The 72089-nt window shown below is 47.5% G+C and overlaps 1 protein-coding gene across 2 annotated transcripts; it reads left to right on the forward strand.

Moving 5' to 3' along the window:
* The first annotated feature begins 16359 nt into the window (after positions 1-16359).
* On the forward strand, positions 16360-38398 carry LOC144150207 (uncharacterized). 2 transcript variants are annotated; one of them, XM_077682054.1, is made up of 6 exons: positions 16360-16497; positions 16724-16848; positions 20825-20957; positions 35446-35591; positions 36356-36488; positions 37031-38398. In XM_077682054.1, exons 2-6 carry the CDS (start codon positions 16737-16739, stop codon positions 37287-37289), a joined length of 783 nt encoding a protein of 260 aa, XP_077538180.1. In that variant the 5' UTR covers positions 16360-16497; positions 16724-16736; the 3' UTR covers positions 37290-38398. The 2 variants fall into 2 exon arrangements, with proteins under 2 accessions (XP_077538180.1, XP_077538181.1); XM_077682055.1 differs by lacking the exons at positions 16360-16497; positions 16724-16848; positions 20825-20957 and adding an exon at positions 21925-22160.
* The last annotated feature ends 33691 nt before the right edge of the window (positions 38399-72089 follow it).

Here is a 72089-nt window from a genome sequence, read left to right on the forward strand (position 1 = left end):
TTTGCGAGTGCTTGCCGAATGCACCCCATCCCAGTCCCATTCTGCGTCTGACTTCTTTCTCGTGGTTTGAGTCCGCACTGATCATCTGGCCAAGGTAGTTATATTCTTGTACTTGTTCCAGTGTTTCATCTCCTAGAATAAAAAAGGCGCGTTCAGCATGTTTATTTATCATCACTTTAGTTTTAGTCACTACTATTTTTAGCTCCACAGCGAAGCTCTCCGATTGCAGTTCCTCAATAATGTTTTAGAGTTGCTCTGCAGATTCACTGAGCAAGACTACGTCGTCTGCAAACCTTAAGTGGCTCAAGTATTCGCCGTTTATCCGTAAGCCTACGTTTTCCCAGTCAAGCCCCCTTAATACACTCTCCAGACATGTTGTGAACAATTTTGGTGAGATGGTACCTCCTTGTGGTACTCCCTTTCGGATCGGGAATTTATCACTTTGATTGCGAAGTGCCATTCTGCTGCTGCATTCCTCATATATGTCGTCCAGGAGTCCTTGGTTGGTCTTCACTATTCCTTGGTACTTTAAGGCGTCCATCACTGCGGCGGTGCTTACTGAATCGAACGCTTTTTTCATAGTCTATTATATATCGTGTAAAGTGGTTTATTATACTCTGCGCATTTTTTTATTATATCGTTGATGACATGGATGCGATCCATTGTAGAGTACCCTTTTCTGAACCCAGCCTGTTTCTTGGGTTGTTCGAAGTCTAGGCTGGCGGTCATGCGGCTAGCTACTATCTAGGTAAATAGCTTGTACACAACAGACAGAACGCTGGTGGGTCTGTAGATTTTTGTTATCTCCCGTCTCGTGAATTAAAACTATGTTGGCGTTTTCCGAGGCTTTGGGTACTTTTAAAGTCCTTAAAAATACTGAGAATATTTCAGCAAGCTTTTGTAGAATTATATCTCCACCCTCTTTTAGAAGGTCTATGGTGATGCCGCCGTCGCCTGCAGCTTTCCCTTTGTTCATGCCGTTAAGTGCCTTTCCCTGTTCCTCTTTCATTGCTGGTGGAACGGCGCAAACAACGCTTGTAGGCTCGGTACTCTGTCTCGCTCCAGTGTCACTGGAGTATAGCCTGGTGTAGAATCGTTCTGCGATTTTTATTATTTCTTCCATATTGTGCGTGGGGTTACCCTGTTCAACTCTAAGTGCATACATTCTGCCTCTGCCAATAGCCAGCTAACTTTTTGTTACCTTCAAGCTTTCTCCGTTTTGTAACATTTCCTCTATGGCCTCCATGTTGTACGCCTGAATGCCATTTGTTTTTCTTTTGTTTATCGATCTTGAGAGCTCTGCTAGTTCAGTTTGATCCACCATATCGACAATATTATCTTCTGGCGCTGCGAATTAAGTTCCTTTGTTTGCCTAGTTACTTTTCTAGTTTGCTTCCTATATGCTGCTTCTTCATTAGCCGCTCCTGACTGTGTGATTGCTGTTGTTAGGTTATCATATAGGGTGTCCACACTGTCCTCGTTCTGACCGCCAAGAAGCGCGAACTCGTTCTGAATGGTTATTTGAAACTTCAGCAACCTGTCACTGAGTGACCTGACACTGGGGTTCTTACCTTTTACGAGCTTCCTTCTTTCTTTTTTGAGATTTAGCCTTACTTTGCCCCTAACCATCCTATGATCACTGCACCGAATCTTGCTAAGTACCTCCACGTTTTGCACAATACCTGGGTTGTCATTCAGAATGAACTTAATTTCGTTTCTTGTAATCACGTCAGTACCTTTCCAAGTCGATTTTCTACTGTTTCGTTTCGGAGGAATGTGTTCAGTAGTTTGATGTTATTTCTCTATGCTAATCCAACCACTATGTCACCTCGACAGTTGTGAGTGCCTATTCCAAAGTTTCTCACTGATTTTTCTCCTATTCTCTTTGCACCTACTTTTGCGTTAAAGTCTACCATTACAATTGTGAACTGTGGGGTTCTCTTATTCATTGCTGACTCGACGTCCTCGTAGAAACTATCTGCGGCCTCATCGTCGTAGCTAGCGGTAGGTGCATACGCCTGTGTGATCTTTAGCCTGTGCCGCTTGTTAAGCTTGATCAGAACGACTCCGACCGTTTCGTTAACACTAAAGAATTCTACATTTCCTGCCATTTCCCCGAGGACCGAAAATCCTATCCCGTGCTCTTCCTTTTTGTGAGGCCCCCGATGGCACATAATATGCCCGCTAGTCAGTTCTATGCAGCGTTGTCCTGTTCTTCTAACCTCACGTAGCCCAATATTATCCCACCTAGGGTCTTTAAGTTACTCTAATAGTACAGCTAATCTACCCCCGCTATAGAGGGTTCGTGCGTTGAACGTTGCCAAGTTCAAGTTCCATAGGCGGCCTGTTCGGATTCCGGGATTCTTAGCTCCGTCCGCTGTATCACTTGCCTGACCGCCGCCGTGGTCAGGTGTTCTACAGCCGCTGTGGACTGAAGGCCGAGGTTAGCGTTGGTCAGTCAAATTCTCCGAGAATAGCAGAAACAAAATTTCCCAATATATGGCACCCGAGCAGTGAAAACGGGGAAAAATTCAGTTCCGCTAAGGAAACCTTCATTGCACTCAGAATTAAAAAAAAAAAACGAGACAAAATTGAAAGAGTCCAGGGGATGCGGACAGACATTAGTGGGAGTTATTGGACAATTTTAGCACAGAGGCAAGCATATACGCCGTCAATATTCTGGCTATACGTAGTTCTCCGTATTTTCGGATATATCTTAAAAATCTAAGACACTCACCGGCAAAGATTGTAGAAGTTGAATTTATCCGATAAAAACGATTTTGAAGATCGCAGGGCAAACAAATTGGCCGCGTATCTGCTCCTTTCGTTGCAAATGCCGTCAAAAGACTATGGTCTTTATCGGCTTTTGCGAAGTAAATGCCTCCCTTCGCTTTCCCGCTCACCTCTCATATTGTTCCTCTTGCGTCGCGCTCCTCCCAAGGTAAAGACGCCAAAGGTTTGCTAAAATCATTTAAAATTTCCCGCGTCCCACCCCTCCAAACCGGGTGTGTCGATGCGAACGCTGCCGTACCGCAAAGACGCGCGATAATCGAGGCGCCCTACTTCAACGTTTATAGAACCGCGTTTTCCTACTCCACGTGCGTTGCAAGCTGAACGTGCAACCTATCTAGTGGAACCTTGCGTAACTGTTGCCGGGTGATTTCGTACAATGGCGCCAGAAGCTATAGTGGCGCGGGCGACAGCAGGCGACGGCGGAGTGAATTCTTTTTCTGCAGTTGATGAAGTATTTAATTTCGCAACAGTCAAGCATGTTTGATTTTTTTATAAAGGAACACTGCAAATATCACTTCTGTATTGATTTGTTTTCTCATATTTGCGCAATGTCTAGTTCTTCTTCAACAATGTTGACAAGTATGAACATTACACCGGACATAGACGGGTAGATTTAGCTGTGACTATATAAGACTATTGCGCAGGCATTGTTTTGCTTTGGCCGGGTGGCTGAATCGAGTCACAGACAGACAGACATACAGACAGACCAAAATTTCTGGGTTTAAGTATCTCAAGAAAGACTATCGTCTTTAAAATTGATTGCAGTACAAAAATGTTTCATGACTATCGGCACGGGTGACCGTTCTGAAAAAAATACGAGGGGTGTTGAGGAGCATCTCCGTCGCTCGGTCTGGAGGTTAACGTACAGTGATGGACCGATGAAACGTGAACAAAAAAACTTTGTTTCTGAAATTAGGCCATTTATAAATTGGACGCGCTTGGTAAGAAATCACGCTATTTGTGTGTTCTGGTTCATATTTTGTGAAAAGGTTGTGTTTTTTCACTACTTTACGTCAACAAGTGGGTTTTCTTAGCCCTCTCCTGCGCGACCGTATACAATTTTTGTGTCTACAAGGTTTGAAGCTGCAGCTTTTTTGCTGCGTTCACAATCTTCGCGTCCTTTTTGTAGTTCTGGATCATTGAAAGACTTGGTATGAGGGAGCTCCTCAATAATTGGTGAAACATGGTTTTTGGTGAACCACCTTTGACGTTTCGGAGGCTTCACACTGTCCTGTGCTCTCTTCCTGTGCGCTGATCCTTCCCGCTCTTCGTGCATCTAGCAAGAACGTAGACATGATATTTTAAATGCTGAGATGCGTCCTTCGAAAGAATTCCGTTTCTACCTGCTACTGGTAAAGTAGACGTGCGCCTATTACAACGATCTTTAAGATTGTATTTCCGCAACTGTACATCCGTTGTGTTTAAGTGCTTATTCCCGTCTGTATACGCATTTTTGCATTCATAACTTTCAGGAAATATAAATGTGTTTCATCGGTTCTGGCGCACTTGGGCTCATAGATCCCGCCATCTAAGAGGCTGGAACGTTGAAACAGCACCAAAACAAACTCCAAAGTTTGAAGAATAGGGAATTTATTAGAAAACTCATTAGAGGTAAGCGGTATCCCGGGTAAAAAATAGGCTCTGACACACTCTGTTAATTTTACCATAATAAAACCTACTTAAACAAGCACCGTAGCTTTACGTTGGAGCACACAAGGAGGAGCTGATGTTCCATCTCCCCCAAACCGCTGCGTGTAACCTCGTGAAAAAAGCGTTGGCAACGAAGCGCATATAACCGTTGTTCATAATTATTCATCATAACCATCACCCGCCAGCTAACGCACCATGCAGAATGAACACATTTACCACCAAATTTCATCCATTGAAAGCGCGCATCATCTAGATTTTGTCTTCCATCCACTTCACCGTGCCTCCAGCCCACTCCTACTTCCATCGTGCCTTCAGCCGGCATTCTAACAGTATGGCAGCTCATCGGCTGCTAGTCCTTGCGTTAAATGTGCAGTACACTTGCACTTCGGTTCTGTTGTGCTAGAAAGGCTTTTGCGTGAGGTACTGCCGTAATAGGAACGTTAGAAATTAGTTTTCCCGAGCGTTGCACTTTTTAATATCAATTTATCGGCAAGGGAACTGCAATTTGAGCTCGTGTAACTTATATTACAAAGTGCATTCTAAGTGCATCTTGAGCACCTTAGCACGATAGTTAGGATATGATTTAACAACCACTTTTATTATAAGCATTGATGACATACGTTTTATTGCGAGAGAGTGCTTACCGATGGCAGAAAATCCTATAAAAGCGTAAACATCCGCCTAGTTTTCTTCCCTAATTCTTTAGGGGCACTTATCAAATTCCCAAGAAAGCAGTATTCCTTCCCTGTAACATTACATTGATTTAAGGCGACACTTCAAGAACAAATTAAAGGAAATTGAGATTTTAAAGAGACAGCAAGAAGGATCAAGGTTATATGCGTACAGAAAACTTATCCTCTACACGTGAATCAGGGTCTCGTGAAAACAAATACACCCCTCTGGCAGCACCTTCACTTACATATGCAGAAAATGGCCAAACAGTGCAAGCAGGCATGGCCGTAACCTACACAGCCCCGCAGTTCAATTTCTGGTTCATTAGTAGTGAATGACGAGAACGCAGTGGGGGTGGTGTACACACTTTTAAAAAGGAAGCACAGCTCTTAATTTGTATTGGGCGATTTCTCGGAAAGCCGGAAGAGTTAGTACAGTTTGGATTTTTGTCAAATGTTTTGGATTGTCCTACCAGTACAGTGATAAGATATAGGCGGGCGGGTGCGAAAGCCAAACCCCACCTGTTTATGTCGGTGCCTCTTTATATTGTAACGGCATAATTTGGTCCAATGCCTGCCGCTACTGTAGCGTGCCGATCGGAGTGAAGCAGTCAAGGCGTTGAAGAGGTTTTAAAGTTAGCTGATTATATTTACTAGTAACATTGATGACATTTAGCACATAAGAATCAGAACGAATACAATTGTTACATAAATGAGAAAGACAGTCAATAATCAAGAGTACTTAGCGGGACATGGCTGGCTGGATCTCGGTCTCCCGGCGGGAGGGCACAACGACGAGCGGCAGAGTTTATGAACTGAGTCGTGGTGCAGGCCGCCCGCCGCCCTCAATAGCCGGAGAAGCCGCGTTATATTCGCTTCAAGCGGTCCGGTGGGGGACGTATTGGGGGGAAAAGCGCATCCTGGAGCGTGCGGACGCAATGGAACAAGGCTTTCTGCAGCCAATCGGGGAGACGCTTCTTAGCTCCAAACAGCCACGTTCCCGCCAAAGATAAAAGGGAAAATCGAACACAGAAGACACAAAGTTCAAACTCAAGGCGCCCGTTTCTGGCAAAAGAATTACTGGTGCGAATAAAGTAGTGCATAAAAACTCGAAAGGGGAAAAGACAGGCGGCCGTTTGAACGAGACCAGGGTTCGGAGAATAGAGCGGCCCGCGTAGACCCAACGGGGGGGTCGGAGACGCCACTGCAGCGGGCGCGGTAACCTCACCCCCGCAACAGCCGTGTCCCTGGTCGCTCAGCGCGTAGACACACTCGCCGGTCCGTTTCTCAGAAAAAAGGGGGCCAGGGCCTAGTCACGTCCGAAGCGCTTTCACACAAAGCACTTGGGAGGAACAGCCTTGGCGGTGAGCACAGAGCTCAAAACAAACAGAAAACATCAACAGACCTCCGCTTCGCGACACCTTCCCCAACGGAAAAAAGAGCGCCCCCAATCTTGCACAAAGTTTAAAACATAAGAAAACATTTTCACAAACTGACGGCGAGACTCAAATGACATGGCATACGGACTTGAGAAGAAGAACCACCCTCTATAGCACAGGAGTCGTCAAACTATCTCCGCAAAATCAGTCAACGCACACGCGGTCACCCAGTGGAGTTCCGTTCCTCACTTCACGCGCGCACAGTCTGGTGTCCAGCACCCGCGAAAACATATCCCTTACACGTAACGACAAGAAAATAACAACACGGACACCATGAATAACATAGGAATAGCAGGCGCTGTCTAAAAGTCACATCTCGGAGAAATCTCAAAAACAGCTCCACCATTCAGGCCATATGCCGAGTTCTAAGCAGTAAGACGAGAACGAAATAGCCTGTCCGTGATAACAGATCCCACAAAGCACAACACCAAGCAACTTGAAGGTAACTAAATGTAATCATCAAATAAGAACCCCGAATGTGGTCTCGACAATCGTCATACAAGTAAGTACTCACTGCCCTGCACATACGTCCTAAGATTACAAACGGTTTATAAGGAGGCATGCTAAGGCAGATATGACAATATTCAGAAGGGCTCGCTCTCTTGAAGTCTACGCACCAGCGGAAATCTACGTGCACCAGCCATTGTTGGGCACTTCACTGGACACAACATTTCTGCATTCAACTTTTCTCTTTCTAAAATAGCCTTATGCCTCCCATATGACAAAATAGGCACACTATAGATACACACGTTCGTTCGAACACTGTATACAGCACGAAGGAACTTATAAGAAAACAAGTTACAAGAAAACTACCAGAAACCAACACGGAAGAATAGCTCAAGAAAAACGAGTTAATACCAGAAAAACTGCCAACCATCCAAACATAAAAGAAACATCCCCCAAGCGAGGGGCACGATCAAATGCAGAGCATTTCTACGGGGGGCGCGCCTGCAAGTCGTATGGATTACGTATTGGTTGTGGTTGTAATTGTTGTCTTCCAGCGTAGACATTGTCGATGAAGTCGATGGTGAAACGTGAAACGTGCTGTGAACCCCCTGCCGCGGCTATGACGCAAAGTGGAGCGGCTATGACGCAACACAATCCAACACAATCCACTTTAATCCAATCCAATCCAAATCCAAACCAATCCAAGTCAAGCCAAGCCAAGTCAATCCAAGCCAATCCAATCGAATCCAATCCAATGCCCCTCGCGAGAGAGTGTTATAGCGCCGAAATGGCGCCACCACACGAACGCGTGATGTTGACGTTACGATCACGCCACAGATGTTAGCGACCGGAGCGCGCGCGAACGACATATGTGGTTTAAGCGCGAACCGACCGCGGCGAGAGAGCGCGATGCGAGCGCCCCCACCTGTTCTTGCGCGCCAACCGAGTGTTGCTCAGCGCGAACCCAACGCGGCGAGAGAGGGTGTTGCGCACGTCCCCACCTGTTGTGCGCCCGAACCAAACGTGGCGAGAGGGGGTGTTGCGAGCGGAGAGAAGGCGAGTAGGATGCGGGGGAGAGGGCGCACCTGTGGCCGACGGTTGAATGAGTCAAGGATATAAGGCGCGTTCGTAAACTTCCATTCTGTGTACGCCGTCACCCCTGTTGCTTTCTCGGACCACGGTTTGGTAACATGTACCATTAGAATTGAGCGCGAACTCAAGGGAGGGGTTGGCAGCCGTTGGCTGATGAACACTACGGTCCTCGATAATGCGGCCTTCGCTGATCGCATAAGAGGCGAAATCGAAGCAATCAATGCTGCACCCATCGATGGGGTCGCCTGGGAGCGCTTCAAAAAACGGGTAAAAAATGCAGCAATCACAATCGGACGACAGGAAGCGAGAGACAGAAAGGCGAAATTAAGTCGACTCACGGAGTGCCTACGCTCTCTTGTGGAAGCGGACGAGGAGAGGCCGGGGGAATTCTCGGAGGACATTAGCAGCGTGAAAGAGGAGATCCGAACTGAGCTGGAAAAGCGGTACTGGGGGGCTCTTGTGCGGAGTAGGGAGCAGCGAGTGGTGGCCGAGGCACAGCCGTCGAAACTTTTTGGTGCTTTCGAGCGGGCAAGGACTGCCACTAAAGCGATTTCCGAGGTCAACCACCCTAGTGGGCTCGCTCGTGGGAGCGGGGAGGTGGCGGCTGCCTTCGGCGACTACTACAAGCAGCTGTTCTCACGCGCTGTTCCCGATGTTCCTCCGCCGGATGTCCTCGATGAGCTGCCCAAGGTCCCGGAGGACGTTAAGGCCGTCATAAACAACCACATCACGGTCGAAGAAGTCAACTGCGCTAAAAAGGAATTACCAAAGAATAAGTCGCCGGGGCCGGATGGGATCGTTTCGGAGTTCTACCAGGTATTCCGAGAGGAGATCAGCCCTGTTTTGGCGTCGGTATTCGAAAACATAAAAAACACAAAGCTGCTGCCACCTTCAATGCGGAGCAGTAATTTGGTCCTTATACCGAAAAAAACGTCTCATGATACGGAACCCAGTGTTGAAGATTTCAGGCCTATCAGTCTGCTATCAACAGACTACAAAATCCTATCTCGAATCCTGTCCAGACGGCTCGAGAAGGCCCTCAGCAGTGTGGTGGGACCACATCAGACATGCGGATTCAGAGGCCGCTCTATCAACTCCAACCTACACCGCATGAGGACTGTCTGTGAGGTGGCGGAGTCAGGGTTTTTTCCCCTTGCTGTCTTGCAACTCGACCTCAGAAAGGCCTTCGACCAAGTAGATCACGCCTTTCTGTTGATGCTCCTCTATCGGTGCGGGATAGGGGACGAAATGGTGCAGTGGATCAAGATCTGCTATACTGAAATCACCACCAGCATCATTATGAATGGGGAGGTGGGGAGCCCAATCGCCGTGAGAAGGTCGGTCCGGCAGGGCTGCCCCATGTCCCCGATTCTGTTTGCATTATATATAGAGCCACTTTCCAAAATGGCAATGGCATCGAAGTCAGTCAAAGGCGTGGTTCTCGGCGACGAAGAACAAAGAGTCCTGGCTTACGCTGATGATGTCGCGTTCGTATGTTCATCGAAACAACAGGCGAGGGAGATCGTCGCGCTCGCGCTATCATTCTGTCGGTTTTCGGGTGCTCAGCTGAATCTTTCTAAGTGCGAGGGAGCATGGCTAGGTGAATGGCCCACCAAACCACCACAGCTCTACGGAGTCCGATGGAGGGAGGCCATCACCCGCTACCTCGGAGTCAACCTGGACTGCGGCCGAGCATTTGCCCCCCGCTGGCAGTCAAAGCTGGCAGCCGCGGGTAGGAGGTTGGAGCCCTGGCGAGCGCGACACATCGCCTTTTTCTCAAGGGCACAGGTTTGCAATGCCGTGTATACCCGGCCGTCCTGTACGTGGCCAGAGTATCGACCATCGACGCAGGCTCAGTGGCCAAGCAACACCGGCTGTTCGCAGTATTCCTCTGGCGATCAACCTACGAGCCTATCCGTCGCACTAACATTTTCTGGAGTCCGGAAGTGGGTGGCCTCGGGCTTGTTAACGTGGAGCTCAAGCTGACAGTGCAACGTTTTTTGTTCTTCCGGGATCGTCGTGACGGTTTCCTTCGGGCTGCTCTGCAAAACGTATGCTCCTCACATTTGGCCCCTTGGCTGCCAACAACAGCGGAGATTACACATAGTAACCGGGCAACGGGCTTTTACAAAGAAGTGGCGGCAGCGGTGGCCCCCTTGCAGGGACTGTTCTCTTGGGAGTACCTGTGCGCAGTGGCCCTGAAGAAGTTGTACTGGGACGTGGTGGAACAGATCCTTGCACCCCCCATGTATCGCTCACCACCTCTAGGGCGCATGAAAAGTGACTTCCTCCGGCGAGTGCGAAAGCTGCCCATTCCTTCTGGTTCGAAGGATTTCTTCTTCCGCTTTCACACAGGGGTTCTACCCACTAAGGCAAGACTGGGGGAGAGGGGCTTCTTTCTTCCTGGAGGGACCAACTGATTGTTGGGTGGAAGGGGGGAGACGGCAGAGCACGTCTTTGTGGAGTGCAACACGGCGTCGTATTTTTGGGACGAGCTGCAGTGCTCTTTCGACACGTACTGGCAGCTCACCTGGATGAACTTGAGGTTCTTGGAGGCGGCCTCGGAGCACCCGCTCCTCCGTGACTGCGTCCACGTCATAGGTCTCCACTCGCTATGGAGGGCGAGAGTCGACGTGGTTGAATGTGCCGAAAGCCCGCGGCCGGCGTGGAGGCACTTTGTACAGAAGGCGCAGTGGGCAGTGGCCGCCTTTGACGGGCCCGATTCAGACACTGAGATTCGCGACTCACTGGCGCGGGGATCACAAGCCCTCATGGAGTTTAAGGTGGAGCAGCAAAGGAGATGGGACTTGATCTGAGGGCCGGAAGCGGGACAGCACCATGGGCCACTTCTTCCCACTAACGACTTTTCTCAATAACTTCTACGCCCAAGCCCTTGCCCCTACTTCATTACCGTATACTGTAAACAAATGACACCATTGCCCATTTGTAAGTGTTTCTAACAGGAACCACGCCAGCACTACGTGGCTTTGCTGGCACTGCCTACGAATGGTTTCCACTTCCCTGGCGAAACACGCTGAATCTTGTCTTGGCTTGTACATTTCCCGAACGCTATTATTTGTCTGTGTGAGCAAACCATGTTACACTATTCTCTGAAACCTCAGTAACCACTTCATCTGACCCTGTATGTATATTTGTAAATAAAGTTACTGTTACAAAAAAAAATCGGCTTTGTGGCGCAGTGGGTGGAGCACCATGTACCTTACGTTCCGCCCGCAGAGTCGTTTGATCGAAACCTGGCGCCGGTAAGTATTATTTTTTTATATAGTGTAGGGGGAGCGATGCGGACTACGACTACGGACGTCAACGCGGGTGACATCGTGAGTTAATGAAATGCTCTGCATTTAAAAGCTACGAAATGCAAAACTTGGTATGTGGGCGCATGAGACAAGCAAGGTGGGCGCCTGACAAATTCTTTTGGCACATTTCATACTCTTCTCCCCACTGAAAACTAAGAAACAAACATCCAACCGAACAAGCATTCATACTACGTTTTCTGGGAGACAAACGATAGCATTGATAAAGGTAAAAAAAGACAATCATTGACAAATAGGACTTGCAGACTACACATTGGTTAACATTCATGCTTATAAAAGAAGAAAAGTGTCTGGCATCTCAGCAGTGGTGAGAAACTGTCGTCAACCCGACGCATTCGCAGAACTGCACACCCGCGAGCTCTCCCCGTCCGCGGCATCCCGGGCACCCCGGCTGGTGTTTTTGTTTGTACTTCGAGTAACGTCGTGCAGCGTAAACATCTCTCAACTCCTCGTTTCCCTCAGACCCCCAACCCCGAAGTGGCTGCCGTATTTACTTCAAGACATAACCTAACTACGGTGGACAGAAGCCGAGGAAACGGATAGAAGGAATCACATATATAGCGTGATTTGCGTAAAAGTCAGCCTTTTTATAGGCGCGTAGGGGTCTTCCTCTTCGGGGCTCCTACGCTGGGAGAGCCGAACGCTTGTGCCGCTTAGATCCTGACTACAAAGTCGTCCAACTCCCGCGCGAGGAGCCCACGCACCCCACGGCGGCAAGATCATAAATTGTTGCTTCAGCATCAACAGCGGCTGGTTGCATAAGCAGGCTGGTGCTGATAAAGCAAACACACCAACCACAACCAGTGGGCGCCCCAGATACGCGGAGAAGAAAAGCCTACAGGCCTACAGTCATGCGATGCGCCGTGAGGCAAAAATCTCTCACCTCACTGCGTGCGCAGAAATTAGGCGGTCGTGGCGAAGGAAGGCGGTCGCGGCGGCGCTCGGTCCGCGTCCGGGCAGGGGGCTCTTCTTCGCAGGAGCCGGTGCCGAGCATGGCGGGTCCGGTGTGCCCCGGGCTTGTACCGCGGTGATAGCCGTGGAGTACGAAGGCCTTTTGCGCTGTCGCACATGTCGCTTGCACTTGCAGGCCACGGTGTCCGGACGAATGACGCGAATTTAGATGATTCTTGCCCGGTGCTCTGTATAAAGAACTCGCCGATGAGCAGCAGGAATATCGACGATGAGTGGGGGGAGCCCATGATTGTAGAGCGGGGTCTTCGGTACCGCGCACCTTCCACCACTTTTGTAACTGCGTAATTTGGTCCAATGCCTGCCGCTACTGTAGCATGCCGATCGGAGTGAAGCAGTCAAGGCGTTGAAGAGGTTTTAAAGTTAACTGATTTAATTTACTGGTAACATTGCTGACATTTAGCACATAATAATCACAACGGATACAATTGTTACATAAATGAGAAAGACGGTCAATAATCAAGAGTACTTAGCGGGACATGGCTGGCTGGATCTCGTTCTGCCGGCGGGAGGGCACGACGACGAGCGGCAGAGTTTCTGAACTGAGTCCTGGTGCAGGCCGCCCGCCGCCCTCAATAGCCGGAGAAGCCGCGTTATATTCGCTTCAAGCGGTCCGGTGGGGGACGTATTGGGGGAAAAGCGCATCCTGGAGCGTGCGGACGCAATGCAACAAGGCTTTCTGCAGCCAATCGGGGTGAATATTCTTAGCTCCAAACAGCCACATTCCCGCCAAAGATAAAAGGGAAAATCGATTATAGTACGACGATTACCAGTAATTTAGGCTTGAGAACGAACGCTCAAGCGGCGAGATTGGGCTGTATTTTCCCCTCCGTCTCCTGGGGGCAGCATTCGCCTTCCTACAGTGACTTTGTTGGCGTTCACCAGTGATGATATTGGGTGTGTTTTGTGTAATGCAACACTGGCTAGAAACAGGATAGTGAAACAACTTCTATCTTATTGAATAGCAGGCATTAAAAGTTTAAGCTTTAAGTTCTGGCGCTGAGTGTTACCAGAAAACTGAGCCCAGCCGAAGGCACGTGAGTGTGCGCCTCGTGACGAGTGCCCGGCCTCCTCCAGGATTGCGAGTGTGGTGAAAGAGAGAGAGAGAGAGAGAAAGAAGGAGAGAGAGAGAAAGAACCGCTTAATTTATGGGTAGGTCAGAGGGAGGCGGTGGCGTGGGCCCAGAGGGCCTCCGCGACCTGCTGGGCCCTGGAGACGATGGTGGTCTGGATCTCCAAGGTCGAGCTCTTCAAGGCCTGCTCCGATTGGGTGGGTATGGTGAAAGGAGAAAAAGGGAAGTGCAATACAGTTTAGGTGAGGGTCCCAGGAGCCGCGGAGTTGGCAGAGTGGGGAGGAGAAGTGGGAGGGGTGGGAATCAGAGAGGGAGTGCGTTTTGGTTCTGACCTCCTCCTGTGTGAGGGTGGGGTTAGCTGCGCGGGTAGCGCGTCTGGCCGTATGTAATGTGGGATGGGAGTTGAGAGGTAGTGTCTTAATTCGCGTGAATTGGCGAAGTTGTCGGGGGATGGGGATGGAGGAGGGGGAGGATAGGAGTTGAGATGGCGAGGCGAGAATTGTGGGTGCGGGCTAGTCGGTGGATCTGGGCCATGCGGTGGGCTTCGATGAGTTCAGAGGTGGTGTTAACTACTCTAAGCGGAAGAAGGTGGTCAATATGGGCATGGGTGGGGGCCAAAAGAGCAGCCCTAGAGACTTTGGGGAGAAGGCAGTCTGATTTGGCTTTATCGTTCACGGTGAGCCTGCAGTATTGGAAGTTGTACATAATCCTTCTGATTATGAACTCATGGGGTAGCCGAAGTCACTCGGGCTCCGTCAGCCATGGTGCAGAGATGTTGAGCGTCTCAGGAGTCCTATGGTTTAAAGTGTATGTGAGCGTAGTCGTTGGAAGATGAGCGAATTGCCGCTGTTAGCTTGAGTCATGACGCCAAGTATGCGTATGGAGGGGACGATAGGCACTCGGGTGTTGTCGATCCAGACGTGATGGGGGGCGCTGTGGTTGGGTATAAACGATGTGTATGTAGGATGAGAAGTTCTGATTTGTGTCGCGAACATGATAGACCGATTGTGCGGGTGATCGCACTCACAGTTTCTGCTCCTAGCTGCAGCGTCTCTTCGATCTAAGCTTAACTGCCACTGGTCATACAGAGGGTGGTGTCATCAGCGTATACGGAATTGTGTAGGTTGGCGATGGTTAGTAATACGGTGGCCGCAGGGACCATGGCTAGGTTAAAGAAAAGGGGGGTGCCGACGGGATATTGGGGGAAAAGGTCTGAGGTAAGGGGCCCTAGGCAAAGGGTTTCTGTGTGGTTACTAGCGCGGATACTAAGCCGAGCTAACGCGGTCCGCTCTTGGATAGAAATGAAAGCCTGCGGACAAAACAGTGCGTCTTAGCCAGTGGAGGAGAATTTTCAGCGGCAGATTCAGAAATGGATGTGAGGTGCAGCAGCCCGGACTTCGACGAAGGGAGAGGAGTCCCAGCTCTGCTGTAGACTTGCACCCCCCGTGCAAGCTGCTCCAATTTTTTAAACAAACACATCGTTTACGTTCATCAAAAGCTGAAATATATTTGCACTATGGGACCTTTCAGTAGAAACAAAGACATTCACAGCGTTTATGTCTTCTGAGCAGCTGCCTTGCCTGCTCTGCAAAAGTACGGCAGATTACTCAATATGTACGTTTAAACTTACGACTACGATATTCCCTTAAACCATCTGAATCATTTTACACCCGTGTGCATGCTTAACGAACAACACGATGACATCCACATATCTGAAGGGGCTCATGCAGTCACCATCAACATGCGTCGATAACTTCCTGGAGTCGTTCTGGCGTCGGTGGCTGCCTGGCGTCGATGACTTCCTGGATGGTTCCTGGAGCCAAGAAATATTTCCACCGTGCAACCTTTACACATGTCGTCCAAACACGCTACGAACTCATAAATAACTCACCAGTTTCATAGTGTTCCCTAGCTGCGACAATTTCTGCGAGCCCGAAATGCAATTTCAGAATCAACACCTGCCGCACATAGAGAATTCTTAGAATTCCACACATTAATACATCGTTTGTTGAGCTACTTGTTTGCCGTCGTCAATTATGAAGTACCTTTACATAAATGTTTCTATTACAGCTGCATGGTGTCTTTGTCCCATATTTCTTGGAGTATAAACGTAGGTGAGCACTTTACTATAATTTGTACATCCATCGTTTCGCGTCAGGGGCAGTTTAACAAACAATACTACCCGAATTCTCACTACGTCCCGTCATACTGGTAAAATGTTGGAGGCTTAAGGAATGCAGACCATGGGTACCACGAAGGTAAACGCTCAAAAGCTAGATCTCAGCGGTTTTACCCCAACTGATTATAGCCAAATGGCATGCGTCAAGTAAAGCACCCGGTCAGTTCACTGCTAGCAACTTGATTTAGCCTTTGTTTGAGGTTATATCGCTTATTAAAAATCGATGGCTGTAATAACAACCGCAACTTAACGCTGCCTAAGCAAGTAACCTGGTTAATGTCATTTCTATGTGCAAAGAAATTTTCTTCTGGTGGAATTTGTATTTCCGTTATGACACGCTGGAAATGTTTGGTAGCTAAATTGTTTACGAAAGAGAAACCGTCGGGTCATCGCACACCGTTTGAGAACCCTGAATACATGGCATTGGCAAACTAGCACGACAGCACCCCAACAGGCATACGTAGTTAATGCTGCCCCAGCGTCGTAGGTACTAATACCAGAAGCGACGAGCGTCTAGAACTTACTGCCTGAACCTTGTCGACGCCTTGACCGCCTTTCCGAACGGCGCGCGTAGAGAAACGTGACGTTCATTTACATACATCACGGTACGCATTTCCCGTCAGCACTCCTTCTCCCCAGTCCTCGGTTTCAATAAAGTCTAAACAGACGCTAGATAGGCAGTGGCAGGACGTTCGAATCAACTCCTCCTGTTAAGAATGTCTCGTAAAATTGACGTACTTGAAATTGTCTCAGAACTGCAAAAACACTGTTCAGAAAAATGAGGCGCGGACGTCCCCACATTGGAGGGAGAAAGGACGTAAGTCGAATCACGAGCGGACCACTCAAACAGGTAAGCTTCTTGTTTTCAGGGTTCGTCCCCGTTCTCTTTTTCTTATTTGCGTCGTTATCACGCAAAGTGTAGGTGATATGAACGTGATTGCGTGCGGCTTGCACTGCAAGGATTAGGGTGTCAAGGCGAAACCGACTCGGGCACCCGCTCTTACTGCATCTTTCGCTTGTATTTTTAGTTTTAGTAGTGGGCGTAATATTGTCTTCTTTCTCTCCATCGAGCAAAGCTGTTAAATTGGCATGAGCGGCCGAACCCCCCAGACACTCTGTGCCGCTCGCTCGAAGGATACACGATCTTTCAAGATGGCTGTGGGTCAACGTAGCTTCGTAGTGCTGATTACTGCTCTCTTAGGTGAGTCCCTTTTCAATACAGCTATGTTGTACGCTAAAGTGCTGTAAAATACTGCACAAGTTTTGAAATATTAGAGCTCAAATAAGGGCATTGAGGTAGGCTAATTTCCCATATAAGTGAAAAATTGCGAGCCAATTTAGATTCCGACGTGGCGCAACGTTCGTAAGCTTGAACGATTCGTTGACGACTACGATGACGACGCGGTTCTCGTAAGAGACAGTTGCGGGCGATTTCTTTCTATATTTATTTACTCAACCCTCCTGGAATTGCTGTGTGCCCTGTGGTTAACAATTCACAACCAATAATATATATCGCCCTGATGCGGACAGCACGAGAGTCCGGCGTCCTTGACAGGATGGGCGCAGGAGCTACTGTTGGTAAGTATTGTTAAAATCATTGTGGGTTCTTTTCAAAGGCAGAATAGAGGAAGCACTTTTCAGAAGGGGCCGAAGAACCCACCACAAACATAGCAGCAATTCTGCTGTCGCTCCCATCGCAAAGGCGAGAGTGGAGAAAACGAAACAAAAAACTATAGCATTATCAAACTTACAGAAATCGAAGAGTAATTTATTCAAGAAAGCGCTGGTTACACAATATTAGTGTTAATACATACCCTAATTGTGCTTCAAGATCAACAGTCCTCTATTGTAACGTCTGAAAAGGTTGTGGCCGTTTACGGTCACTCATCTGCGTGCACTGAAAATACACTAACGCTATTTTGTCCCATTTGAGCCATCCTCACTTCCCCACAGGGCCTCATGGCCTCTCGTCCTTAATAAAGTATTTCACTCACTCAGCACGTAAGTACCAACAGGGGGCGGATACAATCCTCGGGAGAAGTTGTCATCCTAAAAAGCGATGTATGAGCGCTCATACGAGTATTAACGCTGACTGCGTGAAATACGGATAATATTACAGTTAACAACAAGATCGTGTATCGGCCTGTAGTTGTACACTTTTTGTTCTTTGTAAAAAAAGCTCAGGTGTGAAAGATTCTGCCTTCTAGCTTACTTTTATGAGACACAACATTTAAACCGACGCAAGAAGAAAACAATTACGTTCAGGGCATACGCAAACCGCAGAAATGAGATAAAAGCTAATTTAAATGAAGCAATGGAGAATAATAGGCTTCTGAATAGCCCCTTTTACTTAGAGGCGTCAAAACTCTGGCAATGAATCGCTTGACTTGAAGACGATGGCGGCCATGGTTATTAAAACAAGTAAAATAGAAAGATTTCTTGTCAGAAAGTACTTCTCGCATAACACAGCGGTTCTAGTACACAACATCAGTCTTCAGTATATCTTTTACTCTTCGTCATTCTGAACGAAGACCTTTCCGTGTACTGCACAAAACGGCCGAACATGAACCGGAGAGAGAAGAAGAGCAGTCACAGGCAAGGAAAACATTTCACCGGTAATCGCTTTATTTGCGTACTGCAGTGAAGGCGAACCGCCAACGTTAATCATTTCACAAATATTTGTTGATATCACACGCCCCCTCAAGATGGAAACATGATTGTAGTAAAGCGATGTTTCTGTTTTCAAGTCCTCAACGAGAACTCCGCTATTAGCGCGAATACATTTCAGCGAGCTTAACTTGCGCTCGACACGACAAAATAGTCTAATTTGTTTTAAACTCGGATTGAGCTAAAACCTACGGGGGGATCGTTTCAGTGCCGCAATTGAAGACTCTATCAATGATTCGCATTTACTTCCACCAAACCCTGACCTTAAAAATACATGGAAACCGCAAACCTTTCAGCAAAAGTTCGAACTTTCGCTGGTTATCCATAACGGTTGTGAAAAAACCACCATGCTCAGGGGTGATAACACGCGCCTGCCGCTGGAGCTGCTATATTGCGGACGGCTTTTGTACCTGAAATTGCCCCCTCCCTTCTTCGCTTTCCTTAATAGGCCAGACAATCACCATCTCAGTGACAGGTTTTTATTTGTGGGAAGTTCGCAGCTGACCCTCACGCATTTCTTACGAAATGAGAAGGCTAACGTTTCTTTCGGCTACATTCACGGCGAGTCTTTTGATGTCAACGCTAAGCCTACAACCTGGACTACAACTAAACGTGGGTATTTGTTGCAGAGTCACTGTGCTGGCTCCCGCGACACTGCCGCTACATAAGCTGAAGGACAACTGCGACTAAGCCCGAGATTTGTGATGAACGCGATGTCTTCGCGTAATATGTTTTTACGATGTATGCACTATAACGAAAACAGGCTCCTTTATTAAGGAAAATATGATTGAAATGCGAATCTTCCTATGGTGCAACCTGAGTTTAGGTCAAAACCCAAAACCCAAACTGCTTCGATCGTGCCGCAATGGTGCGATAGGATATACTTCGGCTTCTTAATGAGGAAGCCAGGTTCGGTTCCGACCACGGAAACAAATTTCTAACAGAGCTGAATAACTAAAGCTTTTAAGCTTTAGCGTCGGGCATTAGCAGAAACCACCCGTGCGCATGCTCACGTGCGCCTCGTGAAGAACTCGCGGCGTCGTCCAGGCTTGCGCGTGGCCTCGGTCCACTTGAGGAGCTTGCAAAAAAATATTAAAAAATACCGAGGTCATGATAGCGTGTGCATCGTGAGGAAAACCAGGAGTCTGCCACCCCTTCCCTCGGGAACAATCTGCCCAGCGTCCGTGGCGTGATCCTCGCATGCTGTTTTTCTCGCCAGTTCACATGCGTTCCCGCCGGGTGTGGGGAACACAGACGCGCTATTGACGCGCTATTGACCCCGAGCTCGCGAAGCCGGTTGCCGCGGGTTGTAGCGCGTGTTAAGCCAGTCCACTTTGGGAAACATTTAAACACAGCCTGTGGACAAAACAATCCGGACCTGCCTGCCATTGAGGAACTTCGGCGCCAAGTTCGTAAATCCATGTAAGGTGAAACAGCCGAATCTCCGACGAAGGGAGAGGACCCTCCATCGCTGCAGTTTCTCCGCCTCTCTCCCGTTGCACCACTAGTGTAAGCTGCGGCAAGGTTTTTTTTTAGATTCCCGATTTGCTTTTGTAAAACCCAATTGTGTAAATTGGCTTCCCTGCAGTGCATTTCGGGCGCAACAATGGATGGCACCAGTGATGCATCGAAGGCTTCGCTTTAATGGGCATCGCAGCCGCCAACCCTGTGCGCCTCAGGCGAACGTCATCGGAGTGTGCTCTGTCGCCGTCATTGCCAATAAATGTCTTCGCATTTAAAATGAAAACTAATTTACACAAAAAATGACAACGAGAGCTAGGCATTCAAAACACAAGTACATGGGCATCCTCTCAGGCTAGCTGCTGGTGCCCCAGTCTTCATGAAAATAACCACCCGTAGCGGATTGCGAAGCCTAAATAGGAAATGAAGAAATCTGAACAAAGGTGGGATCTGCTGGAGAGAAAGTAGTGCTGGCCAAAAAGTTATATGTTCGTGACAAAAGTGGAATATTAAGTGCTCAAAGAACGATCATCACCGTGTTATGAGGCCGTCCATCCAGGTGTTTCGTACACTATGCCTGTGACGAGGCATTTCCTTCGCTAATAGTAGCATCACAGATAATGGCACCGAAAGTGCAACACCCCTCGGCATTTAGAACATGATCCCTGGTCCTCATATAGTGGCAAATGATCTGATCTGTTTGTCCACAGCATTAAAATTGCGATCTGTTTCCATGGGTTACTCTGCGCCTATGGCGCTAAAAACACGCGTTTGGAGGACACTTTTTTTTAGTAAACTCCCGCAAATATTGTTCATAAAGGGAAAGGTGAAGAGTTGAGGACCGTAAATAAATTTCACAGACTTCTTTGAAAGCCTCCTTGGAGAGTGTGCACCAGAGTGCAGACGTATGACTACTGACCCTGGTATGAACTTGCGAAGTGTCATCCGATTTGGGTAGATGGTTTTGTCTTTCACGTTTTCTTACTTTTTCCCCACGGAAGAAAACTTTGTGACGCGTCTACTTGAACAACCTCTTTGCTTTCTTGCAGGTGCACACGTCCAGGCGCAGCTTAAACCTGGTTGTAAAATTGAGACACTGCGGGCCTGCGGCGATGACTACGTGCCCTACGGAAAGGGCGCGCACCTGCACGATTTCGGACAGGTGTTCGCTGATGGATGCGCGTAAGTAAGGCGGTGTATGAAGGCTATATTTTTCTCAAGACCGGATGTAAGCATAAGGGGTAATAGTTTCAGCTGCTCAAGGGAACTGTTAGCAGGCTATTCCTGCCGGAAACTTAATTTAGTTTGTCCATAGAGAACTTAGTTTCTCACATCCGATACTTTCATTGTCGATGGATTAGAGCTGTAGAATGATGACAAATTGGTCTAGTTGGTTTACAGTGATCATATAAATAATAACAGCGCAGAGGAGACGGGACACAAATTGAAGGGACAACAAAACAGCGGTGATCATTAGTGCTGTTCATCAGCATTAAATTCCGGTACAGTGGAACCCTGCTGATACGGCCCCCAGACTTACAACAATACGATTTTGAGAACGAATTTCCTCAGTACCGACTAACTCTTCATAGAAACAATCCATTAAAACTCCTGATGATATGACGCTCCGGTGCTGATGTTACGGTTATACGACGGACCCTGCCGCGGAATAAAGGGCGTTTTACCATATTTTACACCGCTTCACCGCCTCGTCCCGACGTTCTTTAATCGTAACCCCCGTTTGACACTGCTTGACGTGCAATGGTCTGCAGGCGGGCCGGAACACTTGCTGAACAGGCGCAAGCAAGCAGGCGGGTACTCGTGAGCAAGAGAAAGTTGGCCTGCGACGGCCCCGCGCGGCAGCCGTACACCAATGCACCAACCGCGAGATGTCGAAGTCCAGGTGGCAGGCGGACCGCGAATTTGAAGCTCCCGTCGAGCCGCCGACGAAAGCGATAACACATTAGACGCAACCCCACGGCGATACAAGAACACCCGCTTTCACCGCCCGTTCCACCGAAGTTCCTTTCACGACGCCCTCTCTCCCTGTATCTCTGCTCTGTGCTTATCAACGTTTTTAAGTGCGAATGCACTGTATATTCAAAGCCGCGTTGTCACTACGTTTCTTTCTTTTGTAGAGTGCCTTAATTCACACACGTACGCCCCAAGGGTGGAGACACGTATACGTTGGCACCGCCATTTTGGATCAATCGCTGGCCGCCTCAGCAAGTCACTACAGCAAGACCCGCGCTATAATTTTCGCCGCAACATGGCTTACTCGGGAAGTTTGAATCATCGTATCTATTTCACGTTGAAGAAGCTATGTGTTGAGCACTTTCACCCAATTGCGACGGCACGGGACCGCTCAAAGGGTGTCTCCACCATGTACGGTATTGATATTTTTTCATCTCCGTGTTGTACTATCGTTCGTTTTCCTTGGCCTTGACAGTTTCAAGCTCGCCATTCCCCCTTTAAATTTGCTCGACCACATTGGCCTTATCTCACTCGGGCAAAGTGCGGTGCTGGGGGGCAGCTCGGACGCATGAAGGAGAGTGGGCACAACATTGGCGCTTTTTTTAACTTGGGATTTTAGCTAAAGGTTCGCAAAGATCACGCCAAGAAGGCGGTAACTTTTGAAGTTTAAATAAGTTCTTCGCCCAGGTGTCACGTGAGACCATCTATCAGGCCGGCATTTGCCCGCCCCCCGGTCGTCCGACACCCCGGTCATACGACGCTTTCTCGCGGTCTCTTCAAAGTCGTATTATCGGGGTTCCACTGTAGTAAACTAAACGAAGCTACCTAAGCACGTTTAGTGAGTTGTTTTGGCAGGTCAACGTATCATGTTCGAACACGCGTGCTCGCCGACGTAATATGCGCCTCTTGTTTTGAGACCACGATCCTTTAAAGGCGTTTTTGTGTGTTTGGGCTTGATGAGATCAAGAAAATATTCAAGAGAATTTAAGATCGTGGTGATGCAATCAGATAACAAACAAAACTTCGTCTCTACTAGTCCGCTTAGGGTGGAATTGCACGAGAGCTGGGCAATGATTTCGTGATGGAAATCTTCCACTGGAGAGGGGGGGGGGCGGACGGGAATTGGGCGATTAGGTGAAATGATTCACTAAACTACTTCTCTTGCGCTCCAATCCGTAGGTTTTTCGACACGGGAACGCCAAGTCAATTTCAGTTATCTGGCGCATACTCAGTATTAGTGAGAAAGCAACAGCTAACTATACTATTAAAAAATCCGGCATCTATGGCCCTCAAACTAAACGATGTATCGCACCAAAAATGGCCGACTTCGCAAAGGGAAGAAAACCAGGCCAATAAATGCTCGTAATTAGAGCATGTTTTAGCGGTAATCTTTGTTGCAAACAAATAAATCGAGGTGAATAGAAAGTAACTTAAATTTTGTGCTGTGCGGGTTTGTAATTGAGGTCCTAAAGATTTAGATGCAAGTAAGAACCCCTGACTACAGGTGAGCGGAGCAAAAGGGTTGCGTCCTTCGATTTGGAAACGGGTTTCTGATACACGTATTGAGTACTAAGGGAGAAATTTGAGCATGGTAGTCACAGAAGTATAAATTAGGCGATTAGCAGCGCATGCGCCCTCTAGCAGGGCATATGTAAGAGAACGACCGTCATTGACCAAGCCTTTCAGGCATAGTATTCGAAAGAGGAAGAATATTCTGAAATGAAAATTGGATTTTAGTGCTTCCATTATATGTTTTAAATGCAGAGCATTTCAGTAACTCACGATGTCACCCGCATTTACGTCCGTCGTAGTCCGCACCGTCGTTGTCCGCCCCCCTCAACCCTACACTATATAAAAAAATACTATCCGGCGCCTTGTTTTCAATCCCTCGACCCTGCGGGCGGAACGCAATGTACATGGTGCTCTACCCACGGCGCCACAAAGCCGACATAGAATGGGAGGCTACGAACGCGCCTTATATCCTTGACTCATTCAAACTACGTCAAGAAGCTGCTGATACAACGCATTCACTACCACCCACTCCCCAAACGCTAAACGTTAACGAATACGCCCACCCCCTATGCGACGCATTTACTCGAGTTCCCCTCGCGGGGAGATGGGACCGCCAGACAGACAGACTGAACTTTATTTGGCCACAGCTGGGGCGATTAGGCCGGCGACGTCTTCTCCGTCGTCCGTCGGGCAGCAGGGCCCATTTTCGGCAGGGGTCCGGTGCCTTCGGCCAAGCGGGCCAGGTCTTCTTGAATTTGGGGGTTTGGGTCACGCAGGGCGGCCTCCCAGCGCGCCTCGCTGGTGATAGTAAGGAGAATGGGATGGGATCGGTGCCTAGATAGTGGGATGCTATCACAGGCCCATATGATATGGGATAACGATGCGTGATGGACCGAACAATATGGACATTCGTCTATGTAGGTGTCGGGAAAGATCGCTGACATGATGGCAGGGGTGGGGAAGGAGCGGGTCTGGAGCTGCCGATATATGACCGCCAAGGATCGGGATAGAGATGGGTGAGGAGGTGGAAAAATGGCACGCTCCAAGCGGTAATGGGTGAGGATGTCCCCGTATGTGTGCAGCCTGTCCCGTAGAGTGAATATCTCACTATCATTGGCGGCGCCATCGAGCCCTCGGTAGACCAAAGCTCGAGCAGCTTCGTGGGCCGCTGAGTTTCCAGGTAGCGCGGTATGGGCGGGAGCCCAGACGAGAGTGAAAGAACGCGATCGAATGTTCTGTGCCTTCAGCAGGACTGATAAAGTTGCTGGGGAAACTCTTGCGTAAAGGAAATTTAGGATGGCTGATTTAGAGTCACTGATTATAGTTGTTTGAAGGTGGGGACTGTGGGTCATAGCCAACGCGATGGCGATCTCTTCTCCCGCCGTGGGGGATGTCGTAGATAAGGAGGCGGAAGTGAGCTGGACTTGTTTCGAGTCAACCACTGTGGCTACAGCAGCCGCTCTGGTAGGATAGGTTGCTGCATCTGTGTATAGCGTGGGGGAGCCTGGAGGGTACGCTTTTTCAAGGGCTCTCGCGCGAGCCAGTCTGCGATCCTCATTGTGTACGGGATGCATATTTCGCGGAAGAGGTTTGATTCGGAGCCTCTGGCGGATGGAAGGGGGAATGTCTACCAATTGCTGATGGTTGGAGGTGGGTGGTGAAAGGCCTAAGGAAGCTAGCAAGTGCCGACCGGTGTGACTCTTAGTGAGTCTTTCTAATTGGGCGGTGCGTTGCGCCTCAACAATCTCGTCAAGGGAGTTGTGGACACCCAGCGCAAGGAGGCGGTCGTTGGAGGTTTTTGGAGGGAGTCCGAGGGCTACCCTAAAACATTTGCGTATCAAGCCGTCAATTTTTATTCGTTCACTTAGCTTCATGGTTAGGAAGGGGGTCGAGTACGCTATTCGGGACAGGACAAAGGCTTGTATGAGTCGAAGGAGGTTGCCCTCCTTGACACCCTTGTGCTTTGAAGCTATTCGAGATATTAGTCTCGTAGTTTGGTATACCCCACGTTCAAGTTCTCGGATAGTGTCTAGGTTGTGTCCCTTGCTATGGAGGCGCAAACCAAGGACCCTGATGGCGTCGACGGTAGGTATGATGTTGCCAGATTGGGTGGTAATCGAGATGTTGGGGGGGTCATGTGAGTTGGGCCGAAAGAGGAAAAACTCGGACTTTTGTGGAGAACAGGAGAGGCCGCGGCTAGATGTGTATGTTTCGATCATTTGGGTAGCTGTTTGAAGGGTGTCCTGAATGTGTCCGTCCGAACCCTTGGAGATCCAAAGAGTGATGTCATCTGCATAAAGGGAATGGTGGAGGTCCGGTAGGGTCGATAGTAAAGGAGGAAGGTCTTTCATAGCGATATTGAAAAGAAAGGGTGACAGGACCGAGCCCTGGGGAGTGCCAGTGCTTCCCAAACTGATTGAGGACGTTTTAATGGGACCCAGGTGCAGAGTGAGCGTTCTGTCCGATAGAAAAGAACGAATATAGTTGTAAGTCCGCTCTCCCAAATGTGAGTTCATTATACCCGCGAGAATCGCCGAATGGGAGATGGTGTCGAATGCTCGTGTAAGGTCCAAGCCGAGGATAGCCTTGGTTGTCCGCACAGGGGCAAAGGCCGGGTCAATAATATGGTGCTGGAGTTGGAGCATAACATCCTGGGTGGACAAGTTAGGGCGAAAGCCAAACATGGAGGGCGGAAAGAGATGTGTCCGTTCGGCAAAACTAGTTAATCTGGAAAGGATAACATGTTCGAAGAGTTTACCCAAACACGATGTCAATGATATGGGGCGAAGGTGATCTACGTGTGGTGGTTTGCCGGGTTTAGGAATTAGGATCGTTTTGGCAGTACGCCACCGTTCCGGGATAGAACCAGACTCCCAGCATTCGTTGAAGAGTCGTGTGACATCCTCCACTGATAAATCGTCTAGGTTACGCAACATTTTATTTGTTATCAGATCTGGTCCGGGGGCCGATCTGGAGTTCAGCCGCTGTATGGCCGCATTTACCTCGGCCTCAGTTATGGGGGCATCCAATTCGTCGTTCGAGTTGCCTCTGTATGAGGGGTGTTGAATGGGTGGACTCTGTTGGACATATTTCTTAGTGATGTAGTTCAGAAGGTCCTGCTCTGATCCTTCAAAATTGTGAATTAGGTATTGTATGGATTGGGATTGAGCTGTTTTAGTGGTACTGGGATCAATTAGATGACGGAGGATGTTCCAAGTTTTTTTCGAATTGAAATTGGCGTCAATAAACTCGCATGTGGCCTCCCAGTTTTGAGCCACAAGTTTAAAAGAGTAATTTTCTATTTCTTGATTGAGCCGAGCGATCCTTCTTCGGAGGTTACGGTTGTGTTTCTGTTGGGAGAGGCGTTTTTGCATGCTAGTTTTAGCTTGCCACATATGAGCGAGGCGTGAATCTGGCTGGGGAAAGTCCGCATCGATTTCTAATTCACGTGTGGCCGATTTAACGCGATTGAGCAGACCGTCCTCCCACTCGGAAAGAGTGTCCTTAGTGAGACGAGGAGATTGTTCGGCATGTCTAAAGGCGTCCCAATCAACGATGGTGGCAGATTTCACCTGCCGGGACATGTGCTTAAGGGGGACTTTGATGTGCAGTATTTTGTGGTCACTGCCTAGATCCTGTTGCGTGTTTACCCACTGGGCTTGGGGGTTGACATATCTGCTGAAGGTTAGGTCTGGGGTAGTGTCTACGCTAACACTGTTGCCCAGCCTGGTTGGGTATGCGGGATCTGTGAGGAGGGTAAGTTGTTCTTGTTGTGCTGCTTCCCATAATGATCGGCCTTTGATAGTGCTCTTTCTGTAGCCCCACGCTGGATGGTGTGCATTAAAGTCACCTGTTATGACGATTGGGTTTTTCCGTGAAACAAGAGCAGCCTTTTTGAAGAGAGAATGAAAACGATGCCTATGAAAGCGAGGGCTGCTGTAAACGTTGAGAATAAAGAGACTGAGGGCGTCTTTTCTGGGGGGTATGATTTCCACAAAAACGTGGTCTATCTCGCTTTCGAGAGTGTGTTGTACAGCAGGGATATTGCGATGAACCAAAATAGTTGTTTCTGTAGGAATGGGATGTGAGTCGGGGAAGGATTTATATCCCGATAGTTTGGCCACGACACCTGTCTCCTGAAGGCACAATACATCTGGGGGTGGACCTAGAATTCGATTATCAATGGTTTGTTGCAAGTTGCCGCGCTTACGTCGGTACCCACGACAATTCCACTGCCAAATGGTATAACTAGCAGTTGCCATGATCAGTAATTTGGGAGGTGGACGGCCTGTCGTAAGGCTTGGAAGCTTTTTTGGTGCTAGGGCGTGACTCTACTGTCAATAACCGCTCTTCCAATGCAGTTACCTGGGAGGTCAGTTTCGTCACAAGGTTGAAGAACGGTTCATATTCTGTAGCGAGCTTGGAGGTGATAGTTTCTGTGATTTTTTGAATAGAATTCTCTAAATCTTGCTTGGTGATGTAGGGTGTAGAAGAACCAATTTGGGGAGGGTTAGGAGGGGTTGAGTGAAAAGAAGGCGGGTTATCACTGTCCATGACTGCTGAGTCATCGGATTCGCTGGATGGTGGGGGAGATGTTTTGAGCTGTTTGATCTCGGCTCTGAGTTTCTCATTTTCTTCGAGAACCTGATTAAGTAACTGCTTTAACTCAACTAATTCATTCGATGGGGAAGATGAGTTGGAGGCCGCCGCTGCTGCCCAGTTTACCCACTTGGAAGGTCGGGACGATGCCTTTTTCTTCTCTTGGGTGGTGTCTCGTGGTGTGGCTGCTGCAGAAGCTGAAGAGGCACGTCGCTCTTGGGAGGCAGTTGGGTGCTGTTCATGGGAAGTAGGTGGAGACTTGGTAGTGACTTCTTGGGGTGATGACAGTGCAGCGCTATCTTCTCGCCATTGTTTGTGGAGGCTGGTGGTCTTTCCACGGGGAGGTGTCGCCTTGAAGCGTTGCTTGCACGAACGATCTCCCAGAGGATGTGCGCCGCCGCACAGGGCGCATTTTGGTTCACACGTGTGGGAGGAGTCGACGAGATGGTCCCCACACCTCCTGCAGCGCGTGGGGTTGGGACGTGGGCAAACGTCGGCGCGGTGTCCCTTGTCACCACAGGCGAGGCATGCCTCCATCTTCTGACGATGGATGTAGCACCTGTATTCGGCACCACGGTAATAAATGTATGGAGGTACCTTGTAGCCGTCGAAGACGATTATGGCGGTGCTGGTTGTGCCCATGCGGCGCGCCTGGAGGGCTTTGGGGTTGGCTGGTGTGACGATACTGGCTGTGATTGCTTCCGGCGTATCGTAGGCGGGTATGCCGTGTATGACTCCTTTAGAGGTACCTTCGGGGGTGGCGACATAAGGAGACAGCTGGAAGTCCTGCGAGTCGATGTGAATTGCCGTGATAGCATTGTACTGGCCTGCCCTGGTTATACTGGGCGTACTCAGCACGAGAATGTTCTTTTCGGAGTTGAGGCGGAAGATGTCTGTCGATGCTTCGGCCGCAGAGATATTAGCAGCGGTAAGAATGGCGTCTCGAAGGTTGGCGGAGCCCGTTCGGGCAACGTTCATGCCACCGTGGGGCCGAAAAATAATCTTGATGTGCTCTCGGGGGAGAGGAGGCAGGCGTGGGAGCGTGCGTGAGAGAGCGCGACCAGCAGGCGTGTTGACCTGGTTGTTAGAAGGGGTAGATTCACGAAAGGATTCCAGGGCCCGATTGCCGCGGCGCCGGTAGCATTCCAACCAGCCCTTTTCGGGAGTAATGTCCGTAGGCGAGATGTCCTCACCTTGCACTGTGACGGCGTCCATAGTCATCGGGAGGAACCGGGCCTTGGCTGTCCCGACAAGCCGACAGCGTCGCAGGGGGGGAGTCGATGAAATCGAACAGGCGTTAGGCTTAGCCCAGGCGCCGCGTCGATGTAGACATTGCAGCGTTCCCACGGTGCAACCGCTGGGGTGAGGCAGTTGAGGCTTGATAGATCTTCGGCGGGGTGTGCTAGGAGATTTCACACACACCGAAATTCGAGGGTAAGAGCAAACTACGCCACCAAGAAAGGATTTGGTGCGGAGCCCATGCGAGGCACGTCTTACTCCGATTGGCCCCCTGGTGGCCGTCCTGGGACCGCCAAAAACAACGCGTTGTGGACTGCGCAGTAAGGTGCCGGCACGTGCGAGAACCACTCGCGCTGTTCGTTCCAAGCAGGGGGCGCGCGAGCACTGCGAAGGCGGGAAATTTGAATTGCTTTGGACAAACCTCCGTTCAATTCATCAAGATAGAAGTGAGACAGGGAGGCGAAGAGCGTGATGGGTAGTAGCAGTAAGCGGATAACGGTGCCACCGGCCGTTATGACGAATCACTGCTCTGCATTTACGACAGCTTTCACGTTGAGTGGAACGGCTTTAATTTTTTTCTTTCTCTACAAATGTTTGTTGCGCAATTTTTTTTATTCAGTCTAATCATACTGCTATAGCACTTTACGCACTGAAGCAAAGAGGCTGGGGCCTCTATAGGCTTTTGTAGCATTAGTCCCAACCTGTCTCTTCGTACGTTTGAGGAAATGAAATGTTTGAAATGTTTTAAAAAATAACGAGGCCATTTGGCCGCCACTAGGAACGTGCCAGTGTAGGCACCACGCCATCACCGCATAAATAACACAGTATCCTTAAAGCGACACTTGCTGTACGAAATTCATTCGTGCGGTGTATTGGCGATTGGTTGTTTATTGTTTATTGTTCAAACGCAAACACAATACAGGAGGAGCTCCCGAAGTTCTAAAGAACTGTCCGGGGGACCTCCCATGGAGAGATATCAAACATTGTTACATTTGAAAGCAGCGACAATTATACATTACTGGATAAAGTAACCTGATTAGTACGAAAACAAACACTTCTTAGACAAATTAGTTTGGACATGGTACAAGAATAATATGTCATAAAGTTTTGAACAATACAGTCATCAGCATACCGAGAGCTTAATTGAAAAGTTAGCTGAAAACTCAAAGCTGAGACAAAAAATTGCATACAAACAAGCATAAGGAGGCAATGCAAATCACTCAGAAACTTAGAAAACATGATATTTGGGGAATCCTGTGATGTTATCCATCCATCTGTAATAAGAGTGTAACTATATATTGCTTCACCCTTTTACCGAACTGTGTTGACGTGCGAGAGGATTTTATATGGTTTGGGAGGCGGTTCTATATTGAAATGCCCATAAAGTAAGCCGTAAATTAACTATAGTTTGTTTCGGCTTTGGGTAGTAAAACATTGTTATTTTCGGAAAACCCCGTGTTATTGTAATTAAGCAGAGCAGTGGCTGTTAGGTTGTCAACAAATATTTCATGGACACGAGCACGGTAAATCACTGTGGTTAAATTTTGCCGGAAAATATTTATCACAGGCAAAATATTTAAGCTTTGAAATATCGGTTTCGCGTGAGCCATGAAAGGACTAAACGTAATGAGCTGCAACGCTTGGGTTTGTAAATGTTGCACATGCGCAAGATGAGTGGCGTATGTGTTACCGCATGTAGACACGCAGTATTGCACATGGCTATGAATGAAAGCGTGATAAAGAAAGATCGTAATGTAAAGCGGAAAATAGTGACGTGATTTGATAAGTACCAAAAGCCATAATCCGATTTTTTAGGTAGCATTTTAGTGTTCAGGTTGAATTTTAGGTGTTGGTCTAGCAGAAATCCTAGGAACATCACATCTGATGAAGGATGAATGACTAGGTTTTGTAACAGTAACGGCTATGTTAGTTCAATTGTGCGCAGCTGCGAGTGAAATATTACAAAATGGGTCTTTGTAGAATTTATAAAATGTTTGTTTTCTGCGCACCAGTTGGATAGCTTGCTTAGATCATAATTTAATTGATGAACTATTACGTTTGTTGAATTATTGTAAGCATAGATGGTTGTATCGTCAGCATATAGCAAGCAGTTGCTAAAACGTAGACATTCTGCCAGGTCGTTTATATATATTAAAAATAACATTGGCCCAGAATAGAACCCTGAGGGACACCTTTATTAACGGGAATCATTAATTATGACGACTTGAGATCGGTTAGTTAGGTAGCTGCGCAGTAATGATAAGGCGGGGCCAAGGATTCCAATATTTTCAAGTTTTTGGCAAAGTTTATTATGACAAATGGTATCGAACGCTTTTGCGAAATCATGAACACTGCTCCAACATTGTCACCTGCATCAATTCGGCGTTTTATATTGTCGGTAAGAGATATTAAAGCTAGCTCAATGGAATATCCTGGGCGGAAGCCATACTGATGCGTTGTTAGAATGTTAAATTTTAGGGAGATACCTTAACAACCGAGTTACAAATAATTTTTCCACTATCTTGCTAAACAACGGCAGTACACAAATCGAACGACAGTTCGAGACTATTTCAGGATTTCCTTTTTTGAAGACTGGAGTTACCCTACCGAGCTTCAGGGCCTCTGGAAATGTGCCAAATTTAAATAACCTGTTTATTATGTGAGATAAAGCGGGTGCAATATAATGGGCTACAAGCTTCATTTTAGGGGGTGTATTCCATCAAGTCCAGGCCCCGTCATTTTTAGGTTTAAAATAGTAGTGATAACTTCCTTCGCGTCAGTCGGGAAAGGGTAAAACGAGTGTACGAGTGAAGAGGGGCCCGTATATGCCGTACCAGAGGTTGATGAGGACCTCACGTCATTACCAATAAAATATCGCATAAATTCATTGGCGATGTCAGTTGAGTCAGTCAGCGTACCGGCCTGTGTAGTAATTTTTGATACAGAGTGCTTTGATGTAGGCTGATTAAGAAAAATTTTGACTAGTTCCCAAGTTTTGCTACTATCGCCGTGACATTTTAGGATTTCCTTTTCGAAATAAGCCTTCTTCGCTTCTTTTAAGAGCTTGTTAAGCATGCTAGAATAATTAGTGAAACGTGTCCTTAGGGTTAGGTTGAGGGCTGACGCTTTAATTTCTTATGCATGTTGTGTCTTTTATTGATACTGGTTGGTTATCCATAGATTTCTTGGTGCAGAGTACCAGCGCTTGGTATGAGTGGTAGAAGTTGCAACTTTGTACGAACTTTGTATTAGAGTAGTGAACTTTCCGAAGATAATGATTGGGCCTAACTCGGAAAGAAGGGGTTGCCATTCAGTGTTGGCAATAGCCTCTATAAACTTCCCGTTATCGAAAGAATACTTAATCTGCTTGTCCGCCTGGTCTGATCTGATCGACTTCGAAAGTAGAAACGTAGGATCAGGATCAGTTATTGAAACACTAACAACACCTGCAGAATATTCGGATGTTAAATTAGACAGTGCGTGGTCCATTATAGTTTGTGAGCCGGTTTGCCAACATCTTGTCCGTAGCGTTATAAGTGACTCAAGACCATGACCTGTGTAGCAGTTTATATAGCTAGAACAACCACACCTAGTTGGATCGGTGGTATCAATATTGAAATCACCAAATAGCAAAATGTTTTTGTTTTCGCTGGTTAGCTTGTCTAAAATCTCTTGAAGTTTTAATCAGAAATCGCTGTAGTTGGACGATGGTTATCTATATATTGTGCCGACTATTGTACTTTGGTTATTTGTTTCCAGAAAAGATTGATCGAATTATAACCACACAGACTCGACGTTAGCGCAATGGAATGAAATGTCCTTGCGGCAAATGTATGAGTATTTTTCAAGGATGAATATTGCAGAGCCGCCATAGCGACTGTTTTCGCGGAAGCTAAATTCAGAGTTATAACGGGGAATACCATATAAATTTGCATCGGTGGAAATTAGCCATGTTTCTGAAAAACACACGACACAGAAACAATGATCTACAGTTGTAAACAAGTCGATGATGTCGTCAAAATGTTCTGAAGACTGCGGGCAATAAAGTGAATGAACGACTTATGAGTTGCTCGGGTTTCGTTAAGCAGGGATTTAAGCTCACGGGGCGTGGTCAGTAACAGGCAATTTATCATCGGATCGCAGAGCTGCAAGAGCACTCGGTTCAGTGAATGACGCTAAGGTTGTAGACGCTGGGGATGACATGCACTCGGCTGTACTCGTCCTTTCTTGCCTGGATACGGCAGTTTGATGTCCAGAGGAATTTCCATTCGTGTTCCATTCGTGATGGACTCGAAACCGTCAACATCAACAGCTGCTCCGACATATACGGCACCGCACACAATAGTCGCATATACGTTTCACAATTTAGCACTCAGGATTTCGCGTTCACCGGGAGGTCTGCTTATTTGAAGTGAAAGTTTTATTGCGCTCCGGCGATCCCGAGTGACCAATAACGCAAACACAAGAGAGGTTTGAAGCATTATGTCCGGTAATAAGGAAAGCGTCAAACGTAGCGCTCTTATAAAACATATGGCATAACATCAGACATAAATTGTACGTAGTGTGTCACGCTAATGCTTATTCAAACACGTTTTCGAGCACATGTATGGTATCAAGGTGGGCAAACGTTTCGAAATTATGCATATTAGGTACGCTATTCTGGTTCCTGTAGGACTCCGGATCAGCAGGAGTGCTTTTATGGCGTAAAAAAGATCAAAATATTCAAGTTGTTAACCTAGTACCTGCTTACACCACCTTGCCTGTACTATACATACAACATCTGCTGCGCATACTTACATAAAATCATAGAGTAGCAGTTTCATAAGAAACGGTACGCCCCCTCTCCGTGCGCAAGTTACCGGCAAGCATCAAATCAAAGGCTTCATCCGTAAATCCAGGAGACCAGTCGTTGCCTCAATTTTTAGCCTTTTTAATGTTAACATTTAGGTCTTCTTTAGCGTACCCGAAACCCCCTTTATGTTCTTTTTTTCTCTCTCGCAATGTTATCGTCTCAAATACCCTGTTCCCATATCAAAGTGTAGAGAGTCTTTTAAGGAAGAAGTTTCGCAAGTTCCACTAATCTGCTGCTCTTTACGAAACCAATGAGCTTTCCGTTAATACAGTTCAGGACACGTGAAACTCGTGGTCCAATAATAGTACTCGTTTTTCGCCAACGCCACTAACAGTACGTTCACGCTCTCATCACGCAATTCCGTTCCTTGTACTGCTTGACTTCGTTGCTTCTCATTTGCGACGTATGCGTAGCTGAAATAGAAAGAATCCTTTATTGCTCTTGATCACTTGTCGTACTGGACCAAAATCATTCAAATAGAAGTTAGGTAAGCCTATAAAATCTGCAACGCTGAACAGCAAAGTTTCAACTATCCTGCAAGTCGCTTTGCGATGTATAGTTTTAATGCGATCACGGCTAGTGACAGTGCACACCCACTCCTACAAATTCGACGTAAGCTTCATGCCGCTGATGGCATTTCATACCTTAACAAGCAACGCGTGTTGCGAGTAACAACACTTGCGACTGCTATTAGGATACGAAGCCACTAGTGGGGGGGAGAGATTGAGGATCTTTTTGAAAATGCTTATCCTTATAAAAATTACAATATCTGCTCCGAGTGCCTCTTATCTGAAAGATGCGCGGAAGCATCATTGCGTTTCGTATACGATACAGAAGTGAAAACACGCAGCGCCAGCTACTGGGTCGCTTTGAATACTCCGGACATTCTTCTCACCAAAGTTCTGCTAAAAAAGGTCCGCCGTTTCATTTTCGTTGCTCTCAGGAAGAGTATTCGATTCCTGTTTTAACGGCCTGGGTTCGAGTCCCTGCAATTCCGCGTGTTTCCCTTTTTTCAAGTCCAAAAATTCCTGTTTAAGAAGGTTCCACGGCAACATCTGTACCAATTATTTTCGCGAATAACCCTCGTTCGGCACGTTTTTGATTGCGTTAGGCAGTGCCCAGCCCACCACGGTGTTGAATTGGTGCTTTTCGCCAAGCAGTGAGGAGCGCGTTTGTACAGTAGGCGGAATTCAAAATCGCCGCCAAGGATGATGTCAGAATCTGGCTGTCCAGGAAGTTTGACATATTGAACGCCCCTTGCGAACTTTCCTGCAAAAGGTATTGGCTTTAGATGCTTTAACCATCACTCCCATAGATGCTATGTTTATCCTGCCTCCGAAACAGCGGGTAATCTGGAACAGCATGGTAGGACCTTTGGTCGCAGGCCTGTGATGTAACACTCAGTTCCCAATTATTAACGGCGGTTGGCAAAGAGCTCACGCTGAAGTCATAGTGCTATTGGTTACAATGTTCTGTCTTTTTTTCTGTTTTCAGGAAGGACAAAAAACAAATACCGTGTACGCTGAAGTTTATAAGAGAATGCGTCATTGGTCTGCCCCAAGCCGCAGCACTGGTGGCAGTGAAGGCGTTGGAAGAAAGCATCGAGGCAACCTGCGTCATTGGTTCGGACGCGCATAAAAGTACGGAGGCTTTTTTTTTTTCTCGCTACCAAACACAGCATGGTTTCAGCTCTGAAACAACTTGCCCGCAGCAGCAATTTGTTACGCTTTTCATGGTGGCATGCGGCCTCAATTTTCGACTCTGGGTTGTCTAAACATGTGTTATAACTTATGTGCGTTTTCTTAAACTTGTTGTTGAAAACCAAAATTTAGCCGTCAAATTCTAGCTTTCTTTTTAAGACCGGTTTATTTTAGGCTGAAGTGAACCCATATAAAACATTCATCGGCGATCGTCACCTTTGGTTCTTTTTCTTTGTTTTACCAAAGTATGTTTCCGTTTATATCGTGTGCACATATAATCATGGCAGCTAAGCCGACTTTTTTCGCTCAACATTAACGCATATGTTAAAAATTGCCTTGGCGGGCTTTTGAAACCCTCAGCAAGCCTGCGTTAGAGCCTTCAACATTGTTTGAAATCATTAGAAGCTGCGTCGCTCCTCGGATTTTATTTCTGCGAATTATTTTATATTTAATCTCCCATTTCACCTGACAACACCAGGAAAGGGCTCTGCTTGCAGAGAGTGAGTGAGTGAGTGAGTGAGTGAGTGAGTGAGTGAGTGAGTGAGTGAGTGAGTGAGTGAGTGAGTGAGTGAGTGAGTGAGTGAGTGAGTGAGTGAGTGAGTGAGTGAGTGAGTGAGTGAGTGAGTGAGTGAGTGAGTGAGAAATATAGGCATGTTTAAATAAGACAATCACTTTTTTTTGTACCTCATTTTCCGCCGTACCAGAATACGAGAAAGCCATCGGGTGCATGAACTCTGTTGGAGACAAGCTGCACAAGTGTGTCAACGGCTACCAGACGGCCTTGGAACGCGCTGTGCTTAAAACTCCGCCCAAAGAAGTCATCCACTATGCATGCTGGTGAGCCTATTATCTGCCATTCTTTCTGCTAAGTGTTTCTGAGCCTATCGGAACAACCCACATTTTAATTTTGTAGTTTCCCATAATACCTTGTGTTCTGGCACATCGCATCAAGCGCCAAAATTAGTAAACAAAATTAAAAACAACAAAAACAAAATTGCCTAAGAAAATTTACCGCACCCGGCTGACAGGAAAGCGTTCAGCTTCGGTCGTGATTGCAAACGTGGTTGAAAACTAGTGTTTGAAGACCTCAAAACGTACACTTTTAATTAACGCCTTACCTGCTGCAGGCTAATAGGCTAACACCACATTTTATAGGGTACACTAGAGGCGGGATTTCCAATAGTTCTCAACACAAACACACATCACATGTGCTAGCCTAACAGTAGGCTGACCCAGTGAGACCGCTCATACATAGCGTTTGTCAACGCTCTGAAGAAGAGAGCACTCAAGCATCAGTTTCCTATACACCTTTCAAGTTGCAATATCGCGAGACCATGTCGATAGCTGCCTTACTTTTTTGTTGCCCTTGCTCTCTGCAGCCACTACCACGACATGCTAGGGTGCTTGGCCACTGCTCTAGCGCCCTGTGAGAAGGTCGGAGCAAAGGAAATCATGATCGGAGTCGTCGAGCAGGTGTTTGGAGAAACGTTGAACCTCGTCTGCGGCCGCTACACAAAGGGTTCCGAAGGGTGCAGGACTCTGCCGAAGTTGCCTCAGCTGAGCCGCAATGACAAGAAAATTCCCAACTTCGTCGAGCTGATGCTTCAGGTGTCCTCAACGATAGGCCGAAAGAACTGAAGTGCCAGTGACTTTTCCCAGATCGTCCTCTCTCAGTTGGAAGTCGTGTGTTACAGCCACGCCGTTGATTGTGCGCTACCCCGTTGTCCGTGCGAAGGGCTAACCGTTAAGGCAAGTCCATTCCCCAATCGGCTCCTCGAGTGGGTAGGGATCACGTGACATACCATATTTCCTATCGAAGAGGGGGGATGCCAGTTAACTCTTCGCCAACGCAACCATTACCGCCAATGAAAGTCCGGAAGTGGCCGCTGAGTGATTGTGTGAGTCGACAAGATATACCATTAAAGTTAGGGTATTCAAGGCTTTCTATGCGGAGAACGCAGGCGCCCACCGGTAAAGCCAACACGGAATAATCAGTTTTGGTCAATATGCGCCGCATGGGTGTGATAAACGCAAGAAACTCGTACAATGAAGGTGCGCAGCAGCCTAAAGAACGGGTGTGCGCCCTGTTTCAGACCAGTATTGTTGGTATATGCGTAACATAAAAACTAGCACATTTTTACAATGATGCTCCTACTGTTCGTCCTACCACCAACATTTAGTACACCCTTGTTCACTCCTTCTTGCAGTTTGGCGCGCGCACGGCAAAATTACGAACACAAATCTGCAGGCACGCAAGTGTGCGTTTAAAGTGAGCTCCAAATGTTTGGTTAAAAGGCGCAATGCTGTATTTTATGACATGACGCTTCTTTGAGTGGCGGCTCATACACGTGGCGAAATACAAGGGGGCTCTTAAATGCGCTGCCCATGTGCACGACAACGCTTGTGTTCTGACCCGCAAGGGCGAGTTAGGAGCACAAAACTGCGAACGCATTTTTGAACAGCCCTCTTCGCATTTTCCTCCTCCTCTTTTTAACACGGAGAACTTGAAACGACTGCGGACACAACGTGGGGGTGCAATCTGTGTACATAGCCATTGAAATAAAGGCAACTAGAGTCGTGTATTTATTTCGTTCGTTTGCAGAAGCAGATTCTTCAAGTGTGCCCACATGCGTGTAGTCTTCAAATGTAATGAAATGGGATGAATATTCTAGCCAGCTTCGCCTTCTCCCTTCTAAGAGTTGTGAACCTCGAGCTTACGTGGACGCAAAATGTCGGAGATGTTTTCAATAAAGGCTTCTTAGTTTCAAAGCATTCAAACAGACCTTCAGAACCATCGATATATATATATATATATATATATATATATATATATCAAAAGAGAGAGAGAGAGAGAGAGAGAGAGAGAGAGAGAGAGAGAGAGAGAGAGAGAGATAGCTTTGTTTGTCATCTTCGCTGAGTAACCACCCGAGAGGGAGGTTCCGGGCGGGAGCCTCGTCAGACGACAGCCCGGTGCAAGTGGTTCTTGTCATCGCCTTCCCCTAGCTGGACAACTGCAACTTGTACTTCGGGGATAGAGATGAGCAGCTCGGACTTCCCCTGCTCGTAATCTCTGATATGAAACGCGCGGTTGGTTGGCGGGGGTTTCAGATGACAGGCTAAAACGATGTTTGTGAATGAACCGGCTGATAGTTCACACCATTTGCATGTGGCGTGGTATCTTTCTAAATACTGTCAATGGCATGGAGTGCGGTGGACCAAAGTGTATGTCCGCAGCCTACGCCACGATACTGATTTTCCTTTTGTGAAGGATAATATGTGACCTGCCGGAATTTACCCGACCCATCCTATTCTTCTGTGCAACTTCCTGATATATCTAATATGCCTATCATCCCATCCCCCCCCCCCCCTCCCCGCGTCAGACGGCACCTTTTCGGACTTTACTTCAGTCTGCTTGCTGAATCTTCCGACTGCCTCGTGTGCCATTTAACTCCGCGGGAGGGACGAGTGCGGTGGTGTCCAAATCAATCGGACTTGTCCTGCTGTTGTCTCCGAGCGGGTGCAGAGGATATGCGTCGCCGCCGCAGAATGTCGTCCTCTTGCGTAAATGCGCAGGGTGGTCTTTAAATGCGATACGATGCTGGCACGTCTAAACGTGACGGCGAGTGAAATTGCACTTATTCTTCCATGTCTGGGCGGTACGTGGTGACTGAGCATGAGGATATCGCATAACCGTGATGTCGAACCACCGCTGCCAATACCGCGCTTCGGCCAGGGTAGCTCGCTGTATCTACGTAGCAAACACTGTGTTATAGTTGGATTGCTTGTGCACTGCCATGGCCTTTGCTTGTCTGCACTCAGGCACGTACCCAGGATTTTTTTTTTTTTTTGGGGGGGGGGGGGGGGGGAAGGGCCAACCCAAGGTAACTTTTCTATGGAAATTGGGGTAGAGGACGAGGGTACCAGCCGTTAGTAGTACAAACACGATGAACATCCAGCGTTTATCATGAAGGCGCTTAAACCTGCAACGAGAATTGAAATTAAGTGTATCCGCTTTTGCGACGGAGTCGAAAAGCGAAAACACTGGTGTATTGGAGATTTCGGCGCACGTCACAGATCCCTACGCGAAGTTGGCAAAATTAGAAAAGAACAGCAGTAATTAAAAATATCTACAGGAATTGATGCGCGCACCGCACAGTAACTATGCATTCCCTCTGCTAATGTTAATGAGTACTGACACCAAATTTCTTGCTTTCGGCTTTTATGCTGTAAGGGATACCTAGTGGTCCAGTAATAACAAAAATCGAACCAAAAGCGGTCAGCCGCCAGCGTAGAATTAATTCTAACGCATTTATTCCAATACGTTTCCCATTCGGTCGTCGCGCGCCAAACGGCCGTTCAAATACAGGACGGCGAATCTTACGTCACGGTTTCCGTGACGTCAGGGACGTTTGCCGCATCGTCTGCTACCATTGCACATGGTCCACACTCGGCCACGACTCTGCCGGTGGTTGCTTGCACGACCGCCGCCGTGTAGGCACGTCGGCGGTTGTCGGGGTATCGGGCCACGTCGACGTACATGGCGCCGGCGTCGTCGTCGTACGTCTCTGCCAGGGTGCTAGCCCTGGCCAGGCGACGCTCATGGTTCTTTGTTGGATCCATGTGCCGTGGGATCGGTGTGACGCGGATGCTGTCGCGGGCCTCGCGCGCCAGCGGCAGCCGTCTCTTGCTCTCCCGCAACCTCGTTTCGTGTCCTACCGCGACAAGGATGGCCCTGCCCGTGCGCGTGGTTTCCAATCTGGCTATCTGCGCCGTTGCTTGCGCCTCTATGATCTCGCTCAGCGTGTTGTGCAAGCCTAAGTCGAACATGTTCTGTGTATTTGTGTGGGTGTATAAGCCCAGCGCAGCTTTGTATGCCCGGCGTATAAGAGCGTCGAGCTTATTGCGTTCGGCCGTGGTCCAGTTGTGAAAGGCGGCCACATACGCCAGGTGGCTTATGACGAACGACTGGACCAGCCTGAGCGTGCTGCGTTCCTTCATGCCGGCGTGCATGTTGGCAATCTTCTTGACGAGGCCGAGTGCTCGGCTTGCTTTGATTTGCAGTTGCTTGAGAGTGTGAGCGTTGCGTCCGTGTTCGTGGATGTGTAGTCCGAGGACTCTGATGGTCTCTACCTCGGGTATGGCCCAGCCGTCGCCCGTGCGCACTTGGATGTTTGCCGCCTTCCCGTTCGTGGGGCTTCGCGGGGCCTTGTGCCGATACCAGCGATCAAATATTCGCCACGGTAGTAAGCCTAAAGTTCCGAATACCCAAGCTTACCCGAGCAACGCCGAGCCCGCTGGCTTGCGCGATAGTTCTTGCGGCCACCGCCGCGCACGAACACAGTCAACGTTTAGCGTTGCATGTCGTCGCGTGGAAAATATTTCATCTTGGCGTCGCAGTCAATTTGCTCGGACAGGCTTCCACGAGCAGTACTTCGCATTACGCGAGCTTGCCATAGCACAACTTGCGCGAGCTCGGCGACGCGCACCGCGCGGTGCCGTCACCGCGCAGTTTTTGGAACCAGTGCAAGGGAACACCATGCGCCGGCAACGACCTGAAGAGCAAAGACGTCGAACACAGAAAGTGCGCAAAGTTTACAAGCATTGCTCACACAGGTACACCCACGTCTCCTGCCCAAACGAATACCACCGACCTCAGCAGCGCAGGATATCCTTTCCGGTTCCGAGAACGACTATATGACGTCATCCTGAACAAGCCAGACACGCCGGGCAATTTTTCTTCACGCCGACAGCGATTTCGCTAGTGCTGCCGATTTGTGGAAGCTCGCGGCTGGGACAATCAAAATTGATTTTAGATGTAATTCCGGCCTGGGATCACTGCAAACATTTCTGTGAGGCATTTGTATAAACTACTGAAGCCTTTTATATCATTTTTAGGCGTCAAATTAGGTGTCAGTACTACTTTAGGGCATATTTCCGGAGCATCCCACTGATTCTCACACATTATACGCAATCGAGGTCGGCCGAAACAGAAGTGCATGTAGGCACTCGAGAGTTCAGATCTTCGTGGCAAACCTCTTGCGCACCCATATTTTTCTCCAAACAATACCTCTGACTACTAGTCATGAAAGAAGAAAACAAAATGCCAGTTAAATCGGAGATGTCATGCGCCTAATACCGGGTGTTATTACCCTAAAACACACTCAGAGTTCTACCTTTAACGTTCTGCCATTCGAAACCCCAACCATTCATACCTCGCAAATTGCAGCATCGAGACGCAGTGGACTGCATTATATGTAGATACAAAAACGGTGGCATGCGTCAGCGCGCCAGCGCTTACCTATGGAAGTTTTGTAACGAAGCTTGTTATTTCCAGTGATACGCCCTTACGCTTCCTCGGCGTCGAAGCGTGGCTTGTCCTGCTGTCTTTGCCCACAGCAACGGCTCGGGATGCAAGGCGGGAGTGAGCTTCTCCTCCATGCTCTCGTTCGGCCCGTTGGTGAAGTAAACTTGTTGCTATCTGCAGACACGTTGACGATACTCCCACATCACGAGACTACGCTATGTTTAATGCGCGTCGTATTTACATCCATGTACTCGGGTTTTCATAGCATATCTCATACATAAAAAAATTGACAGTCCAAGAGTGAAACCGAAATTTCCCGCCACCAAAAGTCTGGTTGGTGTCCTTCGAGATGTCCCGCTCGGGTTCATTTTCACCAATCACCCGCTGCACACCCGTCTCTCTCATGTTGACCATTGGCCTACTCGGCTCTGTGACCTTCCCTGATCAAACCCGGTGTTCTTGAGGTTTGTTCATATGAATGCAGCTCGGGGTCCGTAAACCCGCTGTTTTGCAAAGAAGCCATTAACGACAATGATTCTCACTCAACAATGCCGATGTCACCGGCTTTACTTGTGCGAAGGAATGCCGCCGGTGTATCTTGCCACCATACAACTGCGATGCGCGCCTTCACTTACACCCTGCCATCATCGGGCTTTGTAACGCTTTTGCGCTTCCTTTGTGAGCAATCCTTCTTGTCCAGATGGACGCACCGACCGTGGAACAAGGCTTTTGTACTACCATGGTTATTTTCCCTAAGCGGGCGCAACAGTCGTTAGAGGCGCCGGGCGACGGGGTGAAGCATCCCCTGGCCACATTCCGCTTGTCGCCATCCGGCTCCAAGCTTCTGTGTCGCCTTGGCTTGTTCGGCGGACGCTGCACACGTGCGCGAGCCACACGTTGGACGGCATTTAGTAGAGAAACCGTATACAGCGGGTTCATCTGCGGCAAGCAGATTTCTTACCGACAAACGCAAAAGCAACATTTCCCCGAAAACCAGTGGAAAACGCGCTGTGAGTTCAACTCAGGGAAGAAAACGGTTGAGTCAGAAACACTTGACATGGACGATAGTATCCGCCGAGTAGGGTTGCCACCTGCCCGGTTTTGGACCGGCCCGACCGGTTCTTAAAACAGCGGGCCGGTTGCCGGTCATACTTAAAACCGGCCCTCATTGGCCGGTTTGGTGGCCCTAGTGCCGGGATTATGTCCGTTTTGGCGTTTTATAAGCATCGATTTAACAACTAAGACGGTAAATATGTGTCCACAGCCTGCGCAAAGACACGCGAGCAGAGAAAACACGCGGGCGAACGCGCTGTCTCAGATGGAGGGAGACCTAAGGGAGGAACAAAACTACGAAATTCTGCCGCCGCGGTCAGCAATTGCGGTTACTTTTCAGTGAAGCACATACAGAGCAACAACCAAGCCCTCAATCACTTTCGGTACAAACGTTATGTTGATTTTTCTCTAAATGGCACGGGATGTAAAAAACATGGCCTCTTTTTTTAAACACAAATTAGACATTTTATGTAACCCCTCCTCTCCCCCTGAAAGGCAGGTTTTTTTTTTTCGGGGAAAGGTGGCAATTCTACCGCTTACACCACGTCGTGTTAGGAGGCAGAGATTTGTTGAATGTTTAAAGACAAAACGCTTTTTTCCCCAACATTTGCGACCCGAGTTGGTTAAACCGCCACCCTGGCGAAACAGGTGATAAGTTGCTGCTGCCCGAGAGAAGCCAAGCACCGATTACAGACGAACAGGGTAAAGGGGGAGCAGCGAATGGAAAGTGGCAGGCCAGCAGTAAAGCACGAAGCCAGTGTTTTCGTGCAAACGAAGCAAACAAATTTCGCCTGTTTTTTTTATCCCACGTTAACCACCAAATGACGCGTCTTTATTTTTCTAAATAAACCAAATCCGCAAACCAAAAATAAGCCAGATAAAACGACAGTTCCAAGAAAATCCCGGCAACTTTCCCTAAGAAAAAATGTGGCAAGAAAATAGTTGAGACAATGCCCTGCAAGCGTGTACGCAGGTCTTACTTCGTATGGAAAATGAGCTAGATCCTGCTGTGGCGCAGTCCAAAGAGAGCCAAATTCGTTTGCCCAGTGGGATTTCGCTTTTGGTGTGACTGTTCCGGCTGCTGATGAGTGTTTTCACCTGACTTTCTGTGGTTTTAAGATCTGGCTTATCATGAGATCAAACAACTAGGAGATCGGCCAATGATCTGCCGCCAGACCTCTACGATAACGTGAGCCGGAGTGAAAGAATTGAAACTGAGAGATGTGAAACTACCCTTTTATCTAGTCTCCCTCGTCCTTACGGAGTAAATCTGGTTATTATTATTGTTATTATTACTCCCATATTTCCCATGGGAGTATTTCCCATGAACGTACCTAACCAATTACCTGCCGCTTACAAGCCACGACAAATCCTCCCTCTCTGTGGATACGAGACACTTCATTAAGGTGAAAAATATGATCTGAGGAGGCTTCTTGTGAAGCGTTTTAGAAATGTATGACAAGCTAATGAAGAGCTTCATGGGTGTCTTCAGGTGTGCTCAAAAAGTACTCTACGGAGCAATTCGAAAAGAGCTTCTAATGCTGCAAAGAGGGCTTACCGGCTCTTCACGTATTGTTTTACAGTTCTTGAAGCCCTCTTGCGTATGTTTACCGCCTTTTTTGCTTAAAGCTCTATCGTACCATTCTTGAAAGTCAATTGCAATAATGTTTTCATAAGAATTCCGCGCCAACTTGACTGCTTCAATTGAGTACGAGCCCAATCTCTACGTATCCTAATATTGCTCAAATTCTCCGCATAATTATTAATTAGTTGTCGTCATAGATTTCCCCTAGCTGACGTGTAAAGGATGCGATATAATATTTTGACGGCATTGCATTTAGGTCAGGCTCCAAACTTTTGTTTTTTTTCTCCCTCAGAATTTTGTTAGGTGGATTTGACTCATTTCGAAAAAACGCCTCAAATAGCTCTCAAGCCCAGGATTTCTATTGCGGCGCTTTAGAATGTGTACGAGGGGAGAAGACAGGTGGCGTGAGGAAAGGGGGAAATGGTCCAAAACATTTCGAGGGGCAAAGGAGGCCCGGACTTCCCCCCCCCCCCCCCCCCCCTCTGGGTACGTCCCTGCTTGAATGTCTGGAGCAGGTTATGGTCCCCTGCCTGGCAGTGTGGCGTTGTACAGAAGAATGTCTGATTTCTGCAAGGAGCCGGCCAAACCTCTAGCTTGTACGATTTATGTACAACATCCGCGGCTGCTTCAAGTCTTCTGTATAGCCCCATCATTACCACCTATTGTCCACACCGTAATGTCATCGGCGCACAAGCTATGGCAAATGTTGGGGATCTAGATGAGCAAATGTGGCCGCTCAAGCGTGGGCACATTGAAAAGGAAGGGTGTGAGCGCGGAGACCTGTGATGTCCCCCTTCTTTCAAGGCTGATGGAGTCCGATTTGAGGAATTTAATTGGATGCCTAGTTGAGTGGTACGTTGCGAAACGAAGTCCTGGCCCCAACGTTGAGGTCGTTCAGATTGTTGGGTATGGACGCATGTCTCAGGAAATCAAGTGGCTCAGTAAGTATGAGCCCCATGATGACCGGCGCATTCGACAGGGTATGCTCCAGGGTTGTCACCTATCTGATGTTGCAGCTGCAGCATCAGATCCTGATTGGATAAGCCAAAACTGAATGCTACGATTGTGTGAGGAAATAACTATCGTTCTTGCATGTGCTGGTGCAGTCGACTAAGAACTACCTGCTCAAGTAGCTTGCCAAGGCATGATGTTAGTGCGATCGGCCCCAGATTTTCCCATTTCAGCTCTTTGCCGTCTTTGGGATTTGTGTAACCAAGGTCTGTTTCCAAGCAGAAAGGAGGATACCTGTATCCCACACCATGTAGTAAAAGAAATATAAAAGAATATTTTTTTACAAAACTGCAAGCGAGTATCTCTATCGCCCTTAGCGAAATGTAATGCGTTTGAAATACGTACGAGTATTCTTGAAGTACACTTCATGTATGGTTTGTATGTTTGCGCATATTTCAAGCGCATTAAAATGTGCTTTCTTAATTTTTACTAAACATTAAAAATACGTTTGTAAAAATGCGGGGAAAATACAGTAGTTTTGAGGACCCCCCAAATAGATTAAGAATACACTGAACCTAACGAATGTGCGCTAAACGTATTCAGAATATATTGCGAATGAATTGTTTTGCCGCAAGACAATCACGGTGTAATTGCCCTGTAAATATAATAAAAATACACTTAACTAAATACATTTAGAATAGACTACTAGAATACCTTAAAAGTATGCTGAAGCATATAAATATACTCGGAATACATTCTAAATATATTTTCAAATGCCTCTTCTGTTTGTTCAACGAAGATGGTAGAAATACGCCATGAATACAGCAAAATATTTATGGAAAATACATTTTAAATGTATTAAAGAGCTTTGCCAAATATATGTCGAGTACACAACAGACCCTGCTTCAGGTGCTTACTCTTAAGATTTACGTAAAGCATATCTTAAGGGCTGGATAAAAATACCTTTCAAATAAATGAAGTAACGGCAAAATTTTTTCTCGGGGCGCGAATATATAAGCGATGGTGTTTCAACGCAATCGGCAACACAAAACTATCTAATTCAACTACTGTATATATGAATAAAGAAACTTGCACATCGCAAGCGCTGTTACGACAGCATCGCTGTAGAGGCTTTGAAAACTTTCTTTTACTGGAAAATATTGGCCTTAGATGAACAAACCTAGCTATGCTTGTGAGTATGCCATGGCAGCCGGGCGCCTCTTACTGGCGCTGACTACCTCATCCTCAGTGCGGTGTACCTGCGGCGCGGGATGACGCGGCGTACCCCAACTTTATGTTTTGTCGGCCTCGCTGCGTTTCCGTGGCTTGTGCAGTGGTGTCAAAAGTTTCTGAACTCCTCAACGGGCGGTCGTCGCGCGGACGCAATCACTCCTTGAACGGTGCGTTGCAGCGGCGTTTGTCTCAGGATTGCCGTTTAGCCAAGGTGCGCCTGATGTACCGGCGGCTATTTGCGTGTAAGGTGTCGCACAACAATTAATCGGCGCATATTTGCCTTGGTACAGAAAAGTGTTAACACCCCTTATGGTATCCGCCACTGGGTTTTAGGCTTACCTTCACCTGCGGGCAAGATTTCATATCGTAAATACTCCGTGCAAGGGGATGTGCTCGCAAATCATCGACAGCAAGCACACGTAAAAAAACGTACTTTATCGACTTTCTTGTTTAGCTTATTTTTTAGTTCGGGATTGTGGAGTGGCCGGAGGACTGTTGCTATGAGTTTCCTTGGAGATCGAGTTATTCCGTTCTGAGATTATTGAGGTCTAATACTTGCAGTAAACACCGAATAGCAAGGAACGTTTTTAGCACATCCTGTTCGCAGAAAGCCCGCCATCTATGTTTACGCGATTGAGAATATTGCGAAGTGTATCCAGAGACGAGGCATTTTTTTCTGTTCGCAGAAACCGCTCACAGCCACGCATATTCACACCCGTACTGGAAAGAAAACAGGTTGTGTCATACATGCATCTGTGGCTAACGCGCATGACCGAGCCGGACGGCGAGAAGCCGAGTAGTCTGCGATACAAGAGAACGCAGTTCACGATTTTTGTCCGGTCGCATGTCGCCGTTTTGTCATATAAAGCCAAAAGTAATGCAAATGTTCATGCCGCTTGTTTGGAAGTAACCAAAACGGTCATATGTGACCAACGTTATCTGCGGTAGAAGTGGCTGTAGCGACCTAATAAGTGGTTTGTGACAAGCGACTTATAATGATTTATCCATTTAAGATAAACTGTGCAAGAGTTGCCGGTACGCAGATGCAGAATTTCCTCACCAGTTGCAGTTCGTACCGCTGCCGAGAACCAAGAACCAGCAAAGAAAGAAGGGAGAAGGGGGTGGGAGAAGGTGGACTTCTAGGGAGGCACCCATTTCTCCCGCACGAAACCCCGCGGTTTGGAACGGTTACCGTACGGCCGTGTTCGTCTCTTTTTGTTCATTCGATCGTTCCCCCAAAACTTCCTGAAACTTCAGGAGGTTTCACCAAAAGAAAAAAGAAAAACAAAGAAAAAAGTGGTTATAATCACAACATAGGTGTACCACCATCCTACTAAAAGCAAAGAAATAAATGAGATCATAACCGCGACATAGGTGGACCACAATCCTACTACTGAAACACAAGTGATTTAATGAAGCATGTTAAATACGACTGCAGGGAAGCACGTGGTCCTAATATGGTATATCTGTTTCAAAAGAGGTCGATTAGCCAAGCCCCAAAGTTACGGTCACAGAGAGGTGAAAAGGACGCAATGGAATAAAGATAATACACGATGGTAAGGAGCGGACAGTCGCATCACTGGACTCACTTTGTATATCCGTGCTGCCTTTCTTCTATGGTCGGAGAAACGTCGGCGTCAGTGGCAGCTGAATTTGGTAGATGCTCATTGAGCTATGGCTTAGAAGGTGCAGGAGAACACCAAAATGCCGTACGGCGAGCAACGAGACAAGCGGTAGTCACGGCTAAATATATTTCAAGCCGACGCCCCTACAACCGTTTATACACGAATATGATATGCCAGGCACGTATACCGAGATGAAGAAATTGTCGTAACAGAAGACTAAGTAATCACTGCAGATGTACCATTAGACCTAGAGGATCTGACATTTTGAAATGAGGTTTAATGCTTTTACAAGCCCAGACGTAGACAGCCGTAAAGACTATTTTTATTTTTTTCTGCATTCCGAGACAACCGTTTTTAGCGCACAGGGGAGCAGCAAGATACGAATATTAGTTAAGGTAAATTTCTTGGACGGCAACAGTGTCATCGCATATAGCCTCGTCTGTAGAGGACAGGCCTCCGGGCATTGCCCGAAGAGATGTCCGGGAGAGGAAGGCCAACCCTTGCGTCGTTCGGGCAGTGATGGCAGTTCGCCGAATAAATAATTTCGGAGTAAAACACAGAAATATCCGTAATACAGAAAAATGGTAAAGCAATCACCCTACTGGAATCTCCTGAGTAGTACGTCACCTATTGTAGGGCGTAGATTCATGCTGTTATCAGGGCGTGAAAAAAAGCCCAATACTATCAAGTCGTAGCTTGATGAAGTATCCACGAAGCCGACCGTGGCATCTGTTATTGAATAAGTTCGCATTTGGGAATACGATAGCCCACATTACACGCGATTAGGAAAACGTCCTTCGAGCTCTCTTAAAGACGCAGCAGAACTTTGGTCCATTCGAAAGGTTACCTCATCCGCATATCATTGACACCACCTGTAACGTAAACTTTACTCACATAAGCGGGAACGCTGAAGATAGCCGGCCGCAGCCGCCGAGTTTCGGACTGAAGGCTGCGACATGAACATGCCTGCTTAAACTCTGATCAAAGTTTTCGCTCTCTTCCTTCCCTATCTCACTCTTTCTTTGTCTACCTTCTCGTTTTTCGGTAAGAAATATTCCTATTGCAAAACGGTAACCCACTAACCGCATGTAAGACCATTACTTGACCCTGTTTCGCTGTCCTTGCAGCTATACCCATACGCAAAAGGATGGTTGGAGAAGTCGGTATAGTGGTAAAGTTGCGTGACTTGTAAACGTTGAGATGCGGTGTTACCTAACTATTCACTTTTGATTCAAAGTATTATTGCGCGCAAAATAATAAATTTCAAGTTGGAATAACTTCCGCTCAATCGTATCGACAAATGTAATGGTAAGAACCATTCCGGTGCTTTGAAGAGAGGTAGGCTAGCCAACCAGAAATAAGATGAGATATTCTGCGCGTAAAACACGCAGATTCATTGAGGCAGTTGGTCGTAGCAGACCGAGGGAACGTGGGCTTAGCTTCTAAATTTCTGCGTTGCTTCCGAAGGTCGCAGCTTATTGTGTTGTAAGTACAGTTCTCTACTGTCTCAGTTAGCTGCAGCCACACTTTACACAAGTTTAGCTCCTCGTCTTTTGGTGTAAGCTAATTTAGTCACACTACTACATCCCTCTAAAGTTTGTGAGGCACTTAGGGTCTCCGCATTATTTTGAACAGCTTTTAGTTAGAGATTTAGAGATACTTTATGCTATATTCGAATTTGATGTTCCAGCAAAGCTTGCGGAAAACTGTACATCTGACCGTCTAGGTCCATTGTGCACTCGCGTTCCCCAATTTCCTACCAAGAGTTCAAACGTGACAACCTGACGCGTGCCTAAACGATCCTCACTTGTTCATTGGAAAAGCGGCACTCTTACTATTGGGCCCACAGAGAAATGTGTGGTGGAATCTAGAAAAATTGCGTTTTCTCTCAATGGTCTTAAAGTTTTGTGAACGCCAAAGAAAACGCTCGCACTGTTCTGAGACGGGCCCATTCCCAGAGTGTTGAAGTATACAAGATACAGTGTAGCCTAGCGTGCTTCTGAGGAGCTCATCTTTAGACTTCAGGTCCTTAAATGATGCGTACTGATTTCCCAACGCACACTTTGTGGCGACTGCGCGCCGCCTATCCTGTAGGGCCCCAGCGGACGCAATTATAACCGACTCCGCTTTTGCCAACATGCTTGTATTTCGGAAAAACGAAATGCATCTGGGCACAGACGAAATTATGTGTCCCGTGACACGTGCGAACACAGTTTTTGGGATGCAACAAAAGCACCTATAAGAATAACATCATTAGGAGGCATGATGGTCCACGTTTTCGTAAGATAGCACCATGCACGTGTATGTGTAGGTATGGTTGGATGAGGCGGACTAAGACTTGCATAGCTACTGGCAATTGCTCCGTCTAGTTGTGCCGTATGCTTTATTAGAGACGAGCAATTTCACCACTCCTTTCCTCGTCCTGTGGACTGCAAAAATCCTAGCAGCAGGCGAGACCTCTCTCTTCGCACAAGCCAGTGGTCCCTAGAAATATGATGTGCTGTGATGTTGCATGAGGCCCTCCTAGCTTGTGGAGATCACGAAAAAAGTTCGTCGGCTCAAGGTTGCTTTTGAAGCAGTTCATAATGCAGTGCTCAATATCAGCAGGCACACTGCACAAGGGACACAAGGGGGATGAAACTATGTTGGGTTTGTGTAGCCAAGCTACTCTCACTTGCACACTCTCAAATTGTTTAACGTGTTTGCGTTTGGCAATGCTGCTCTTTCAGGCCACACTGTCATAGGCCGCCCAATCCTGGCTTCCTTGCTTTTTGTTTTTTCTGCACTACCAAGCACCATCGCCGCTTAGTCCGGTCCTGCTGAGATACCCGACGTGTCTGGACGCAACTCCTCCCAACGCTTGGAAACCCGCTTTCGGCATGTGTATGGACGACGCATGCGGAGCGAAGCATAAATTGGAGCCAGCCGCCAGCATTGTCGGGCACAACACCGCTGCGACCACGCGCTTCTCCCAAATGCTGTTCTTTCAGGTCAAGTTATTGTCCGCCCATTCCTGGCTTCCTGCAATTAAAGCAAAACTTTACTACTTTCACGCCGCGGGTTCGCGTAGGATGTGCAAGTTAACCTCTGACCGGAGACACATTCATGGAGACACACCCCTCGAAGCGCATCACGTGATTCGCCGAGCCCGCCGTCGACACTGCGCACAAGGCCCGTTTTCGGGTCGTCCTGCTCAAGTAGCGGTGGCGGCCGCGACGGGAGCGGCCGCTCAGCTGATCGGCAGCCGACCAAACCCGCCGCCTCCCACTCATGCGCCCCTGGGTCGCCTCGGGCTATATGACTCATCTTGCGCCGCGTTCACCGTGACACACGAGAGTCGCGTTCGCCGAGAACAAAAATGAGGATGGGGCCCCTTCTGTGAACGTTGCACGGGACCGAACGGCTTTGAACCGTGGTCGGCATTACAGATACATCAAAGGTTAACCAAGCGAAACCAAGACTCAACCAGACTAAGCCAAGCTTTCGCATTGCATATCCAAGGTTATCTCGGCTAAACTGCAACCATTTTTTCATCTGCACTACCAAGCCCCACCACCGCTTAATCCGGTCCTGCTGCGATACCTGCCCTGTTTGAACGAACCTTCTACCAACTCTAAATAATCCGGGTTCGTCCCTTGAACGCACGACGCGTGCGGAACGAAGCATAAATTGCAGCCACTTAGCCGTATCGTCGGGCACAACAGAGCTGCGACCATGCGCTGCTCTCAAATGCTGTTCTCTGAGGTCAGTTACATAAACCATGAAGCACGTGTCGATACTAGCAATTACTGCTTTGTTGAGGTGTAGTGCCCATTAGAGCTGACTAGCGTTAGGAAACAGACGTTGTCATGTTCATTAAGCGTATCCTCTTTCCTTGTCAACTTGCTTCACGTGTTGTCAGGAGATGCGAAATTGAACTTTGGCCCGACAAGCCAGGAAGAGGCCGATGGCTTTGAATCGGCCCTAAAGGTAGTTGAAAACTGCACACTGGGCTGAAGTCTGCTTTGGTTGACTTCAACGGTATCAAGGAACAACAAGCTGCTACTATCGTTGAAATTAAGAAGCGTATAGCGATAGTGACTACACTAGAAGCTGGTACAACCGAAACAGCTCCTCAGAATACCTTGCAAGATATTTTGAGCCTGCCACAACAAATTACGAATAGATGAGACGTGATGATGGAGTAAATAGGTTACGAGGTTCGAACGTCTCATTTTTCGGGTCAGAAGAAAACGAAAAAGAAGTCTGGGCAGCGTCTGAGGAGGAGATCTTTAGGTTGTACGAAGAAAACTTGAACTTCCCACAAGCAGTACACAGTAAGAATGTGTACACCACCTAAGCAAATTTTCTAATTAAAAAAATCACGCCATATCCACGGAATGAATGATGATAAGTGGGGCGAAGCTCGAGAGGGGGAGATCATCGGTAACCGTAACTCTCCCTGAAAGTTCGCCGATTACATCATTAAGAAAGACGTAAGACTGTGTGCGTACATTGTACAAATCAACTTTTATTTTCGGAGTCAATGCTCCTAGGCCCAGATCTGGTGAAAGACCCCGCGCCATCGAGGACTATCCGCACCTCCACCACAATTTGTCACGTAGGATGGGACACAACGGTAAAGAAAGAACTTTTATTTAGGGCGAACTTGTGCCCGAACAAGACGAGAGAAACGAGCAAAGGTCCGTGCGTCTCGTTCGATCTCCGAGAACGACTGCCTGCGTTCGTGGTGTGATCTCCAACTCGGCACCGGGAGCGCGAGCTTGTCGTGTTCGCCAACGGAGGCGCGAGCGCACGTGCACTGCGAGGGGGAGATCACGCAAGAGAGAGAGAGAGAGAGAGAAAACTTTTATTTCAACCCTCAGTAACCATGGTTCAAATAAAAGTTTTCTCTCTCTCTCTCTCTCTTGCGTGATCTTCCCCTCGCAGTGCACGTGCGCTCGCGCCTCCGTTGGCGAACACGACAAGCTCGCGCTCCCGGTGCCGAGTTGGCGCTGCCGGTTGCAGCCGGTTCTTGCGCGTGCAACGCGGCCCACTTTGCGACATCTCCGAAAGCATGCGGCGGTCACGTACCACGAGACACAAGGGATGGATAGACCCATGACTTAAGGAGCTTCGCCCCTAAAAATTCTGATACTGGTGCAACAGCTTGTAGACCAAGAGCTCCCTGGAGCTACCGGGTTGAGAGGCCGCAATAACAAAGCTGAGCGCCTTACAGGCACATCCAACCGCACAGCACCCGTCTTCTGCAATTGCGCCCAACCTATCAGACACCGCCTGCACTACTGCGGCTGGCACTCGAGCACTGCTAAGACAAGCTCGAGCTGCCGACTCGGACTCCGACACGTGAAAGGAATGAACGGCACCGCCTTCGAGTCGTATCCCTATGGCCTCGACCGGGACGGTCGTCTTTGCCCGGTGGGGTAGTGTCACGGGAGCAGTGGACAATGCCCATGGCGGCACGGCTCGGCATCGAAGATGATGTGAAAGAGGCCGCGGGCAGACTCAGCGGGCTCAGCCATGGCCGCTTGTAAATACTCTAAATTGATCGTTTGACCCCATTCCATCGTTCGTGTCATCTATGTCCTGCCACCACGTAACAATATCTTTAGCAAAGGATATATACTACTCGCAAGACCTAACAAACCTGGTAAACTTGAATACCCAAAAAGTTTGGCGAACTATCAGAGAAACTAACGCATTAACTTTACAGGGGACAGACAACTTGTCCATTACTAGTGCCGATTGCACCACAGCATACACATTTTTCATTCATCTGTTCTCACCCGCCACGGTGGCTCAATGGCTGAGGCGTTGTGCTGCTGAGCACGAGGTCGCTGGTTCGTTTCCCGGCTGCGGCGGCCGCATCTCTGGTGGAGGCTAAAAGCGAAAACTCAAGGGTGTACGAGATTTCGGCGCACGTTAAAGATCCCCAGGTGTTCAAAATTATTCCGAGCCCTTCACTACGGCGAGTCGCATCATCTGCCTTGCATCGGCGCGTTAAACCCTACAATCAATCAAATCAAAATCAACTCAATAATCTGTTTTCACTCTGGAGGCCTTTACCAATTTTGTACCTTTTACTAAGTTGACGCCGCATCTATGGAACCGTTACTCTATATTTTGAAGGCATTGAATCACTCATTACAAACCTAAAAGTATCCACATCAGCCGGTATTCATAACATTAATTCGAAGACACTCAATAACACCCTCGCTATATCAAGCAAGATCTTATGCCATATATTCCAACAATCCCTAACATCTGCAAAGTTACCTGTTGACTAGATAGTAAGAAAAATACTACTAATTCACAAAACTAGAGATATTCACTCGCCTGACAACTATCGACCCACATCTTTAACCTTCGCATGCTGAAAAATTCTAAAGCACATGATCAGTTCTAACGTATACAATTACCCCGAGACCCACACTTTCTTTTTTACTAATCAGCATGGCTTTCGGAAAGAATGTTCATGTGACACACAACTGTTTGAACAAGCGACTGACTTGCACTTTCACATCGACCGCCACCTTCAAAGGTTTTACTTTTCTGGCTTCTCCAAATCTTTTGAAACGCATGGGCCACAGCTGCCTAATCTCTAAATTATCTGCTCTACGACTTGGCTATTAACATTATCATGTATTCGAAACCCTTTCTTTTCGGCAACAGTTCAGTGTTGTCAACAATTTCTCTTCCCCACTTTCTTCTGTTAGGTCCACTTTGCCGCAAGGCTCGTCCTAGGGACCTTAGTGTTCTTATTCTACATTATTGACTTACCGACCCAGATATCTTTATGCATGCGTCTTTTTGCTGATGATGTATTATCTACGTCCCAATAACACCACTGACGATCATTTAGCACTTCAAGCAAATCTTCACCTTATTTTTTATTGGTTCCACAAATGACTGGTGTCATTAAACTTTAAAAAGTGCGAGGTAATGTGCTTGAGCCGTAAACATCTAAATTCGGAATATCGATAGCAGCAAATACCACTGTGCTTTCCCATACTTCTTCGTGCAAGTACCTTGATGTTGTTCTTACAGCCGATCTTTCCTGGGTCCCACATATCCCGCCTTTGTGCACCAAAGCATCGCCTTCAAAGGGTTGTCCACGTCGCAACTTGCGAAATTCCCCTACTAGCATGGGTAAGTTCGCCTTTCAAACATTTGTCCTACCACAATTGGAATTCGCGTCGTCAATTTGGCCTCCTCACCAGAATTACGTAATAAATGTGATAGAAATGGTACAGAATAGTTGTGCCCGGTTCATATTGTTACGAGGTGCGGATGCGGTAGAGAATAGTGCATTTAAAGTATTCACACTCTTTACACGAGGAAAGGCTGGGCTGCCGCTTACATTCAGAATGCCCCACAAGAACACCTCGTCGTCTTCCTCTACCAACACCAGTCGCTGAACGTACTGCTTGTTATTGTGAAGCAATCCATCATAACTACATATTTCGTCGTCTACTAGTTTGCCCCGTGGCATTACCCCCCAGCGGAACAAGCGCCGTCGTGGCGCTACGGCGAATCTATCAGACTCGGTTGGTAGGGCTTCAGCCGGACAACGTGGACAATGTCCGTAGGAGGTACACGACTCGACGTGGGCGGAGAAACGGGGGAGATCTAATACGTGGCACCGGTCACTTGACGCAGTAGGCGATACGATATCACGCAGTTACAATATCAACGCCAGTAAAACACAAATAAAACTAGACCTGCAACTGCCGCCAGTATATAGACAGCCACCGTAATATTTCTGTGTTAAGCCTTTTTCCCAAATTTATTTTCACCCATAAACTCACCCAGTTGCAACTTCAAATAACTCATTCTCTTTCACGCACAAGGCATAATCAGTCCAGTTTCGCGCGCACATACCGTAACACCAATGCATTTAGTTCATCCACACTGCCTCGTGTCATTCACATAGGGAATGATCTGCCTGATAACATTGCCCTCATATCTAACCCCGAAATGTTCCGCCGCCAGATGCTGACGATTTCCACTATTTTATGCTGTTCACGAATTTTTTTTTGTGTAACGCGTGTTATCGTGTCCATACTGTGCTTTTTTTTCTCGCACATATTGTATGCTTTTCGCTGTGTTTACGGCCACAAGTGTTCATGTGCTGCCAAATATTGATGACGTTGTACTTTTAAATACGTTTAAGGCGTTTATATTTTGTTATTGCCATATTCCTGTCCTAAATTTTTCATTTTTGTGTTATTACGTTTTCAAATGCCCCCTTACCCTATGCCCTTTGATGGAGCCTGTAAGGTTTCTATGGATAAATAAAAAAATTTAAAAATTCCCAAATTTGAAAAAAAATAATTGGAAATTGCCCAAACATGGGGCTTTCTTCTCAAAATCTAAACAAATTAGGCAGTTGAAATTTTTTAGTGTTATTCTTCCGTCTTTGTCCAATCTTGGTGCGAATTATAGTCTATGTGGTCAAGACGCTCTCATATAAAAAAGCCCTGTGCTGCAGCTAGGTAACGCACTTTGGTATAGTCTAAAATTTAGTGTAATAAAGTCCATCTTGGGTTTTTGAAGACCCACAAATTAAATCCAAAGTTTCTCTCTATCAGCTCCATCAAAAACATGTTGCCCTTTTTTGTTGTTTTGCACCTACAAGGCGCCAAATATGGCAATGGTAGCACTACTGTGGTGGCATGCCGAAGAGGTTTGTAAGAAGCTGATGACCGCAGTGTAGGGGGGGGGGGGATGGCCGTTACAAAAATATCATTAAATAAACATTGCGGTGAGCATGCTTCGTTGAAATTAGTGTGAACGAAATGGCCAACATTTCATTAAGTTGTAGAGATCACACCAAGTGGACCGTTCAAACTAGTGCACTCGCTCTTCGAGATGCATCTTTTCATGCGCTTCTCAATGTTGCGTGCCACTGTATAGGCCCATTCGCATATACAGAGTTGGTAAGATGAGATCCGGAGTTCTCGGGAGCGACCGGGGAGCACAGGCTATAGCCTGTGTTTGAGCATACATGCTCGAGCTCAGCCTAACTTTCAGTGTCGGGGTAGAGTAGTTTCAGAAAGTTGTGATCGCATGCTTCCCAGCTAAACCAAGAGTATCAAACAAAACATATAACCATGAACTTAGCCGCCTTGAGTGATAACCGGATCAAGCCTGCTTAAAAAAATCGCCCTAGCCAGCAACAGCTTCTGCCTGATCATCGCCTGCTGCAATTCCCGCACATCGACAAGCCTGAGGAGCATAACAGCCCACGACTAGTAAGGAGCGCGTGCTTTGGGCTGATTATTTTAGGGGACTTACGAGAAAATAAACTCCTTCAGGCGGAAACTTCCCTAGCGCGAGAGATCTGGACATTGGATCCCGTTGAGCCGTCTAACCAGCACGTACAGGTTCCGCCAGAAGTAATTAGAGCACGGGAGCTGCGCTCGAACAACATAGGAGAGCCGTGTAGCTGAACCGGCGGTAAACGTCAGGGCGTGAACACGCATTCGCGCCCGCCGACTGCGATAGCCCAATATTATCTCGAAAACCACCTCTTTTAATTTCTTCGAGCATCGTTCGCGTACTGGTCTCAGCGATGGCGCTGGTAGCATACACACCTACATATTTGAAAGAATGGCATACATATTTGAAATAAACACCGTCACAGCGGATTCCTGTGATGCCGCGCCGCTTCCTCGGCAGCTCGCGTGCGCTGTAAGTGTGCCACAGACGCTGCCACATGCGTCTCCGTTATCAGCGCCGTCGCCGAGACCAGTATGCCATCGAGAAAAAAGTAATACTTAGAGAGGACACTCCCGTAGAGCCCTGCGGCTGAATAGACTGTAGCACACAAAGCGGTTGGGGAAAGAACTAATTACAAACTTTCGGTTTCGATTTCGTGGGCACCGATTTTAGCGGGTAGTTTGAATGGCTGGATAGCGCTCCTCATCGCGACAGGCATCGAAAAGGTATTCCAACGATTTCATGCATTGATTAGTGCGTTTATTTCAATGTCTCATTCTCAGCTTGGTGATTGCATGTTTTTTAAAGAAAAATAAACCTTTCAAATGCGAAATTGTGGTTTAAAAGTAACATTTAAAGACGGTTACGACTTGCTGTTCTGTTGTGCGTTAAACACTTTTTTACGCCACATAAAAGAGTCATGTTTTACATAAACGAATATTTATTGCAGGGCAAAGTATAACAAAACAGTCAAGTGTCGCCATTTTCTGCAATAAACCCATAACAATACACAGTAATATAACACACCGGGAAAGAAGTACACAGTAGTGATAGAAAAAAAAAACAGGTTGCCAGGAATAAAGACATGCGAAACAGGTTAAGGTACCTCAACGACACAAGGGATTTATGTTCCATGGTAATCGAAAATACAGAGAATCCAAAAGAATCAACCATTTGTAGTTTTATTTGTGCCTATGGCCCCCTAGAATTATATGAAGTGGCAGTCATACAAAAAATAGACGGTATTCGTTGAGAAGTTTAGCCGTCAATTTCTTCGCTTAGCAGCACTGGAAACGGCCACAGACATGGCCGATGCGCCACGGACACGGCGCAGCCTGGGCCACTGCGGCCGCACGCAGAAGAAAAAAAAAAGACACCGGCGTGCGTAACCTGCTCCGTTCCAATCCGATTCTAAACTGTGGCGCCAACAGAGATGTTATTAATCGCACTCACAGTGAACTCGACGCTATACTTTGTGTTCGGCAAAGAGTTCGTAACGTGAATTACAGTCATGTGTTTCACAGTCGTGCTTAGCACGGACAAGTGCCGCCATTCCGCGGAGCCCGACGTAACGACGTTGCCTTCGCAATCGGCTACCGGCGGCGCGCCGCCGGCAGCAAATCGCGGAGGCCACGGGCGCATTCACATGGTTGCATGGAGGAGAAGAGGGGTGCCTGATCTGCGGGCCGTGCGCGCAACGTCGCCTAGCAAGAGACGCTTTGCCACAGATATGGCGGCGCACACTTAGTTGCCTGCATACATTCCACGCCATTGAATACCGAGGATAGACACTGGAATACTCGAGAGTGTTTATGACCACAATTTCTTCGTATAATTTTGTTACTGCGGCATCTTTTTCAGTTAGGATGCGAAAAGAGAGAAACCCTTGCGCCCTGTTTACCGAAAAGGCTTTGATGGACTTGCTTGTCATCATTCGCCCCCACGACGTCTATTGCCTCTCGGCACTTGCTAATGAGTAGTGGTATTTGAACATAAATCACATTTTTGCGGACATGGAAACGCAAACCTTTCGAAAAATAAAAAAAAACAATTTTCTATTCGCCTTTGAAAAGTGTGCAATTACCCAAAAAGCCGGGTTAGCTTGCCAAAGCGTTAGCTTCCCAGTAAAGGCGAATGGCCAGGCGTAAGTTATTTTAGGTATGTGTACACACAAATTCACGTGATCCGCAGTCAATGCAAACAGTCTAATACACGAAATAGGCAAGCAGTTTACGCGTTTTGGGTATTACAGAGTCCCATACGGTAACCCGACAACATTTGTTGGACCACGTGCACAGTTTAGCCATTTCTAACACGCAGTGAAGCACAATTTCACCAGCGCCACACACAAATGTACAATTGAACTTGGCATTACTCTGCTTTGCATCTAACAACCAAGCACAAGGCAGCAATGAATGTAAATAGAGTACACTTTACATGAGCCATGTTTCACAATCCACCAAGTGCTCTCACAGAAATTAAAAATATTTGCACCGCCTATATGCTCAAGGAATACACCGCATATGTTCACACAACACGACATTATACTTTTTATCTGCTTGATTACAAGAAGAATTACAGTGCAGTTTGATTTAAGAGGCACATCATGAGAGCTCAGCGTATATTCGCAAGCTGTGCTCCCCTGAAAACAAAGAGCCCCGGAAAAGGACCACCGCACTACACAGCAGGCGTACACTGCACTGACAAGAGGTGCATCTATTTACCACGATGCGAGCAAACAATTTGTTAGAAAAAAAAATACCCGATTAAAGTTTTCTTTGTTGAGAGGTTACACTAAGTACCGACGAACTTCTAAGGTACAGCAAGGGAGCATTCTTGCTAAGGACGTTATGAGAGCATTTGGCAGCGTAAGTACCAACATAGTTTTCGTCCATCTAGCTCACTCCAACAACACGTGACACGTACGGTGACAAACGTCATTAGAGAACGACATTTAGATCACCCCTACCCTGGCAGTCTTCGTATTGTAAAATGGTTTTACGTGGATGTGCTGTTTCACTGTTTTAGTGCCAGCAGCCACAATAATTTGCGAGTGGATTTTGAAGACTGGACGTTGTTCTGAGTAGGTTTAACGACAGGAGACAGGTCAAAGATAAATATCCCCTGGCTCCTTCGTGAACGATAGGCTTTTCAGTCGTCACGCCTTATTGATTGCCAAGACTTGCATTAGATTTCCGGGTGCTAATGGCAAGCTACAAAATATGGGATATATTTGCCGTACCCACTAGTAGCATCAATAATGCAGCAGCAATCACTGCAGGGAGTCATTGATACAACTGAAAGACTCTGGGAGAACAGTTGGCGCAGCCATGTGTGTGAGTCGTGGGAGGGCAGGATCCCTGAAGTCCTATGCCATGACGTGCTTACAGGTTGTCTGGCATGACGAATGCAGTTGGCTGGTTGGCTTTGTCTTGATGGCACGTCGTCCAGTGCAGGCAACCCGTGCAGTAGAGCTGCACACGTGATAGAAGAAACAGTACACAGGCTGTTTTCAATTACTGATGACCTCCAAACATTATAATTTCACTGCAACTACTACTCAAGTATTGCTTCTCGCACATGCCACCTGCATACAACGTAAGAAGTTCTCTTGTCCTATTCAGCGATCGTGCGGTCGTGGTATTGCAACACCCAAAAAATGCATTTTTTTGTAATACTTCAACACGGGTTAGGCACATTCTTAACGAAATTGAGGTATTGTTTGGTGTAATAAAATGACAATGCTGCTCAATAAACCTGCATCGTTTTCTCTTTTTTGTCAAATCGGGATGAACAGCGAGAGAGAAATGAATAATACAAAGCCTATACACACCTATGGTGGCACGGTATACGAAAGAAACATATCCAGAGATCGGGCACCTTAAATTGGTGTATTCGGCCACTGTGTGGGCACCATCGCATAATGCTGTGAGCGTCGTATCGATCACCCGCAGAGGCCATGGACTGAAAAATATGGCCAGAACACACACAGCTCAGGGAATAGGTCCAATATGCGCAATACGTGCTTTATAAAACTGGCCAAAATATGGCTAGAGAAAAAAGATGGCTCAAACCCACGCCGTGAACGTGGTTGGAAAGCAAAGCTTTAAACGTCACCCACAACAATTGCCCTACGACGTCACTTGAATTAACATACTTAGCTCTACAAAGAGTGAAACCAGAGATTCCGCCTGCTGTTACCTAGAATTCGGAGGGGCGGCGTCGCGAACGCAGCAGCGTGGGCCACGGCCGGGCTGGAGCGGCGGACGCCGCCGCTGTATCGCGGTCATGCGTCAGCTGATAGAAAATGGGCGGAGCGTCATTCGAAGGGTCAGACAGAGGAACCTAGCCATCCCGATGTGCTAGCTCCGGGCTACCTTACCGCGCGACACAAACGCGGACAGCGAAACAATTGGGCATGTGAGCTTAGTGATTCCCATTTATACTGATTTAAAATAGTTAGCTTAGTAAGGTTGAGAATTGCGAGAAAGCTGAGTAAACTTCTATAGTCGCGATTTATCAGAACCAGTTGCTCCTTTCGCCTTTTGGAATACCTGTTAAAATACAAGCGAATTGGTATTCACCAATTTAGAAAGCGGAGTCCCATTCGTGGCAAGCAGCGCGTTTCTTTAGCGTTTCTCCAGCAGCCAGATGTCTGTATGCGGCCTCTATATTTTGTTTTCCCGCACTTGAAACTAATTCTTAACGTGTGTTTGCCGTACGACCACTTAATTCTGTCGGGTGCTGGTTACACTGGTAGCGCTGTGCAACAAGTTTATCAAGCCATGCGAAGGTACCGCGAAATGAACGCGAAACTGCGTCAAAACAGCATGCCCAAAACAACAATCGCTAAAGCAGACGACAAAGCCGACAGATGGGTAAATTAAATTCGCTGGGTAAATTAAATTCGCAGCGCCATCTACAGTGTGCTCCGTGAGTGAAACCCCTCCAGCCACCTCCGCCGCGTCGGGCGTTTGTTGTCCCACACGGCACGAATGCACCGTTCACTGGTAGAGCTAGAGTGCTTTGCTTTAAAACAAGGAACGCTTTAAAAACGGCAAACGAACGCATTAAAAACAGTTCTATACAACGCCTGCGATACCAAACTTGATATACAACGTAGAACGAAGACAGAATGTGAAGATTTCAGTTCACTGCATACACACCCTGTTTCGAGCAAAGCTGTTAGCTTCCGACTAAGGCGCCTTGTCACCGCACCTGACAAGCCATAGCGAAGCGACGCGCGCGCGTTTTCGGTGTCGGGGAGTGGGTTCGCTTGGTAAGCAGGCAGCGCATGATGAATGGTGCACGTGTAAAACTTTACGAATGTGCGGATGCTGTTTATGCCCAGCTAAGTCAAATAATGCAGATACGGTACTTCGTGGCGTACGTTCGCACGGACGGCGTTTCAGTGCATCACGACATAATAAATATTAGCCGTAGCAAATGCCCAATCTAGCTATGACTAGCTAGTAGAATATAATAATGCAGCGTGAAGCTCACGCAAGTTGAGTGCAGCCGCAGCGCAGAACGCCTGCTTCGCCTGCGAACCGCCGGCCAGCCGGCCACTTCCGCAAGTAACTCGCCGCCGTCGTATACAACACGGGAACGCTACGTGCGACGACGCCTAGAGTTTTATACTAATATATACTAGAGGGAAATCTGGCGCCACTGTCTAGGGGAGCCGCGCTTCGGCGAAGGTTCCGTTATGTACTAGGCAGGCACCATAGCGTTTCTTGGTAAGTATACTATAGAAAACAGCGCCTGGTATTCCATGCAGCCGTGGGAGTTTATGGCAAGACCCCCATTTTAGAATTGAACTTGGCATGACAATTTGGATTCTAAAGCGGTTTTTGGGATTTTTCTTCACTATGCATTAACACGTCTACGAGCAACGAAGAAGCCGAAATCCTCCCTCTTCTGTGGTAGCCGTGTTCGGAGCAACAGCAGGCAGTACGTGATCGCACCTTACGTTGGTCGGGCAGCAGTAGAAGGACGTATGACTGAGCGGGTGGTATGCCGCCGCGAAATTTGTAGCCGACGAAAAAATGAAACAAAATGCACATCGATGAACGCAACATACGACAGATACGGGCGCCTATATCCATCCTATATTGTCATCGTCCACGACTGTTTAACGCCGCGTTTTCTTTTTTCTTGTTAAACTACAGCTGACGGTCGATGCACTGGTCCACCAGGAAGGCAACGTTTTCATAGGCACGCTCAAAAAACTCCCAAACTCTTGAAACAACATATTAATTAAAATATTGGTAAAATAATAAACAAAAGTCTGTAATGAGTTTCCCTCCCGAATATTAATATTTTGTATAACCACCACCTTGGGCTGCAGAATAGCAGGCACAACCGTTCCGGCAACAATACACTTCACTTCCATTTTCCTTACTTTTAGAACAGCGTGTTTTATTTTCCACCTGCATAATTGCACACTATTCTTCGCATTTTTGTGGCACGTTTTTAAAATTTGCGATCACTAAAACGTTGCAATCCAAGCCAATGATGAAAATACGGAGAGTGCATGATGTAATGGCGGTCCATGACGACACAGACCGCCTTGATGTTAGCCGCATAGACGCTAGCGCTAGGTTCCTCTCTAGTGTATATTGTAAGAAACTCTATGGCAGGCGCGTTCCACTTCTCCTTGGCATGACTTATGAACAGGCTGAAAAGTTGGCTCTGGTTGCAAAAAAAGCAACAATATTACTGTTGGTATTCATCAAATTTATTTTGTTGTTATAAAATTGAGCCCCCCAAAAGATTAAATTTTCAGTGATTATGCAGAAGCTTGATGCACGATGAACAATAAAAAATTGTTACATCTTTTTTTGCGGATTTTGGCTTCGAAACAAGAAAGAAGCCATATGGCTAGCTAAGCCAAGTAGGCGAGAAACGTCGCTAGATGCAAAGGCACCGCCCACGGCGGCCTGCGACTGCAGCGACAGATTTCCCCCTAGTATATATTAGTATGAAGCTGTATGCTACCACAAACGCATACCGATAAAATCCCTCAGCGCTTGAGCAAACGCCACAACCTGCGTAAAATATCATTACGTCCGGCTAAAAGAATGGTCTGTAATGCATTTCCGCTTTTCCGGTGCGTTTCCTGAGCTCATATCTTAAAGACACAAAACTAGCTATGTCTGATTTTACTGAAGCTACGCAGTGGTCGCAGCGTTTGAAGTACAAGGAGATGCAAATATAGTAAGTCTCAGCCGCACTTTAAAAAAAAAGGTCGCACGATTCGATCGTTCAGGATGCAAATCCGATGCCACCAAGAAAGCATTAGGCGTTTTTTTCTCCACAAGAAAAGTTAGCACGAGGTACCAGAAAGCACGTGTAAACGCTGCCGAAAGCGCCAAACAGCGGCTTCTGCTTGCGGCTTGGCCAGGCTTGCCTTCATATCATGCCTAAAGAAGCCACAAAAGTATACTTTCACAACTATTCAATTTGTTACCTAAATAAAAGTGTGTAGTCTAATAACCAACAAAATTTTAAAAGTGCGTTATTGTGTTTTAACCAAATTTGAAATGGACTTTTTACCAGAATAAAAAGTTAGCCGTTTACGTGACCTAATTCGGCCGGGATTTGGCAGAGTGTCCTCTCTTATACATATTTTTTTTCTTTATAAGTATGCGGCGAGCAATGCTCGGGGCGAGGTTAAAAGAAGTTGTCTGAGAGGTCTAGACGGTCTAGATGTGCTTCTTCCGTTGGCAGGCGCTCATCCGTCGGCAGTCGCGGATGCGTTTACACCCGGTGCAGCTACATGGCGCTCCTATGCGGTTAAGGCGCAGCTCCTGTGTTCGCATTATTTCTGACGGCACCTATACATCCTGGCCTGTATTGAAGGCCGCTGGACGGCTGCCGCCCTGGGACAGTTAGCATCTAAAACGCTTTGGTTGCCACTAACCCGGTATTAACCGCTTTGGTTAGCTTCACTGCCTTCCTGCTTCATGCTCAAATAAACGACAGTAAAGACGCATGGCGTCGTCGGTGCTAAGTACCCTGAAGTACCATATAATGCCACAGAGATCCTCGGCATCTAGTAAATGTGTACTGAAAGGTTCAGTTAACGCACAAGGATGCTATTCCTGAAGACCGAGTGAGTATCAGATCCGATTACTGAAATACAGATAGCCTTTCGAACATATGGATAATTTGCGGTCTTGGTTCATCACAGATAACTTTTGTATAACTCTATGACTCCACTGTTTTTAATTCAAAATATTGCGGCAATCATTTAAATTCCGGAACAAAATATCCAGGTCCCAAAAATGGGCTCGGAAGCCGCAGCTTCAACACGCCAGGTGCAGTACGCTTGAAAAACATTATACGCGTTGAATTTCAACAAAGCATGCTCACCGCAATGTTTATTTATTCATTTTTCTTTGTTACGGCCATTTCTCGCACTACATTGAGGTCATAAGCTTCTTACAAACATGTCCCTGCAGTAGTGCTAACAAGTCTATATTTGGCGCTTTGTAGCTGCAAAGCAACAAGAATAGTGCAGCATGTTTTTGATGGAAGTGATAGAGAGCAACCATGGGTTAAATTTGAGGAAGTGTAAAACAATCGAAGAGATGACCTTTTTGTTAATTAGCTTTATAAATATACCAAAACACGTGACCTCGCAGCACTACAAGGCTCTTTTTGTATGGATGCGTCTTGAACACTTAAGCTACTATTTGCACGAAGAATAAACAAAGACGGAGGAATAGCACGAAAAAATTTCAACTACCTAGCTTGTTTACACTCCGAGAAAAAAGCCCCACATTTGAGAAATTTCAAATTATTTTGTTCAAATTTGGCATATGTTGTAGAAGGCACACACGCACATGCTAATTCATTTGAGAGTGTGCGAACTTCTTACAGAGAAAGAACTAGGGCCATAGTTTCAGTACTTTATGTTTTACAGCGATACAAGCTTCCGGATTTCCGGGAGCCGCTCAATGTTCCAGGGACTCCAGCGGGCTTTGGGAATTTTTTTCCAGAAAGGGAAAGTTTTCTTTTCCACAATATAAATTCCCATATGTTTTCCCATGTGCAAAAGGCGCTAGATAGAAAATGTTCGTCAAAATTAAGATGGGGTCCGATCTCGTGAACTGACCCTGCTGTATCCTTGTTAGGTTTAAGAACCGGTACCACCAAGGCCAGCTTCCTCGACGATCCACATAGCTACAAAGCGTACATAGCTACTATTACTACTATCCACATAGGGCTACAAAAACTCAGGAGACGATGCTGGGTCGCCGACGGGAAGTTAAGAAGCATTTGGTTCGTGATGCCGTCAGGCCAGCTCCACGGTGTTTCCTTCAGCTAGCGAGGGCTGTTTGAAGGTCCCTGAGCGTGAATGGGGTATCTATTGCTGAATCTGAGGAGTACGTGCAAGCCATTGATGCACAACTGCGCGGTTGCGGTGGCACACCTGTTATGCATGGTGATGTCGAAGATGCGTACACGTAAGCGAACTCCTCTGCCAGAGATGGTAACGTCGTTCGTTTGGTTAAAGCCATCGCCTGGCAAAGCATGACCGGGCGAGTTTTGCCAGGAAGAGAGTTCGCCCCTCCTGTGACACTGGGAGATGGAGTAAATATATTTACTTTGCACAAAATGCAGCCCATTCCTTCCGCCAGAGAAAATTTGTGTAATGTGAATAGCTGAGTTCAACCTATTCAAAACCCACTTCGGGTCTAAATCCTTCTTCCGCATGAGTTGACGCTCCGCCTTCGTCGCGCCGCACATGGGATTTTGGGCTTTAAATAAAGGACCGGGAAGTGCTTCGGTATCTTGATCAGCGTGGTCGTTTCTACCTGTCTAGCTGGCGTGCCGTCTAATAGGTTGCCAGAATCCGCTCTTTTTTTAATACTGCTCGGTACTTGTCCCAATTGACAACCTGGCAAAGCTTACAATCCCGTATTCGATATCCGACTGCGTTAATAAAGACAGGGTAATTATCACCACCTATTCGGTCTGGTTCCACTCTCCACCCTAACTGGATACCATTGGAAATCAGGGTTAAACCAATTGCACTGGTGGCACTAGGAGGCCTGAAGAAGGCTTGAGTGCCATCATTGCAACACAGAGATCTAACCTATAAATTGCGTCTGGTAGATGTTTTGCTTCAGCGTCGGTCGCTTTACCTCCCCACGGCGTATGGTGCGCATTGAAGTGCCCACATATATATAATACCTGCGGCGGGGCAAAGACCACCGAGTTGCTCCAGGAATGCCTTCACCTCAATACACTATTTTGAGGTGAGAGGTAGACTTATGCAATTTTCAATTTCTTGGGCCCTGTTTGAAAGCTCACAGCCACAACATTGATGACGTCTGAAAAACGGTCCTAAACAAATAACAGAGCTTGGGGTATCTTATATCGAACAAAACGGTGCTCCCATGTAAAAAAGTGGGAAGTCTGTGATTTTTGTGAGGAACGTTAACAGAAAATACCTTTTCCCGAATCTTCCGGCTTACGTAAAACCCAATATTGGTATTGGTGACTCTTTGAGGAATACATTTAGTTCAGCCAGTCGGCAAGTAATCCCACAATTCGATGTCATAATAAAGGGCACTGACTTTGCGTTTCTGGACACCGGTTGCATATGCGGAAACATAGGGCTCTGGCAGGAGCGTCGCAGACAACCCCAATATTACTGGTTCCAAGCTGAGCATGGTCTCAATAAAGCTCTCTAAAAAGCTTGGGGCCATAGAAAAACGACTGCATAGAAGGTGAGAACGGACGACTGCAAAAAGGGCACGTATAATATTCCTACCGTCCTGCATATTAGTCTCCATGGAAGGGACATGGCGTTCCTTCAAGACGATGGCATAAAGGCCACGTCCCGTATGATCTTCCGCAGGCCCAAAGTCCACGCGGATCAGGTGATCGAGAGCTCCTGGTTCTGTACATGGGCTCCGGCCGTACGTGCCTTGTTACTATACGAGGCCCGCTGAAGCCACCTGACCGTTTCCTGTGCCACGGGTGCGTACTTCACCCACGTCCATACAAAGCCGGTTTGGTGCACTGTTATCGGTGCTTTCGTCAGGGACACATGAGCAAGTCATGCCCATTCCCTGCACCAGAACCACCGGCTACCGATGCATCAGCACCACCAGCTACGCAGTCGGCTGCATCGCCATACACCGAGTTCGGTGTGGTCTGTGCCATACAAATGACCATGTGATCACGGATAAAAAATGTCATACTAAATGCAAAGCTATTCGTGCTAAGCGACGCGCGTGGCGACGCCAGTCGGGTCCCAGCAGAATCCGTACGTCTAACCGGTTTTCTTTGCTTGGAGGATGATAGGGAGGACACAATGGAGGAAGACAATGTGGGGCCTCCCGAGAGCGCCCAGTCTGTCACTACAACATTGTCCCAGCCGACGTACCGCGACGTGCGCCGCTGCTCCCGCCGACAGCGGAATAAGAAAAGCCAAAGTGGAAAAAGGAACCTCCTGATATAGAAGAGCTGGTTAAAGTAGACCATCAGTTGGCCCTCCTGCAAGCTGAGGTCACGAAGTTCACCCAGCGCTGTGCTAGTATGATTCGTCGGCCGCAACGTCAGCAGCCTCCACAACAAGGTTATTCCAACCAGACCTGTTTCTCGTCCTCCCGCCTGACCCCGTGAAAGACAGTCTCCTCGGCTTTTAACCACCAAGAACTCCTACACCTTGTGGGGCAGCAGTTACAGCAGTTGGTGTCGGTGTTAGCAGCCCAACTCTATTATGCCTGAACCACAATGCTTAGTGCAATGAAACTGTCGCGGGTTCACAAAAAAAATTGCAGATCTTTGAGAACGTCTTCGCTTGGGAAAACTTCGTGCTTGTGCTTTCCTCTTACAAGAGACTAATTGCCTGCCTCGCCTTCCAAATTTCATCGCTTACGCTAATTCATCCATACCTGATCGGTGTGGTGGCCCACCAGCTCTCCGCCAGGCAAAGCCGCCATTTATGTACTTACGTGTTTACCACAAACTCCGTTATGTGCGCACACACAGCGGACGTGCACCTCGGCTACGATTGGGCTGGCTATCCCCTCTGCGCCGTTCGAACGAAGCCTGTCCCATACTTGTGGCTGGGGAATTCAATGCTCCTCATTGTGACTGGGGGTACCCCACCTCAAGTGAATGCTGGCGTGTGCTACTAGACCACTTCAGTGGTGGTAAATTTACGGTTCGTAATCACATTTCATGCCCTACACGCCAATGTATTCATCCTCGGATGCCACCGTACTCACCTGACAACATGGTGGCTTGGGAGTGATACGCTATCATGGCAGCGAGAAGCAGAGTGGTGGGGCAGTGGCCCATTAGGATCACCCCATTAGGATTGGCATTACCCTGAGCTCGACGCGTCGCCTTCGGCGTAGCTGAACGGTTTTGAATTGGGATGACTTTAAGTAAAACCAACACAAACCTTACAACGCTCAGCCCCGATCCCACTGTTATTAGGCATGCTCTGAATGACGCCTCTCAGAAAACTTGGGTAGAGGAGTCCCGCCCAAAACCTCACCTCCGACTTTTCCAGCTATGGGCCCAGCGCAAGAAAGCTGAAGTGGCTGCCTCACGAGATCCCTCGTCTGTGGAAGCTCGAATACGCTTGCAACGTCTAACTACGGCTGCCCGGCGTCATGTGAAGCGTCTGTCAAGGCTGCGATGGCTTAGCTGGTGTGAACTGCTCTCCCCATCGGCGACTACATCATCCATCTGGGGCACCTTTCGGGTGATGGAAAGTGGAGGCCGCACTCCCGATGCGGCAGCCAGTGCATGTCTGGCATCGGGCAAGACTTCCGACAATTTTGCCACCGATGTTGCCCGCGCCTTGTACCCTGCCTATGACATCCTTCCAGCCAGTAACCCGTGCCCGTTTCCTTTATTACACTAGGTCAGTTCACCGCCATCTGACGACGCGACTCATGGAATTTAATCAGCTTTCACCATGGCTGAGTTCCTATCTGGGATTGACCACGCAAAACTTCGGATGGCTCCGGGGCCGGACGGCATTATTTATGAGGTGTACAAGAAGCTTGATATGCCAGCGCTTAGCCATCTCCTCAACTACATCAACGAGGTTTGGCACTCTGCCCAAATACCAGAGTCGTGGCTTCACGCAGATATTGTGCCTATTGGCGGTGAGCGCGAACACAGGCGGCGCTGCGAAGCCCGCCTCCGCGACGTCAGCTTAGGGATTCTCGCATTTGTCGTCTGCTTCACTCAGGCTCGCTCTCCCTGCTGTTTCCTTGCGCTCGGTCAACGTCTGATCCTTGTCCGCACCACAATTGGCGTGTGGGTAACTTTTTGTCATAATAATAGGCTTAAAATCGCATAGACTAACCTATGGTGTCAATTAAAGTATAGTTTTCGATACCGCTACGAGAGAAACATTGCCGGCGCCACCCCATTCCTTGGGAAGCCGGTCCTGAGCGAAGCGCGAAGAGTCGGAGCTAGGCGTCAGCTTCTCAAGTAAGCATTCAAACAAAAGGAACAGTCAGCTGCTAATAACCGAGAACAGCGAAAATTGAAGACCAAAACAAATTCTAGGCCTTCAGGGCTGTTGGCTTTGGCAGAAGGCATTACGATTCCCGGTAATCATATGTACTGTAAAATAGTTTTTGCAACCTTGCCGAACGCTCGAAGATGTTTTGTCACATCACTTTACGTTGTCAAGGCATGAAAACTTGCAGACATGCACTATAGACTGCAAAAAGTGTAGGTTGAGTTCCAAATAACCCAGTGTGTATATACGCGCGTGTTGATTCTATACCAGGCATCTAACCAGTATGGAGGTTTATTGAGCAAAACGAGTCACGTATTCGTTAAATTTATAGTAACACATATATGTTTGTTAAGACCTGGAGGGATATTTCGGAACATTTTGCACAGCCATATCTTCCCGATATTCGGTTATGCGTTATAGGAAAACTGCACTCAAGAGGAGGAGGAGTAAGCGGAGGAGGGGAAAACCTTATTTAACAAATAAATCGATCTGGTTGGTGGGACGGGTCCTCAGTCCAGGACAAGAGAGTAAAAGTAATTTTTTTGAAATCATAGAACGTCTTCCAGAATAGAATAGGATTTGTTCTTTGCGCCTGGAAGGGTTGAAAAGCAATAAAGAGCTACTTGGAATTCTTCTTCGGTTTCGATTCTTGTAATATATGCAGGTATACTATTTCTTACGTTAGTTAGCGAGTTAGCATGCCTTCAACACTGTAATCATGTCATCATTGTTCGAGTTGAGAGTCAATTCGTTATGATAACGATATAATTACGATAGAAATTCGGAGCACAAAAGCCGCCTTCGAGTACTGTGGACCACGTCGTTTAGGGCGCGATCGCGGGGGCGTAGCACAAACCTTCTCATTGTATTTGCATGTGAATAAACAAAGCACGTTGCGGATGTGCACCTTCTTGCACGCAGCCGTAAGGAAAGCCAATTTGTGAAGGAGGGGACG

This window comes from Haemaphysalis longicornis, unplaced genomic scaffold (genome assembly GCF_048455015.1).
Source record: "Haemaphysalis longicornis isolate Haplotype H1 unplaced genomic scaffold, Haemaphysalis longicornis Haplotype H1 scaffold_8, whole genome shotgun sequence".
Classification (NCBI taxonomy): Eukaryota; Metazoa; Arthropoda; class Arachnida; order Ixodida; family Ixodidae; genus Haemaphysalis; species Haemaphysalis longicornis.

Bases quoted from the DNA above. Each gene is read 5' to 3' on its own strand.
- LOC144150207 (XM_077682054.1), top strand. From the start codon at position 16,737: ATGAGCGGCCGAACCCCCCAGACACTCTGTGCCGCTCGCTCGAAGGAT. The intron at 20,958-35,445 runs GTAAGTAAGGCG...TTCTGTTTTCAG, and splicing joins GTGTTCGCTGATGGATGCGC to GAAGGACAAAAAACAAATAC. The intron at 35,592-36,355 runs GTACGGAGGCTT...CCGCCGTACCAG, and splicing joins TGGTTCGGACGCGCATAAAA to AATACGAGAAAGCCATCGGG.